Below are 60,948 nucleotides of genomic sequence, written 5' to 3'. Positions count from 1 at the left end.
TTTTTCTCGATAAGTTTAAGTCCACTTCAACCCTAACGTACACTTGCCTTCCATAATACCATAAGTCTCTATCAACGTCATTAAAGTTCCTCCAGAAGAAAACTTTAAATGAGTAAGACCTATATTAAAAGTTTAAGCTCATTTCTCTCTTAAGTTTATGTATTTTGGGTGATTATTTTCAAAAATAGAAAAATAAGAGAAGTCATAACAAGTGCATTGGTAAGTTAATTTCTCTAGAATCTAGATGTCCAATCATGTAACAAAAATAACAAACAATTTAAAAAAACAGAAGATGTAAAACAAGACATCCAATTAAATTGCTTTGATCGAAAGATAGTTTGAGATTATAATTATTTTACTAATTTTGTCAACAATTCAAATTAAACAATTTAATATTTAGTCTATTGACACTACAAAATATGACATTTTTATAACAAATTTCAAAATAACTAGTCATAAACATTGAAGTCGAATCATGACAAAAGTAAATCCACACAACATGTAAATTAATCTATACTATTGCACGTTAACAAATACCGAACACACGAAACTTAAAAGTCAAACGCAATAAAATCATTAATTAATTGTGAAACCCTAGTAGTTGAGCAGTGGAGGAATATCGTCCCACTACATCGACTTATTGTCAAAATTTACAGTGATGAAACATATTGTTGGTCCATTATAGCTCATAAATTGACAAATCATATATTGTGATCAATCAATTGTCCTTAGCTAGACTTATTTCATACAACTTGGAAATAAAATATGACAAATAGTTAGTTGTAGCTAAAGAAAAGAAAAGAAAAGTATCTTCCACCATTAATACCTATTTATTTTGGGGGATTGATCATTATCATTCATATATATTAAATAGTTACTATAATGAAAAATACTTCTTAACCACTTTGCATTTAATTATTTGACCAAATGATACTAGTTGGTATAAGAGGATTCATCTAAGAACAAGCTATCATTTCATTACACATGTAACCGAAAGAGTAGGCGCGAGCTAGAAACAATTCATTTATACATTTTCTTATAAACTTGTCATTCTTCATGTTCAATTTGTATTTGTTTTGATTAATTTGTAAATGAACAATGAATGTGGTTTGATAAATCCATCATCAAAAGGAACCCTAGTTGTCAAACCTCATTAGCATCTTCATTGAAAGCTTTTGTTACAGGTCCACAATAAAGATGTACCTAGTATTCTCTGATTGCTTTAATTGAATTTGAATACACAAACTTTTTTTATATAAAAAAATAATACACCCTCCCTCATAGAAAACACGATTTTTATTTTTTTTAAAATTTAATTCATTATTTATTTATCTAATTTCATAAAAATGGTAAAACCCGCATTCATACTCGTTTTATTTATAATTTTTCATTTATTTCTTAAGTCCACTCCTAAGTTTTTTTTCAAACAAACTCCCAAATCTAACTCTTTGGATCCTTAAAACTCATATACATATTTGAAACCAAACCAACTTGGCTCATTTATCGATGACTCTGATCTTCATTTGAAATAACTTGAAATCCGAAGGCAGAAACAGTGCTCCCGATTTAAAGCAGTTAGGTAAGAAAACAGTTGAGAGATTAAAGACGAGAGAGAGAGAGAGAGAAGAGAGAGTTCTATTCTAAAAAGAAAAACAAAAAAGAGTGAGTTGTGGAAAAGTTGAGTCCAACTACATAATACGTAAACTAAGTTGTTGTTTCATGTGTTTTGTCGGTCCTCTTAATTAACCTCCTTCTAATACACACAAATTTGATGATGAAGTAAGGGAAAATAAAATTGTTATATATATTTTTATATAATGTAAGTAGTTCTTGATTTTAAGACAATCTTCTTATTCTCCAAGAATGCATGTGGATTATATGAGAAAGATTTATTGTTCATATTTAACATGGTTTCACTTAAAATGGAAACTGTTCAATTGAAAAATCAATAATATATTTTTTTAATTAAATATGTAAATATATTAAATATATTTTTTAAAATCAGATGTTATTATTTTAGGTAAGTTAGAGTTAATTTGATACTACCCGTACATGTATTTCACTCATTAAATGACACATAATGATGAAAAAGCTTCCTCTTTATTTGTTAATTTTTTCTCTGTAAAGATGGCGTTACCGTATTAATGAATAAAGGTAATGTATATACTGATAGTATCGAATTAACCGTAAAGTCAGATAGACAACTTAGGAATAAAAAAACCACTAACCAGATTTGAATATATATCAATTACTTACGCGTTCTTAGTCATGACCATGACCGGTCTTAAGATAAAACCAACTTGACGGCATAGGGCCACCCATCCTAGGCCTTGTTTGATCTTTGGGTTATTGGGGTTTTATCCAGGTTTATCCCAAATAACCTTATTTGATGAAATTAAGAAAAAACCAGTGTTTTATTTTTTATTTCCAAAAATACCCCTACTTCTCTTCTTCTCTCTCAATACATTTTAAAAATATATTAATTTAATTTATATTTAAATAAAATTTAAAATATAATATAATAAAATAAATATTAAAAATGATAGATATAATAATATTAACTTTTATTAATACATCAATTAAAATTAAAATAAATACTAATTTTATAATTATAATTTAAATATTATATAAGATAATATAGTATATTATAATTTTATTTATATTGTGTATTTATTTTTATTTAATATAATAACATAAAATTTTAAATGAAATAAATTTTATAATATAATAACCAAAAATCAAACAAATCTATTATAGTATTTATTTAGAAAAATAAGTTAAAGTTAGTTTATACCAAAAAAAATAATAATAATAAATTTCTTTATAAATATTTAATTTAAATGAGATATATTTATAAATTAAATAATATTTTTTATTTAAATATATTTAACTTTATTTTCTAGTATAATTATTTATTAAAATAAATTTAAATTTTAAATGGTATATTAGATAATATAATTGGTTAGAATTTTATTTATATTTTGAATTTATTTTTATTTAATATAATTAATATAATTTTTTTAAATGAAGTAATTTATTATTTTAAATTATATAAAAATAAATTTTATAATGTAATAAAATAAATATAATATATATGTATATATTAATATTATTTTTTAATAATATAAAATATTTAATTAAAGGGTAATTTTGGTATTTTAATTTATAAAATGATTGATTTGATTTGGGATGTGATGGTTGGGTTTTGGGATAAAACCTGGGTTTTATCCCAATAACCAAAGATCAAACGAGGCCCTAAGAAAAAAAAAGTATAATAATCAGATTTGAAGTCAAGACCACAATAAGTAACTTAACCTTTAACGAACTAAATTAAAATATATTTGTTAATTATAATACAAAATTATTATATTTAATTAACCTAATATATATATATAATATGCTTCACAAAATAAATTAAAAATAAGTTTTCGTTTAGGACACTCAAAAACTTATAAGTAGGAATTCAATCTTAAACTTTTGATGTCATAGAAATGACTATTTTTATATGAACTGCACTAATTAATTAAGTTAAATCATATTATATGTAATCATACATTAAGTAATGATCATTTCTACTAAAAGGGTGAAAGAAAATCGAATACTTCAAACAATTTCTTGATAGAAAACAGCATTATTCTATCTTCAACAAATTCATACCCCACTTCCCATCTCTCTCTCTCTCTCTTGATTGAGTGAAAGAGATAAACAAGAGAGAGAACTCATGTGGGATATTTCCAAGGAAATACAAAAGTAGGAAACAGGTGAAAATTGAAAAATTGAACATAAATTAATGCAATTCAAAGGACGGCAGAGATGTGAAACTGTTGTGACATATACAGTCTAAACTCAGTAAAATTAAATAATTTATACCAACATTTCATATACTAGTTTATTTATTTATTATTATTATTTTTGGTTTCTATATAAGAAGGACAAAAGTGACATAACACTCATTGATATCTCTCTATCTAGATCTCTTTCTCTCTCTCTCTCTATACAAGAATGGAAGAAATTCAAGGTGAAAAGGTTTACAATCAAGGAAAAACAGGTGCCCTTTTGTTTTCTTGGCCATGGGGTAATTTTGGAGTTTACAAGGTAACTTAAACCTAATCATATTTTACATATGTTTTCTTGATGTTTTAGGGTATGTTTGAGTAACTATTTGCATTTTTGTATGTCTTTTAGTATTTTCTCTATGGTCCATTCCTTGTTAGTTTCATCTACTCAAGGATTTGGGAAGGAGAAACTCATAATAAGAATGGATATGGATGGTGTTTACATGTTCTTGCTATATGTGCACTAAGAGGCCTTGTTTATCAATTATGGAGTTCTCATAGCAATATGTTGTATAATAACCGCACTCAACGTTTGTCTAATCGCGGCGTAGATTTGGAACAAATCGACAATGAATGGGATTGGTGAGAATTATCGTTATCGGTTTTCGATAAAAATGAAAAATAAAATGGATTTTAATTTGGTGTAAATGTTTTTTTTTGGTGGGTAGGGACAATTTCTTAATTCTCCAAGCTATGGTGGGTGGAGTGATATGTTTGTTCTTAGTCCCACTTATGGAGAGTTTCCCAATTTGGAATGTGAAGGGTTTTTTCTGTTGCTTAATACTTCACATGGGTTTCTCCGAACCAGTTTACTATTGGTTACATAGGTTCTTGCATTCTGACTATATGTTCTTTAAATTTCATTGGCTGCACCACTCTTCCAAAGTCATCCACCCTTTCACAGGTAACAAAAATTTAATTATTTATACAAGTTTCTATTATGTTTTTTAAAATGTTTTTTTTTGTGCAGCTGGGCATGCTACATTTATGGAGCAATTGCTTATGTGCATGATTGTAGGAATACCCATTTTAGGGACAATATTGGTTGGGCTAGGATCAATTAGTATGATTTATGGGTATCTTTTGGTATTTGATTGTTTGAGATGTTTAGGGCATTACAATGTCGAGATTGTGCCTTATAAGATATTTAAGACGTTCCCACGTCTAAGATATTGCATGTACACGCCCACGTAAGTGCGTGTACGCATATGTTTTTGTTTTTAAGGTTTTGTGAAATTTGATGAAGTTTTATTTTTTGATTGAATATGATATAGATACCATTATCTTCACCATAAGAAGATGTCCACCAATTTCTGTCTTTTCATGCCTCTCTATGATGTAATATGGAAGACCATCCATCCTCAATCATGGGACCTTCACAAGGAAATGTCAACTGGTACTGGTGAGTATTTAATGTGTTCAATTAATGAAATAATTGTGACATCCATTAATTCTTTTTTAACATTTGTACTTTCAAGTTATTTTGATTAATTTAGGTTTAATTCTTTGTTTTTTTAAAGGAAAACATAACAATGTGCCGGATTTTGTGTTCCTTGCACACATAGTTGATGTCTCGCACGCGCTCCATTCGCCTTTTCTTTTCCGATCATTCGGTTCATTACCGTTCAAATTCATGCCTTTTATTCCGTTTCTTTGGCCATTCTGTGTAATTGTGCTTCTTGCTATGTGGGCCAAGTCCACTGCCCTCTTGGTCAGTTTTTACCGACTTAAGGGCAAAATCCTTCAAACATGGTCTGTGCCTAGGTTTGGTCTTCAGGTAATAGTGGCAGAAGGTCAACAATGGAAAAATATATCATTGATAATCACACAAGATTATAAAATAGTAAAATTTAATTGACAAATAATTTGTATTTTTTATGTGGCATGCAGTATTTCTTACCATTTGCAAAGGATGGGATAAACAAGCAAATAGAGGAGGCAATTCTAAAATGTGACAAACTTGGTGTCAAGGTAGTAAGCCTTGCTGCCTTAAACAAGGTACATTTTTTTACTTATTTTTAACTTAGAACAAAATACAAACAGGGCTGATCGCAGATCTAGTTGTGTCGGGTTTTTGAATAAATTTAAACCCGACACTACTACGTATGTTATACTCAATCAAGACTCTACATCCGACCCTATATCTTGCAGATTGAATATATATCAGATGTTGAGACGGTTTAACAATTATTTGGATATTCAATCTATATATCTAATAATTCATATTCTACATGTTTTACATTAATTTTAAAACAATTAATTAAACAAAATTAAGTACAAAAACATCCTTATAATAACAATTTTTTTTATTAAATTAAAAAAAGTAAAATTAAGTTGGATCATAAAAAAAAAATATTTGTTAATCATAACATCATTTAATATATTACAAGTACGAATATATTCGGTTATTTGAATAGTCCATATATTCACCCTATTATATTAGATCTATTTTAATGATCACCCTTGATAAAAAAAATAAATAATAATAAAATAAAAGAAATATTAATCAAAGATGTGAATTGCATTAAATCTGAAGTGAGATATTTTTACTAAATATCAAAAAAAATATTAATTAAAGAGATGTGAATTGCATTAAATCTCAAGTGGGCTCTTTTTACTAAATCTCAAGTGGGCTCTCTTTATTTATTTACAGTACTTTTATTTTGACTTCTATGGGAATGAATGCTTTAAAATTAATGTTTCTTTATTTTTGTGCTATTATATATTCATGGAATTAATTAAAGAATGAGGCTTTAAATGGGGGAGGAGCTTTATATGTGCAAAGACATCCAAACTTAAGAGTAAGGGTGGTGCATGGTAACACATTGACATCAGCTGTTATCATAAATGAAATCCCCAAGGATGTGGTTGAAGTCTTCTTGGCAGGCTCAACCTCCAAACTTGGTCGAGCCATTGCCCTCTACTTGGCTCGTCGACATATAAGAGTCATGGTAATTTTGTGAACAATATTTAATAAAGTGAACACGTAGCTAGATTTATGTTTCGTGACAATTTTTTGTGTGTATGTAGATGCTTACTCAATCAACAGAGCGATTCACCAAGATTCAAAAGGAAGCGTCCGAGGATTGTCAAGGGTATCTAGTTCAAGTGACGAAATACCAAGCAGCACAACATTGTAAGGTAACAATAAAGATAGTAAGACTTGTTTTCCTTATAATAAATAGGATATATTTTATTTGATTATCATAAACGAGACTGAAAGCAGACGTGGATAATTGGCAAATGGACAACACCGCAAGAGCAACGATATGCCCCTAAAGGAACACACTTCCATCAATTTGTGGTTCCTCCTATCATTCCTTTTAGAAGGGACTGCACTTATGGGAAACTTGCAGCCATGTCTCTTCCAAAGGATGTGGAGGGACTAGGAGTATGCGAGGTATGTAAGCTACACATAAAACATACATTAACTCAAATAAAATACTTTTTTTTGGGGTATATTGTGGTACACTCTATACTATTGTGACATTAATTATTCGAGAATCTTAAGTTAATCCCTTTTAACATGACTTTTATAAACAGTATTCGTTACCGAGGGGTGTAGTTCATGCATGCCACGCTGGGGGCGTGGTTCATCTTCTCGAGGGATGGAATCACCACGAAGTTGGAGATATTAATGTTGACCAGATTGATGTTGTGTGGAATGCTGCGCTCAAACTTGGCTTTAAGGCGTTCTAGTTTAATCTACCATATGGAAACAAAAAGAATATTGCAACCCAACCATGGAAGAAAAGAGTGGAAACTAAAGGATTGATAAATGAAAAGGAAGAAATAAATAAATAGGAATGTGAATTATATATGTTTTCAAAAGTCTTGTAAAGGAATTAATTTCCTTCCCTTTTGCACCTAAGAAAGGTAGATTAAATAGTGTAGCCTTATCACTTTGAAGCATGTAATGTGTATCCATTTATTTTTCCTTTTACTATATGATGCATGTTAATTCTAGATGATTAGATATTTATGTAAAATATGATATGAAAATTGTATCATGATAGAATGAGTTTATATATTATTGATAGTTGATGGGTGCATCACTCAAAGAGTTTTTATTTTATTTTATGAAAGTTATTATTGAAATTACTCTATCAATATAAGTCCTTTACAAAATGTTTCAAATGGAGCCAGGAAAATGGATAATGATGAGCCGAAATGATTTAAATTGAACTAAGCAAAAACTTGATACATGAACTTGTTTGATTTTTTTTGAAAATGATAATTGTTAAATTTAACCATTTATAATTTTAAAGAATATCAACTTTATGTCTACTCGTAGTATAAAAGTGAAATACTTAACAAATTTACAATACTTGCTCAACACAATATGAATTTGTACAAATAGCTCTTGATGTGCATTAACTGAAATATTATCATATTATTTAAAATAATGTATAATTAACTTATGAATTATTAAAAAAATATCAAAAAAATAAAATTATACTAGTATAACTTAAAGATAAGCTTCATTAATTAGTGTCTTGTATTTATAAAAAAAATTGTCTTTAAATTTTGTTATTTAAGTTTGTTATAAAAAAATGACAAAAACATATATAATATTCAAAATAATGTATATTCTTACAGGAATGCTATGTTTTAGCTAATTTTGTTAATTTGTTTTTACAAGAATACTATTTTTAGTGGTTATTAAATTTCTGTATTCAAAATATATATATTAAAATTTTTATTATTCAAGCTTTTGCTATAAAAATAACAAAACATACATTAAATATTCAAAATATTTTCTATTCTTACAGGAATGCAATTTTTCCGCTAATTTTCTTACACATACCATTTTTAGTGGTTATTAAATTTCTGGATGCAAAACATGTACAAAAACATATACAATATTCAAAATAATTTATATTCTTACATCAATCCCACTTTTTCGCTAATTCTAATACATTTTTAGTGGTTATTAAAATCATAATCAAGATAATTTCATTTGACTTACATAATTGATCTCTTTTCCTTGTTAGTAGTTAAAATGTCTTGACTAGAAATATTCATATTAACTACCGTATTTTTCTCTATTCACTTATATTTAAATACCCATAATACTCATACATCAAATACTATCATTATTTGAAAAAACACAAAATTATGGATATCAAGAATTATTTCATCTTTTCACTCTTTTTCATTTGTTGTTCAGCTGATAATTTCAATATTACTGAATTACTTGGACAATATCCAGAATTAAGTGTATTCAATAATTATCTTACTCAAACTCAATTGGCTGATGACATCAATTCCCGGCAGATTGTCACCGTACTAGCCGTTGATAACGACGGAATTAGTTCTATTTCTGGAAAGTCCGATGAAATCTTACGTAAGATTATGGCTGTTCATGTTCTTTTAGAATATTATGATATTATTAAGCTTAGAATGATGCCCGGATGTAATATTCAGACGACGACCCTGTTTCAGAATTCGGGTCAAGCTATTGGAAAACAGGGTTTTATGAATTTAACTGTTACTTTGGGTGGTGCTCTGTTTTTCGGGTCAAGTGCTGGTGGATCCGGGTCGACTGATTTTGTTAAAGCTATTATGTCTCGGCCTTATAATATTTCGGTTATGCAAATTCGTGATGTTATAATTCCTGATGATATTGATATTGATACTATGTTGTCTCCACCGCCTCCGTATTCAATGGCGCCGGCGCCGGAGCCGACGATTGAAGCTCCGTCACCCGGAGTTTGGTCTTCGGGTCCTGCTCCGGTTGAAGGGTCTTCGGGTCCTGCTCCGGTTGAAGGGTCTTCGGGTCCTGCTCCGGTTGAAGGGTCTTCGGGTCCTGCTCCGGTTGAAGGGTCTTCGGGTCCTGCTCCGGTTGAATCCGATGATGCTCCAGGTCTAGCCCCAGAAGGTTTTTTCGATGCCCCAGGTCCTGATGGATCCGATGATGCCCCGAACCCGATTGGATCGGGCCATGCCCCGGTCGAAGCCCCGACCCCGTTTGCATGGTCTCCTGAAGGTGAAGATGAGCAAGTACCTGCAAAGATTTCAAAGGACCCACCGAGTCTTGTGATTGCTTCAGGGCCTGGACCCGGGTCTACAATAGATGGATCGGGTAGTGAAGCGGTATCGGTTCGGTTTGGAATTGTGGTTATGATGGTGGCATTATGCACATGGCTAACAATGTAATGAATTTGAATTGGGTTTTTGCTAGAATAATGTTTAATAATTAAGCCTAGGTTAATTAGGTTTCAGTCTGGTAAATTCTTTGATCATTCATAGATTCTCCAAACTCTAAACTCAATTATTTATGAGTTAAATCTTAATGTTTGGATTTCGGTTTTAAAAAAATGAGTTTAACCTTTATATTGTACTTTTCATTTCGTATTAGAATAGAAACTTTAAGAAGATCGATATTTCAAAAAATTTATAAAGATAGTATTAAGTCTCAATAGCATAATAGATGTTTTACTACAATTCGTCATTTATAACCATCAAGGGCTAGTAAGTCCATCGGTTCACATAGAAGATTTCACAGTTACTGTGGCACCTGCTTCTTCAGATAAACCGGGTTGAAGACTAAGCAATGACAAGACCAGTGAAAACGGGCCAATATGAATTATCGGGTCTCTATTACCTCGATCTAGATATTTATTCATATTTAATGTTAATTAATATGAATTAGACTGTTGGCTTGTCATCTATATATATATAATGATGCTATTTTTAAAATGTCCGGATTGCCGGGTCGAGAGTTGTGGTTAATTTAGATACTTGAGTCGGATTGTGGGTTGACCTGTTTTTAAATTTAAAACGGTTAAAAATAAAATTAAAAATGCTAGAGGTATGTTTCGAACTTGCAACCTAACAAAACAAATACAACTCTTTAACCAACTAGGCTACAAAGACTTTATATTCTAAATTTAACATCAAATTTGATAAACGCGAGACGTTTTAATATTAATATAAGTTTAACTAATATATAATGATGTTGAGTAAATGGATATTGGGTCGAATTATGGGTTGACCCACCCATAAACTTAAAATGGTTAAAAATATAATAAAAAATATTATCCGTAATTTTTTTTCACGATTTTTATATTATTACTCGTGCAAATGCACGGGCTAAATGCTAGTTTTATATTAAATCACTTCATTTAATATATTAATAACTTATTTAATAAAATTAATTTTTTATGCAAAATTTATATAGACATATATACTATTAAAAATTAAATAAATTCATAATATTTTTCTATCTTTTAATATAAATTGAGTTTTTTTATTTAAAATTATTTAAATTTACATTTCAAATATTATTTTATTTTTTATTTTTTATTTTTTGAAAAAGATTCATATATTAAAAATATTTCAAATATTATTTTATTCAATATAATAAATATTTAAACAATAAATTAGTTGACAATTATTTTGAGTCAAACTAACTAAAAATTATATATATAAAAAGAGAAATGAATAGGTGAGGGAATTTGGTGAGAGAATGACTTGGCATAATCTTATTCGCTGAAAAAATCAAATAATTTCTCTCTTTTTTCTCTTTCCTCCCACTTTTACATTTTCCAACCAATACCAAATTCCCTCACTCTATCACTCCTCATATAAAAATTACGTTAATATTAGTATACAAAATATATTAATAAAAAAAAATTATATTTAAAAATATATAATTTTGTAAATTATAAATTAATACATATATTTTAAAATTATATAACTTATGTGTATATATTAATAATAATTTATATATAATTTTAAATTATTTATATAACTAAAAAATTGAGTAATAAAAAAATAGTTGAAAGATAAATTAATAAGAAAAGATAATAAAATAAATTTAAGCATAATATTTAATACTTGTTTTTGATTTTTTAATTGTGATGAAAAATATTTAAATAAGAAGAATTGGGTTGTTCATAATTTATTAAAATATTTTATAATATTAAATGGAGTAGTATATAAAATTAAAATTTAAATAGTTTATGAATTAAAAAAATTAATTAAAAAAATGTAAATTTATTATAAAATAATTTTAATAAAATAAAAATAAAAATTATAAAATAGAGACATAAAAAATATAAAATAGGAGAGCGATAGAAAATAGAATAAAACATCACTTAGGTATCATAAACTAAATATATATCATAAACTTTTTATAGTTCATGGTTTTATATATATATATATATATATATATATATATATATATAGTTAAAGGATTGGATAATTATAAATGTATATGTCTAAATGAATTTATTCATAGTAACTATTAAAAAAAACACTGAAAGACCATTTACTTTCTAAATTTAATAAATTTAATAAAATTACTTTATTATGTTTTTTATTTTTTTCTCTTTAATCATAATTAATTAACCAGTTTCAATATTTATTAAACTAATTTCAAACATGATGTAGAAAGTAAAAATATCAACATATAAACTACTTATAAAATAGAGAAGATATACTATATACATTTTATAACTCTCTAATTTATATATATATATATATAACAAATTTTAAATTAATAATTTAATATACAAATTAAAAAAAATAATATTTATTTTAATTATTTTTTATAACTTTTAAAATTATACTATTAAATTTATTAACTAATATAATAATATATAAGGGTATACTAGTTTTGATGTATTTTTCATATATTTGTTTTATATATTATCAATAAAATTTAAATATTATTTATTTAAAGTTTAGATTTTTTATTTAGTTAATTCAACTTTTATTTTTAAATATTTAAGTAAGTAAATATTTATTAGAATTCATTCTCCTATTGAGATCTTAATTCTCAATTTTATTAAACACGGCCTAAAATTTTAAATTTTAAGATTTTACTATTTGATATCTTGTTTGTTCATTAATCTTTCTTCATTTATCCATTTAAAAATTTATATATTAACCACAATCAAATTAATTAATATAAGTTAAATGATTAATATATTAAAAATCATAATAACACATATTGCTTAATATAGATAGAAGAAAGTAACAATGTATTGGAATAGATGTGTTAATCAACTTATATATAAATAAATATATGAATAAATTCTCAAAATAACTTAATTATCTGATCTTCTCAAACTAATTTATTTTTTTCGTGCATTTCAAAATAGTATATTTTAATATTTAATTTCAATTTTTAATTAATTAATTTATTTACTTACATTTAAATTCATTATTATATATATATATTTAAATTATTATTTTATAAATTATATATATATAAATTATTATTTTATAAATTCAATATATATTTAAATTATTAATTTTATAAATTATACTATTTATATTTTAATACATATTTTTATGAATTTAATTATTTAATTTTTAAATCATTGACGATTTAAAATACATTGAAAAAGTTAATAAGAATACTTTTAATTAAGAGAAATAATAGGTTCAAACGAATTCTACGGGCCTGACCCAGGCCCTTAGAGAGGGAGGAAAGAAAAATAAATAAATAAAAATATATAAAAGGATAAAATCCAGAGACCTTAAATCCTAAAATCTAAGAGAGAAATTTTCTTCATCTAAGATACCTATATGTAATCCTAAAATCTAAGAGAGAACTATCTAAAACAGAATTGAGGATTATTAACTACATGAGATCTCTAATTGAGTATAACATACCTATATGTAATTTTAGGACATACCTAGATAGTTGACCCTTGTGATCACACCATAGAAAGCTGCTGACAACATATAGTATGAAGTCAATCTTGAAATTATCGTCAGCTGCAATGTTTTCCAAGATTTTTTCTAACATATTGGTTACTATAGGACCTCCACCTGCGGGTTTACCCCCATCGAGTCCTAAAGGTTGTCAACTTCTTATCGGTCTTGTTTACATCGTATTCAACAATCTCCAACTCCCCTTTGGGGATACCCAATACGATTTGGACATCCACTTCTTCGATTTTTACTTCCTCGCCGCTATCTAAGATGAATGCGCATTTAGTATAGTCAAACTTTTTGACGAGATAATGCGAGATATAGCCAGGGCATTTAGAAATGGATAGTGACAGAAGAGATCCAAAGCCGATGGCCTTCACAATAGCTTTTTGTTGCTCAGATAGTAGTTGAATAAGATTGAAAAGACCACAAAACGAGGTCCTAGTTACAAAAATGTTGTGGGGGGATGGTTTTTTTCGAGCATTCATGTAAATTCTCTTCTTGGACCGTATTACTTTTTCTTTTATTTGCTCTACAAAAACAAAGCAAAAGAAGAAAGTGAACAAAAAAAGAAATCACCAAAAAGAAATGTTCGTTTTGGGACTTGATTAGTCCCCAAAATTTTCGTTTCGGGACCTGATTAGTCCCCAAAATGTTCGTTTCAGGACCTAATTAGTCCCCGAAATATTTGTTTCAATGGCAATGGTCTATTCAATAGTATTGAATTAGTTCTTCCAATTTATCAGCGCCAGAAAATGGACATGATTTTTTAAGCATGCAAAGAAGGTTGTTAACAGCTAAACTGATATGGAAGATCTTATAACCAGGCTAAATCAAGAAATAATGGTGAATGATTATCTTGTGACTAAGGTAACTAAACCTCAGGTTCTACATAGATCTCAATTTATAAATTATACCAAGATCCATTTATATCACATTTTCATTGATTTCCTAAAAAAGCTTTTGTTCTTGATACTTTGTTGATACTGATTGATTGATACATACAGGTGAATGATTTGGAAGTGGAATTAGAGGCCACCAAGAAGACAAGTAAATAAAGTTTTCAACAAATAATTCAAATTCAAAGGAAAAGAGTCACGTAAATGCAGTGGGACATAGAGCAACTTAGGCAAAAATCCTTCGAATTGGAATCAAAGATAAAATCCCAATAGGAGGGAGAAATATTACCACAAGAATAAGACAAGGAACCATAATCATTTGCTCATGAATACGATGATGTGGTACTTCAAGAGCTTGACTCAATAAAAAATCAGCTAAAGGATTTGCTAAAGAGACATGAAGAACTTCATGATATCAAAAGCAGATTTTAAAGTTCTCATTAAGAAAATAAATCCCTAAAAAATTATTAGAGAAACTAAAGTAGGAGGTTAGTAAATTACTGAAGGAAATTATGTCTCACAAGTACATGGGTTTTGTATTTTTGTAGATAATTATTGTTATTTATGCCTTGTTTTAAGATGGGTTATTTGGAGTTACTAACCATAATACCCTCAATTTGTACACTTGGTAATTCAAATAAACCTAGATCATTTTTCAAGTTTATATGTTATAATAAAGTTGTCTGCTGGAAGTAGAGAAATAGAGGAAGGTGTAGATTAAGAGAGAAAGAATGAATTTTCTTAGTGAGTGTAAAGTTCTAGTACATTGAAAACTTCTGAAGTGCATACTGCCTGAACAAGGGGAGATAAGTTGTTAGTCAATGGTTCTGTAGACTTGAATCTCTTGAAAACATCCAATCATCAAATATGTGGTCTTCTTGCAAAAGTAGTAGTAGATTGTGTATGATTGTGAGGTTTCTTCTATGTTTGATGGTGTATGAATTTCAGGTGGAATATTTAGCTGAAAGTGATGTTTGGTCTGAAGAGTAAGATGAGACAATAAGAATAGACAGGGAAATAAAATGTTCCTGAAATGTTCATTTCGGGCCTAATTAGTCCCCGATACGAACTTGAAATGTTCTAAACACAAATTGCAGCTAAACACAACCCTAATTGATAAACAGAACATAATATATAAGAACCCTAATCGTTTCTACACTAAACAAAGATCGTTTCTAAACCCAAATCGCTAAATAGATTCGTTTATAAACCCTAACGTTAAATATAAGATTTCTTATTATCTTACCTTGGAGTATTGCCGGAGGATGAACCTGCACCAGAACCAGCACCAGAACCAGCCTGAGAAGAAGAGAAATATGAAGCATTGTCGGAGAAGATAAACGAATAAAACCCTAAACCCATAAAGTCTTACCATTTTTAATCGGACGACGTTGAAGTTCAGAAGTCGGAGAGGATGAAATGAACAGAGAGATCGCCGGAAGTTAAATGAACAAAGAGAGATCGCCGAGAGCTTTCACTAGTTTCGCCGAAAAATTAAATAAAGAAAGAGAGGGAAATGAAACGTTTTATCCTCTTTTATATATATATATATATATATATATATATATATATATATATATATATATATATATATATATATATTCCTCTCTCTTCTCGCTGCGTGGCATAGGATTCGTGTGCTAACTTTCGCTAACACTTCGTTGAACATATCATTTCTCTTTAATAAATTTGTTTTGGATAGACAACACAATTGTAAGCACTAAAAATTTACGAACCAAATTTATAAATTTAAATATAATTATTTTGATTATTTTCAAATAAATAAAATCAAAATAATTAAAATTAAAACATAATTAAACAATTATTTGGATTAATTACTGTGATAATTAAATCTCAAATTAATTTAAGATAACGACCAAACAAAATAAATAAAATAATTTGGGATAAATATTATATCTATTTTTATTTCAAATTAATTTTAGAAAAATCAAAAGGGATTAAAATAAATAATTTATGATAAATATTGTATCCATTTTATCCCAAATAAATTATTTATTTAACCCAAAAATAAAATAAATTTCATATTTTTTTTAAATATTTTGTATGTTTTAAAAGATTTAAAAACAAAGCCAAAAGGGTGAAAAAATCAATTTCAAATAAAACCCTTAAGGTTTAAAAAAAAATGTAATTCAATGTAGCTGAAATCTGGAGGAATTGCTGCAGCAGGAATTACAACCATCAGATGAGCGATGGATTGTCATCTAACGCCCAGTAGTTGTCCGCGTTGCCCACTGCAACTGCAACAGGAAGGAACGCTTTCGTACCGCTTAGGATCAACTAACGCACGTCTCAACTCTGTTAGCCTAAACGCGACGAAACACTCCTTCGTAGACGTAACCCAAACAGAACGCCAACGAAGCGTCCCGCGTTCTCCAAATTTGCCCCAAACGACATCATTTTCTCCTGGATCGTCGTCTTCATCGTGATGCCCGATGAATAATCATCCATAACCATCTTTGATTTTTCAAAGATGTAATTTTGTCGTTTCTTGATCGTTTGAATTGATTTAAAAAGTGAAATGATCACCCTACTTCGATGATCACTTCTCCTAAGTCTACGATTGCTATGATGGCCTATGTCGGCAATTGGCTGGAAGAACAACCAAAACACCGTTATGGGTGTTTGACTGATTGAAGCCCACTTGGCAGATCAACCGACTTTGGGAGGATATAAATAGTCTTCATTGATGAATTTGAAGGCAATAGATTAATTATCAAGACCTCAATCAAATTTTCAGAAATCCGCCATTGAAGCTTCAAGTTTCTTATTTTTTGAAATTTTCGTAACAAGCCTTAAAGCTCGGATCCAGGCATCCCAAAGTTTTCCTTAGGTCTAAGGAGTTTTCTCCAACCCTTCGTAAGCTTCCAATCACCCTCTAATTCAATATTCCAGTTTAAATTGAAATTTTATATTTCAGTTTTCATAAGTATAATACCTTATTGTTGAACTTTTGTGATTGAAAAACGATCCTAGGATCTTTTGGAAGCTTTTTGTTGAAGCTAAAACCGATCAATCAATCTAAACAGAAATCTCCAAATTTAAATTTGAAAAAATTCAAAATTGGGTTTTATGTTCTTGATCTATTACTCAAGAACACCATCCTAAAAAGCTTCTCAACATGTTTCTAATGATGTTGGGAACTTATTTGGATCATGTTTGATCAAAATCAAAATTTTCAAAATAAATAAAAATTTTATGTTCTTGAATTGGTCAAAACAAACAATCAATGTTCATGTTTTAATACCAACCAATCGTATGAAGTATAAAGAAGCTATTGACAAGCACCTTACACTTCATTAAAACTTAAAAAACAAAAACCCGATTCTGGTCAATGTTCATGTTTTGATACCAACCAATCATATGGAGTATAAGGAAGCTATTGACAAGCTCCTTACACTTCATTAAAGCTTAAAAACCAAAAACCTGATTTTGGTCTCAAAATTGTTTTGATTGAATGGATCATCATCCTGATTGAATGACACTTGGGGATGATGTTCATAATGATCATAGGAGCTCTGTGAAGCTATCCAAGCCTTGGATTAAAGGATCCAAGCCTCAATGAAAACTACAAAACATGTAGTTTTAATGTTCTTGAGGACCGACATGTCCGATCAAGAAATTACAGCCAGGATTGAGAGATCCAACCGAGAAATTCCAGTTAGGACCGAGAGGTCCGATCGAGGAATTTTAGCAAGGACTAAGAGTTCCGACCGAGGATTTTGACATTTGACCGAAATTCTAACCTAGGACATATTAGTCTTGCACTCGACCAAGAATTCCTGAATCTAGGACTGATGAAGTTAGTCTAGGCTAACCTAGGACTGATGATTTCCACACCAGACCGAGGGACTTCAGCACCCCGACCGAGGATCTCTAAACCCCGGTCGAGGGACTTCCGACCCAAGACCGAGCGTCTTAGCCCCCGACTGATAAAAACGTACTCAGGACCAAGGACACCGGTCCTAGGCCTATTTGGTTGCACTTTTCATTTTTCAATTTGTTTTTGTAATTTTGGTACTTCAAACCATTTTCTAAAAATCTCAATAAATAGAAAATGATTTCAAAATACTTTTGGTATACTTCCACAAAAATATTTTGATAAGGGATCATTTGTGATTTATTTTTAAATCATAATGCCTTTAAATAATGATATTCCTAAGGTATTTTCCTCTCTAGCCATCATCAACAACAAGTACCAACATTTAAATATTATTGTTATAATTTTAAATACACGAAAAACTTGTACATGTCTAGGACCGAAAGAATAATTGGTTAAAATAAAACGTTATACAATCAATTTTCAAAAGCTAAGACTTTATAAAGTAGAGACCGTTTATAAAACGGGTACGGAAAATGAAGCGCGAAAGCCTTTCTCGAGTATCACCAAACTACGAACTAAACGAAACTCAAATGAAAAATACTTTTGTACACGTATACCTTTTTATTAATATTAAAACTAAAAATCATTTGACAACTCTATTTCAAATAAATAATCTTTTAAATTAATTATTTTTAAATAATTTAAACAAAGATTTCTAAAAATCAAATTTTAATTTGATTATTTCAAATATAAAGGATTATTTAAATTTGAATTTAAATTAATTATTTTATAATAAATTTCAAACTATCAGGATTTATTTAAAATCTTTTAAAATAATGATTTATTTTAAAAAGATTAATAACACGCAAACTGAGGTTAAAATTTCTCGAATCTCGAGTTTTTCCGGGACAAGGATTTTCTGGTGTTACAACAAAAAAAAGTTATACTATACTACTCATAATAAAAAAAAGTATTGAATACGTATTTATGAAAAATGATAATTTAAATATATTGTTTTGGCGATAGAGAATGAATGTTTTTTCTAGAAAATTGGTGGAAGTAGTCGGTGAACTTATTGATTTTATTGAACATCTCTAAAATCATTAACGCTAAATTTTTGTCAGACTAGTTTGTTGATGAACATTTTTGAATTATATTTTATTATTATTTTTCAAATGGTTAATCTCGTTATGTTTTGACTTTATTTGATGATACTTTGAACGATCGTGTTTTTATAATGATTTTGGTCTTTAACTTTAAACAATTCTCATTTATATAATATTGAATTAAACTTTTAAATTTTTGTATATAAATTAATAACTAAAATGTAATTATATATATATATTAAAATTTAATTAATCAAATTTATAAAAATAATAATTTAAATTTGTATATTAAATTTATAAAAATAATAATTTATATATATATATATATATATATATATAATAATAATAAGTTTAAATTTAAATAAAAAATTATATTTGAACAGTAAAATATGTTAATTTGGAAATTAATGAATAAAGTAGGTTAATTTGTGTAAGCACTAAAAATCTACTAACCCAATTTATAAAATTAAAATAATTATTTTGATTTATTTTTAAATAAATAAAATTAAAATAAGCCAAAACCTAATTAAAATAAGCCAAAACCTAATTAAAATAAGAGAAATGATTGTGGGAGAAATTTGGGAGAGATAAATTGAGAGGTAATGCACAATATGATTCAATGAAAAATAACCATTTTTTTTTTCTCTCTTCTCATCTTTTATTCTTTTCCCTAGTGACAAGGTGACACTGTTATTTCCTCCCATATTCAATCTCTCAAATTCCCTCCCCTATAACTCATATTAAAACATTAATTAGATTAATAATTGTGATAATTAAAATCTAATTAATTAAGAAAAATGGTCAAAATAAAAAATAATAATAATTTGGTTAAATGTTGTACTCATTTCATCTTAAAATAATTTTACAAAAAAATCAAGGTATTAAAATAAATAATTCAGGATGAAACGATGTACTTATTTCATCCCAAAAATACAAAAAAATTATTTATTTAACCCTAAAAAATACAAAAGCAAAATTAAATAAATTAGTAAACTATATGTCATATTTATTTTAATATTTTATGTATTTAAAAAGATTAAAATTAAAGTTAAAAGGGTGAAAGAAAAAACAACTTCAATCAAACCTTTAAAGTTTTAAATAAAAAATAAAATCAGTGATCATAAGTGGCCGAAATTGTAAAAACACAAATACATTCAGAACCAGGACCATCGGATGAGCGCTGAATTGTCATCCCACACTCATAGGTCATCCGCGTAGCCCACTGTAGCCAAAGACACGCACGCCTGAGATGCACCCAATCAGCTAACAAAGTGCCCGATTGCTAACGGAACGCGATGAAGTGTTGATGGAACGCTCCGTGTTCGTCACGAACACCCCGAAAAACGACGTTGTTTTGTTTACCATTATCGTCTTCTCTAACGCGATTGCCGGAAGGATAAGAACATATCCATCTTTGATTTTTCAAAGATGGAACTTTCTCGACAGTCAACCAAATTAGCTGATTCGAAAGATGAAATGATCACCATATCATGGTGATCATTTCCCCTACATCAATAGGTTGTGATCATGCCTATTCCGACATGTGTGATGAAGAATATCTAAAACGTCATTAATGTCTTTTGGTTGATTTGATCCACTTAAAGTCTCCACTGACTCAAAAATGCTATAAATAGTCTCCCTAGACAAATCTGAAGTCAAGAGATCCACTCTCCAGCTTCAAATCAAAAGAAATTCGAAATCCACCATTAAAACTTCAAGTTTTCTAATTATTCGAAATATTTGCATAAGGCTCTAAAGCTTGGATCCGCTCTTCCCAAAAGCTTACCTAAGGTCTATGAAGTGTTCTTCAATCATTGGAATGCTTCCAATCATCATTTAATTCATATTTTCAATTTGAAATTGAAATTTTTATATTTCAGTTTTCATAAGTTTGTATATTGTCTGGTTGTTGGATTTTAGGATTGGAAATCGATCATATGATCATTTATAAGCTTTCTATTTATGTTAGAATCAATCAACCAACCTTAAATAGAAAAACTCAAATTTGAATTTAGAAAATCCAAAATTCGGGTTTGTTATTCTTGGGCTAATCATCAAGAACAACTGCCCAAAAAATATCCCAACATGTTTCTAACGATGTTAGATAACTATTTGAATCATTTTGATAAAAATCAAAATTTTCAAAATAATTGAAAATTTTGAGTTCTTTATTTGTTTCAAACGAACCTTCAGTGTTCTTATTTTGGTATCAATCAAGTATATGAAGTATAAAGAAGCTATTGGCTTAACCCCTTACACTTAAAAAACAACTTAAAAATCAAAAACTTGATTTTTGGCTACAAACTATTTTGAATAAATTGATCATCACCTAGGTTAATTGATACATCGGAGTGATGTTCTAAATGTTATTGGGAGCTTTGTGAAGCTACCCAGGCCCTTGGATCAAAGAATCCAAGCCTCCATCAAAATTGCAAAATCTGTAATTTTGAGAACCGGTAGGTCCAACTGAGAAATTTAACCTAGGACCGAGAGGTCCAATAGAGGTTTTTCAGCTAGGACCAAGAGGTCCGACCGATATTCTTCAACTAGGACCGATGATTTTTACATTCGACCGAGATGTTAGATCTAGGACCGATGAGTCTCGCACCTGACCGAGAACTCCTAAACCCATGACCGAGAACTTTCACCTAGGATCGAGAATTCTGGCACCCGATCGAAAATTCTAGCCTAGGACCGAGAGTCCTTAATACCCAGACCGAGGCTTTTCAGCTAGGACCAAGAAACTCCTGACCTAGGACCTATGGCTCTTAGCCCTTGACCGATAAAACGAACCCAGGACCTAAGAGAATTTTTTAAAATATTTGAGTTCGTTAACGCATAATTTTATGTTATGTTTGTTCGTTAGTGAACATTTTTTAACTTATGTTTTCATTTTTACTCCCAAATGGTTAATCTTATTGTGTTTGATTAGAAGGTAAACACTCGTGTTTTGATAATTACGATTAAACGACTACCATTTATATTGTATTGCATTCATTTTTGTTTTGTTTTAAAATACTTTTAATAAAAATCAAATTTAATATATCTATTTTTACAAACAAAATTAATTTTATTTAAATTAAAATATAATGAATATAAATGTTTAAAAAAATATAATTAGAATTCAAATACACAAGAATGAATTCTTCACTATTTTAAAATTATTTTCTAATCATAAGATAAATAATTTGATTATGCTAAGAAACTTCATAGAAAATGCCAATATTAATTAATAATAATAATAATAATGTAGTTAAATAAAGAAAGTAGAGAAAAAAAATGGATTAAAAAAAAAGAGTAAAATTGATGAGCTTTAGCTTTGAGATGCCAAAAAGTCGCAGCATTTTTCCTTGTCGGGACCCCTTATCGGTATAAACGGACAGAAACGGAGGTTCACGATTCCCATTCGATTCAATTTCTTAGACAAATAATCTGGATTTGTTCGGCGTACCACTTGCTTGAGGTGATGCGATGTCGAGCGAGATGGTGTACGTTGAACGCCGAAAGGGCATTAATGGTCTCGATAAGGTCATCTTGAGAGAGATTCGCGGCAGTTCTGCAGAGGTACCCATCCAACTTTTTACTCATTTGGATCGTAAATCTATCTGGGTTTATTATTTCTCTCATCAAATATCTTTCTTTCTCTTCGAAACCGATATGATTCCATATATGTATGATAAACGGCGATATGATATGATCAGATTTGTAGAAAATGAGCCGTACAACATCATATAGTCATGACCCGAATTGAACAGATTCAAGATTGTAATGATGATGGAACAATCAATAGTCACGACCCCTGATATAGTTCTGATATAGATTCACACGCTTCTTGATCTTGTTTTCTCTTTGTTTAACAATCATTCTTCGCAGTGGTTCTGATGCCCTTACAAAGTTGGCTTTGATCTATCCTGCTGCTTCATTTACATGGATTTTGTTCCATACCTGGCAATCATAAAACACTAAGTTGTCTTTTGCTTTTTATGAATTTCAATCGTAGAACTAAGTACAGGTAACTAATATGTTAGTGTCGTTCTTCAATAGGTGTATTTTTATGGTGGTCACGTTACTTCATGGAAGAATGATCATGGAGAAGAACTGCTCTTTCTTAGTAGCAAGGTATGCTTTTTTGTTTTTCTTGAATAAATCTTCTATTTTTATCTTTTTGGATGTTAGTTAAATGGAAAAGATGTCACAATTGCTATGTTCAACTTGACGAATATGTGTATTATTAATTCCATAAATAAGAACACTACGATAAGTTTTCTATTGTCAAGTTCGTACCAAACTATAACCAAGATATGCACTTTAGGGACTTCCAAGTGTACTCCTTGTCAGACTATCAGCGGGACTGCAGGATCACATTCTTTGTTAGTGATTTTTAATTATGGGTTAGAGCAAGGGAGTTAAACATGACAAAACTTTCAATACATTAAAAGGTAACAGCATATGGGTTCTGGAGTGGTGCAGTTAATGGTGTTTGATCATCTAATAGAAGTAAGATGAATGAAAAGAAGGGGTGTGACGACTGTTCTGTTTTGATAAAAACAGTTCTAGCGAGTTCACAAGCAGTGGAAGAAAAATGAAATAGTTATTGAGTTGTATGATTGTGTTCATGAGGAGGGATCTTTTGTGCTAGGAATGCAATTAAACTAAGGTGTATATGGCTTCCATTTGCATATGTTTCTTGTAATGCTATGGTGCTACAATTGTTATAACACAAATTAGCCCTTCAACTTCTGCAGATTGATGAGGGCATCATCGTGTTAAATATAGGAGTTTGAGTTACCCATATTGTTGGGAGAAAGTAATGGTGTACATCATTGTGTTATGATTGTTTTGTGTTATTGATACTTTCAGGTGTACATTTCTTTTCTTAGGGTCACTAGTAGATAATCAGTACTTTATGGGCCAAAGTGTTCGGCTAATAAGATGCAAGAAACAGACAAGAAGGTGTAGTAGAGATGTTTATGCATATGCATTCATAGATAAAATTAGGAATAAGCATAATAAACATAACCATGGTAATAAACTTTGACAACGTAATGAAAGAATACATTGGAGATAGTCATGTATTGTAGGATGGAGACGGTTAACATTAACATTGGGAATATATAATGGAGCACAACAAGGTTATCTTAGTAAAAGTGATTAAGAAGGAAATGTGTGTTACATAAAGTTGATACTGCTACAATCCGTGATTGGGTATCTGTGAAGAAATTCAAATTATGTTGCAATATAGAGGTGGTTGTATGTAGTGTTACTTAGATGACTGCAGGATGGATACAAGCTTATTCTTTTGAACACAAATCAAATTAAGTTGTTTTCTTTTACCATAACATTTTTTCTTTGCTTCACACAGGCTATTTTTCAGCCTCCAAAAGCTATACGCGGAGGTATTCCAATCTGTTTTCCTCAGGCATGTAGCAAGCTTCTGTCTGTATTCTGTTTTAACATTTACTGATAGCATTATATTAGAGGTGCTATTATGTGTCTGCAGTTCTCAAATCTTGGCCCTCTAGAACCACATGGATTTGCAAGGAATAGGATTTGGACTGAAGATCCTGATCCCCCGCCTTTCCCAACAAGCAGCTCCAATAAGGCATACATTGATTTAATTCTTAAACCATCTGATGAAGATGTCAAAACGTGGCCTCACAGGTGCAGAATATGAGCTTCTCATTCTGTTAAACCCAGATTCCCAGCAATTACATTAGAATGCCATTTTGTTTGGCTATTGCAACTGAGTTCCTAATTTCTCTTATTTTTGGGCAAAAAGATAACATTAGTTATAACAAAATTATTCAAGACATTATGCTTTAGAAGATCCTATTTTTCTATGATTATTTAGCATTCTCCAGTTGAAAGCTCGTGTCTTCCTGCTTGTTGGATTTCATTGGGTTCTATATAATTTATAATGAAATTTCACATTCCATTGCTTCTCTTCCAGTGGCTGCTACTGTTATCTGCTATCTGTATTTTCCTAATAATATATGGATGCCTGCAGATATGAATTTCGCCTAAGAGTCACCCTTGGACCTGGAGGGGATCTTATGTTAACATCCCGAATAAGAAATAACAACACTGATGGAAAATCATTTTCGTTCACTTTTGCCTATCACAACTACTTCTCGGTTTCGGATATCAGGTTCTACAGATATATTTATCCTTTATCTAGTTTTGCACTTACACCATCCTTTATCCAGTTTATTTCAATTTTGCACCTGGAGATATTATTTATTCTTCCCCCTTGAGAAGTTCTTATCCATTTTGAAATTGACTATGTTTTATGACTGCTGGCATTGATGATAAGAATATCTTGTATTTAGGAGCTAGGAATATCTTTTATTTCTAACTGACTTCCATGGTTTATAAAATAAGATATGATAAACTAGGGTTTATAGAAGAAGGAGATGAGAACCAGACTATATTATAGATGAGAAAGGAATTTCTTAAGCTGATGGAGAGATAGTCTGGTCTGATAAGAAATACCCTAGCTATTTCCTCTATTTAGAAGAGTAAGCTAACAATATCTAACTAATTATTATATCCTCAACTAATGGACTTAAGTGTCAGGCCCACCGAGATCATGCTCATTGAGGCCTAGGTCCATTACGTTATATTACATTTTTTTGCAGCAAATAATAATTGTTGTACATGATGCGGTTACTGATAGGAGTACCTTGAGAAGCTATGATTGTAAGCAAATGCATCAGTTAGGAAGTGCTTAGAAGTTGTTGAATGCACCAACCAATAGCTTTTGTTGCTAAAATCTGACTGACTATAAAATTTTGAGGGATATCATTGTCTGGTGGAATTTTGGGGGATCAATGAATGAGAAAGATTAATTTCAATAATATGTTCAAATTCAGAAGTCACATGTTAATGAACTTGTTGCTTGTGAGGTGGCTGAGACTACTAGGTTTGGTCCAACTGGAAGCTTGATGAGGGATGGCCTGGCCATGTAACCATCCTTTAATTAGACTGATTTTTCAGTTTGGATTTGGCTTATTTTGGTCCCATCAATCTTCACTTTTCCATTGCCTCTCTCATTCTCAAATGTCATTTCCCTGTAGCTTTATTTTTTTCTTGCGTAATATTATAGATACATAAAAGCTGATAAAAATGTTGCTGTTTTTGTGCCTTTTAAACATCAATAATGGTTTGGGACTGAAAGTAGTTCATACCAGATTTCTATGTCAAAGATGGTGTTGATTAATAGCTGTATATTATGAGCTTGTTTGACATAGGTTTTTTGTTGTTCAAATAATCCGATTTTAAAAAAAAAAATTTTGATGAAAAAGTGGATTATTTGGGTTAAATGACTAAAGTATAGTTTCTATTTAATATTTTAAAATGTTATAAAATAAATAAAGTGAGTGTATTTTAGTATTTTAGCTGTAAGGAGTTACAAGGCCCAATTAAAAGAGTTATTTGTTATAATCACTACGCCTGCAAGTCCATTCTTACAAAGATTTAGACAGTATAGCAGTTTATTTTGATCATGTTGATAGACGAATAATGTATTTTTTATTAGAAATATTATTCAGGTTTATTGAAATTTTCTCTATACTCCTACTTCTCCAAGTAAAGAAGATGATAATTCATAGATATAGGATAAAGAGATCATATAACCTCATCACTTCATTCATCTGTGCCAATATGGCAGTACCTAATATTAAAATATGGTAATGATCAGCGAAGTACGTATAGAGGGGCTGGAGACAGTTGATTATCTGGATAACCAGAAGGATAGGCAACGATATACAGAACAAGGGGATGCAATTACTTTTGAGTCAGAGGTTAGTATAATTCTCCTGAAATCCCATGCTATTTTGAATTTTTGGGTGTAACAAATTTTCTATTTCTCACTATGGAAAGGTGGACAAAATCTATGTTCACGCACCCACAAAGATTGCAATTTTGGATCACGAGAAGAAAAGAACATTTGTACTGCGGAAAGATGGTCTTCCCGATGCAGGTGAGGGATTACTTTGAAAACGATTAACATCTGTATGTCTTGATAGATTATGCACTCTGTCTTGCATCTGTTTTATGCTCAAATCATGTGGCTTTTCCCTGATGAGTTTTGCAGATTCTGGTCCTAAATTCTTATTATTTGTTTGAAAAATGGAAAGTAAAGAGTTTTTATTGTTGCATCTTGTCAGTTTTAGTAATGTCCGAGTTTAATCAGTCATTCCCCATTTGGAAACACCAATGTAGCTGGATTTGTAAATACTATAGTTTTATGTATTATATAACTGACTCGCTTCAGGATTTAGAGAAAAAAAATGCTCTTACCCGTAAAGATATGGGCCCTAAACAGCTACACCTGGATACCAAACGAAATCTCATCCAAAATCATTGCTGTATCACTAATTCATTTTTCAAAGTGATTCCAAATGGGCTTATATGTTATACTCCTAACTTTAAGATTTTGATGGATCACATGATTGTTCAATTCACCCTGTATGCTTAGCTGATCATCACATATCTCTATATTCACGAATTTGTACCACCAAACTCAACAAAATACCTGTTGTATTTTCACGAAATTGTTAGTTGTCTGGAATCCGTGGGATAAGAGGGCGAAAGCAATTTCAGACCTTGGGGATGAGGACTACAAGCACATGCTGTGTGTGGAAACTGCTGCAATAGAAAAACCAATCACCTTAAAACCGGGTGAAGAATGGAAAGGCAGGCAGGAACTATCTGCAGTTCCCTCCAGCTACTGTAGTGGACAACTTGATCCCAAGAAAGTGCTTCTAGGAGGCTAATTCTCATCTTGGCTGGCATTGCATGTACAGGTATTATTCTAAACAGCTATTCAATGGAAACTAGGATTTATCCCAAATTATTTACTTGTAACTAGATCCAATTTTAGATTTTGCCAATTTATTTGCCAGAAACAGATTATTTTTTTGTTTAGATCACAAATTTTGATCCACAAGTGTAGTTGGATTACAAGTTAAAGTTTATGCTGGATGAATACCGAAATCTGATATGGATGAGTTCATATATTGTTTTATTTATTTTTCATACCAAAACAACCTATTGTGTGGAGTTGAGCTTGGGTAATGTCTAAACATGATTTAAACCTATTCTAATTGGTTAGAAATCATTTAGGAGTCACAAACATTTGGATAATGAAGATATAAATAGTTCCTGTTAATTCCTCCGACGGCTAATTGTTCAATCGAATTCCAGCTTCTCTGAAAGAATAGGTCTTGCGAAGGTTTTATTGATTACTATGTGAAGCCTGTTGAAAGAATCCACAGCTTATTATGTGTCTACTATATATATACATATATATATATATATTAAATACATGTGTGCATATAGATGAGATAGGCGTCTAAAAGTACAGTCTGAAATCCGTTTGAAAATAATGTGTGGAGTTGAGCTTGGGTGATGTCTGATAATTGTTTTTTTTATGAAAAATGTATGCATCTGAACCATCCGATCTGCTAGGTTAAAATTAGTTACTTTGTTCGGTACTAATGAATCAAACTGCTATTCTGTCACAATCAAAATTCGTCAAAGTTCAAATTAGAGGTGATTTTTTCTGGATCATGATCCAAATAATTTTGCAAAACATAACAAATACAGATTTTTCCAGATCATAATACAGATGAAACAGATGCATGCCAAAACAATAAATCAAATGAGAGTGAGAGATATTTGAATCATTCTCTCAACACTCAATTTTGCATGAGTTTTCCCTGATTTGCAATGTTTCTAATCTCTTGATAATTCAATAATTGGCAGGTGGTCGTGATTCAATATAAGACTTCCTAGAGATCTGCTGCTGGACGGTGAATTCTGGCCCATGGTTTTAGAAAGAAAGGCAGAGATTCATTAGCAGAAATATCTTGAGTGTGTTTCTTTCTTTCTTCTTATATCTCTCTTTTCTGTTACTGGTTGCCATGGTAGTAGTTTTATATGGATATATTATTGGTCAAAGCAACAAACTTTTGTGCTGTCTGTTTGTTTGGAACAGATTCTTTTCCTTTGTTCCAGCATAAGAACCATGTTTTTATTATGGTCATTGTATTCTTTCCTATGATAATGCATAAAAAAACAGAGAAATGAACAAGTCTCACTATATTGCTATATTTGAATTCATTCATATTGGCACGTTTTGGATTTTTTATCACCATAAATTATATGTTTGTTGATTGTGGGTGAGCCTTCTTATATTGTTTCCCTTTGATAGGTTTTATGATTGAGGATTTTGTTGGTTCTTTTCATTTTAGTATTATTGTTCTTGGTGAGAGTTATGTTCATTTCATGGCTTTGTTTTTATTGCCTATTTTCATTCATTCTTAGGTCTTTAGCTCTTAGAGAGGTATTTTATAGTCTTCTTTCCTTTTTGGTTACTTGATGGTTGAGTTGATTTAGGTAATGGAATTGTCGTGAATTTTGTGGTTGAGTTGTTTAGGTTTCGCTGAATTGTAAAATTTTCATTTTTGTCAAAAAGATCATGCAAAGGAAAACCTATTTGTTAAAACGTTTAAGAAGTGTAGAACATGTCCAATTACAAAAGAGATGGACAAACTATACAAAATATGAGTAGGTTGAATTCAACAAGAGATCAAATGAGAAATTAATAACTATACTTTTTAGAAATTGTTGTTACAACATTAAGAAGAAAATTGTGAGTTAATCATAATTACAATAAAGTAGGAATGAAAGAAAATTAATATCAAATTTTACTAAACCATTGATTGAACAAAAGCATGTAATTTTTTCCAAAGTGATCACAAACAACTGCATCAAGCGAAATTGTAGTATTATCTCGATTAGCACGTTCAGTGCTGGACCCCGAGAAATTTTTTTTTTAGAAATAAATTTACGGGTTACTCCCCTGTGTCAGCTCTGAACACGAACTCCCTCAAAATGTTTTTAACTATATATTACGTTCTAATAACATTAAAATTTTAAGATGATATTACATCATCAAAACATAAATAAAAATTTTAAGATGATATTACATCATCAAAACATAAATAACAATATAGGTTAAATAATATGATAAATTTATAAAAAAATAAATTAATGAATCATACAATTTTTTTTAAGTTAACTTGACATAAAAACAAGTAGAATAAACAAATGAGAATTTATATAAAATATTCTGAATAAACAAAAATACAAATAATAATAAAAAAAATATATTAAGAAATGGAGATGAAAATATGTATAGAAAGACTACAGAAAATATTTCATTCTTATTTTTGCTGTAAAAATTTAAAACATTTTAGCTGTCATTAGAAATAACAAACACCACGCGTTCTACAGATTCGTGAAAAACAATCTACAATGGTATAAGAGCACAAACCCTATCCATTTACAGACGCGTTAAAATCACTCGCGTTAATTAACGCGTTTATCTGAAAATTTTATTTTATATAATTTAATAAAAATAAAGAGAGAAAAACCAAAGAAAATTGAATTTCGGTGAGGAAAGAAAAAGAAAATAAAAAAAAGAAAGAGAGAGAAAGAGAAGAGAGAGAAAGAGAGCGATCAGAGAAGAAGACGTCGATGGAGAAAGGAGGGTTCTTGAAATCTCTGATTTAGAGGCGAAAACACAAAGCGATAGTGAAAATTCAACAAAGAGAAGTTGGAATGAATCTGAATGCGGTGGTACTTCAAGAGATCGAAAGATAACGAGGAATCGGAGGAAGAACAAGAAGAAGACGAAAACGAAGCTAACCTGGATTGCGGCGTATAGGTTGTCTCTGTTTGAAATCTGAAATTCGACTACTTATCTGAAGTTCTCACGAGGTCAGATTGCTAACTATTTCTCTATTATAGCGACTTGGATTTCTCTCTTCACTGGTTAGTGCATTATGCGGGGTTTTGATTTTGATTATCGAATCCCTTGCGTACGAGTTCATTTCCTTAACATGAAATTGGTTTCGTGAAAGGAGCGGTGAAATTGGCATGATTTGGATTGGTAATGTATTGGAGTGTATGAACTCTTAATAGATTTCTTCGTATGAATTTTAGGGGTTGAGTTCGTTCAATTGCTTATACAGTAAAGGAATTTTTTCAAAACTGTTTCTGCTGGGTACGAGTTGCTTTTGTCATCTGAGATCGATCTCTGGTTTTGGTTTAGGACTCAACCCCATTTGTCAGCCTCTTTTTCACTGATTAGGGTTTCCGAATATGTGTTTCACGTGGGAACTACTGGTAATTTTGGAAGCTGAAGGATTAATTAAACACTTTATGGAAGATGTTTTTGTTTACAAAAGATGAAACCCTAAGTTTGTAGTGAGGCTGAACGAACAGTCACTTGAAGTAGTGTGTGTGTTCTCTCTGAAGAAATTTTTGTCAGTGTAGAAGATTTATGTGTCGAGAAATGCAACCACCAGGTCAGCATTCGCGTATAAATCTCGCTGATTTGAAGGCTCAGATAGTTACGAAACTTGGATCGGAAAGATCAAAACAGTATTTCTATTTCTTGAGTAGATTCTTGAGTTCCAAGATAAGCCGAGTTGAATTCAATAAGCTTTGTTTGCGTGTTCTCAGCAGAGAGAATATTCCACTTCATAATCAGTTCATTCGTGCCATTCTTAAAAACGCATGTGCCTCAAAAATCCCACCTCCGGTATACAAACATGAAATTCCAAAGTCTTCCAATGCTGTTCAAACTCGAGAGCTTCCATCCGATGGGAATTGGAAACCCCCAACTCCGACAGCTCTTTCAAACGGGGACATTCTATCGAATTCACATCGCCAAAATCCTTTTGGGCCAAACGGAAAGATAAACATAAGAAATGGATTAAAAAGCCAATCAGCTTCGGCTTGGAGTTCACTACATGCACCTCTAGGTGTTCCCTTATGCCCTGGAAGTGTGGGTGGGGCCCGCAGGGCAGTTCCTTTGGTTAACTATAGAAGTAACTTTGTTTCTTCATCTGATATAGGCATTTTGTTAGATTCGGTTGCTCTTAAGGAGCGGTTGGAACGAATTGCTGCAACACAGGGCCTTCAAGGAGTATCGGCTGATTCTGCGAATATTTTGAACAATGGGCTTAACTGTTACTTAAAGAATTTGATGTCTTCTTGTATTCACTTATCGCGTGCAAGCTCGAATACACAACAGACTCCATCCAGATACATTAATGGTCATCATTCAAATAGGGTTGGGGAGGAGGAAGGAGTTCATGGAGTAAAATCGAAAGTTTCGATTTCTCTGCAAGATTTTAGGGTTGCAATGGAGATGAACCCACTTCAGCTTGGTGAAGATTGGCCAATATTACTGGAGAAAATTTGCACCCATTCTTTTGAAGAATGAGAATCCGAGTTCTTTTTTTTGTGAGGCACGCTAATTTTGAAGAAAATGTTTTAATTCTCCAGCTCCAAGAGCTTGTTTTAGTCTGTGTATGAAGAATTCTTCCAGCAAAGTGAGAAAGGTATGATGGCTGCATTGTTGTAATATTAGCATTTCAATTTTTTTTTTCGTCGTAATTTATGGATTTACATTAGAGGAATCATTTAAAAAAAAGGAAGGAAGTTTTGCAGGAATAATTTGTCTGGTTCACCAATAGGAAGATAAATTGAATGATTTTTAGAAGTTTGTGTATGTATTTCCAGTGATAGGAATTAATTGGTAAAAGTTGATTGTTCTTGATGACAAATGTTAATACTTGTTTCTTTCATTCTTGTTCTGTTTAGATATGTCCTGTTTGGAATATGCTTGATTGTGCATTTTTTTTTTGCTTTGGTTTGCACCATTATATGCAAGATGATGGTGTTAAATATCATGCCATTATACCCAATTGGAACACTTTTAGCTGGATTTTGATGATCTTGTGATTATAGATTTGAAGTTCTTGAAGATACTTTTGTAGCTTGTGTTAATAATATTGTGCTCATATTTCATTCAGTCTTGAGTATAAGTAGAAGAAAACACCATTAACATACCTTGTTGTAGAAAACTATCTAGCTTTCATGAAGTCATCTTGATTGATAGAAAACCCTTCACCAAACAGCTTTTGTGTTTTGGATGACGGTTAGTTGTCAACTCTGAGTCTTTGATCTCTGGATTGAGAATCTGTTTTTTTTTTATTCTCATTGATGTTATTGTAGGCTGAAGTAGTTTTCATGCAAGTCTGTTACCTAATCATCTTTACTTGATTGAGCTTAACCACAATGGTTATATTTGTGTGAATAGATATTACTATTAGTCGCGAGAGGTAATTGGGATACGCCCCCACATAACTTAATTTGTGGGTTTTTTAAATTGTTGACATAGGTTTTTCAAATCTTCAATCGTTGGTTAGAGGTAGAACTATCGGTTTGATTTAGTGGTTTGTATGAGTTAAATTGATGAGTTTTAATTTAATTTAACACATACTTTCCATTTTTACATATTAACTAAGTCTACTCCCATTCATTAAATAATATTTGTTAGCAAGTACTTAGCATAAATGTTATTATAAATATGGTTATAGATTCTTACCTAAATGCAGATATTTTATTAAAATAGGCATGTTAGGTGGCCTAAAATAAATTCTATGTTTTTTTTTGTATGTTTAAATATTTCAAGGTTCAATATTAAAATAAGATAAAAGTTATAATATTATTAGATTTGTACTAAAAACAACTTAATGGTAGGGGAGGGACATATTTATGAAGAATTATAAATGAGTATTTAATATAATTAAAAACTTTGGAAGTAGTTATAATAGAAAAATAATAATAAGTTAATTTAACATTAAACTATTATACATCTAAAATTGCTGCATACTACCATCAAATCAAATCTTCAAGGTTGTCTGCCTCAGGGTCGCCGTCGGCTCAGAGCCAAACTCATGTTCAGCCTCATGGTCGTCTGCTTCATGTTCAGCCTCAAGGTCGCCTGCCTCGAGGTCTCCTCCAGCCTCAGGGTCGTCTGCCGCCTCAGGATTGTCTCCTGCCTCAGGGGTTGCATGTTCATGGTTGCCTGCATCATGTTCAGCAGCCTCAGGGTCTCCGCCTGCTTCAGGGTCCCCTCCCGCCTCAGGGTTGCTTCCTGCCTCAGGATCGCCTGCCTCAGGATCGCCTGCCTCAGGCTCTCCTCCCGCCTCCGGGTTGCTTCCCACCTGAGGATCGCCTGCCTCAGGTTCTCCTCCTCCTCCTCCCGTCTCAGGGTTGCCTGCCTCAGGATCTCCACCAGTCTCAGGGTTGCCTGCCTCTGCCTGTCATTCAAATATTGAAACATCTCAAATATTTTTATAGCCTCGATTAGAAAATGAATGGTAAATCTTTTTACCATTCAACAAGAATTGAGTAAAAAGTAGCATAATCTCATAGACAGATGTAAAATATGATCATTACAAAAATATTTTATGGAAGGTAATGACATTGAGTTAGTGTGTCAGTCTCCTCCATGGACTAGTCAAGATAGATTCAAAATATTTACTTTTAAATGTCACACAAAAATAATCATACAATGAAATTTCTTTACAACAACAGTAGTAGCACAAAGAACTATTTTTTTTGTGAATTGGAAATCAGATCAATAAATTCATGAAATCAAAACCCAAATTAGGTCAATATCATATCTCTATGCTTCATATAAAGGAGTAATTACCTTTGAAGAGGAGGCATACATTCACCATGAGTTGATGATGTCCATTGTTTTCCACAAGCATAACAAAATTGGAACTTACACCTGCATCCAAACAGGACATATTCAAAATAAGTTCAAAGTTCAAAGTGACTATTATTATAAAACTAACTAATTTACCAACCTGCAAGTCATGTGTAAACAACCATCTGTTTTTTCGACATAAAATCGACAATTTGGGCATCGAATCCATCCATTTTCACTAGCCATCTTTCTAAACGCAACATCTCCCGACCCTCTTTCATCCTTATTCAACTTCTGAAAATTTTCACAATCAATTCCCACATGAAATGGGACCCTGCATTGTGCACAAAACAATCTGTGACATTCGGGGCACTCTACATGTCTAATTTCTTCCTCCCCATCATTATCATTCACCACCATAGCAGAACAATCGCTAAAAGGACAGTAGAACTTTTGCGACTCTGGAATCATTGACTTACATGCCATTTCATCCCACATGGCTGCCAATTCAGTTGAAATCCTTGGCCGACACGAATCAAGCTCCAGGACACTAATGCAATTCAAGCCAGGGCATGTCACCACATCAAAGTTTTCTTGAATTTTGACAGTTATGTATTTGGTTATGCAGATTGAGCAAAATGAATGAGAGCAGCCATCAATTATGAACATTTCGTTTTTTCCTTTTCTATCTGTGCAGATTTCGCAGTATGACTGCAATGCTTCGCCTGTTTCCAATCAAGAGAGCTGAGTAGACATCATCATGTATATATTAAACATCAACAACTAAAGAGGGTTCAGTCTATAATAACAGTTAGCTCAATATTTTGCATATAAAATATAAGTTTATAAGATTTGATTGTAGCAACCTAGTAACTCCACCATTGTTGATGGGGGCTAAAACATTAATTGTTAAGCCGTTTTTCACGATGGAGAAGTAAATAAATGGATCATATTTTAAACTAAATGGAAGAAAACTTTCAGTATATAGAGATGATACGGATACATATATACCTCCATAAGGTGACAAATCTACTTTAAAAGTAGAAGAAACCATGATAATGGATCCAAGTAATCAAAAGCTGCAAGATTAGGGTTTGAAAAAACTCTGATCAGGGAAGAAGATAAAGGAGAAGAGGCCTCTATTTCTAAGGATTTCAAACTATACATATATAGTAACATTTTTAATTTTAATATTATTTTTAGAAAATATATTTTAAATTGATTTACAAAATTATTAAATATATTCAAATATCCTGCCTTTCATAAGTTTATTTATTTATTAAGATTTCATTCCCTTATACAGTCAATCTTACCAATTAGATTAAATTATTTTTTTAATTTATGAAAATTTATAAATTCTTAAATTTGTTTATGCATTTAATTAAAAAATATATTTTTATCATCAATCATTTTTATAATTATATTTATATATATATATATATATATATATATATATATATATATATATATATTAACACTATATAATATATATAATTATGAAGTCATTAATAATAACTAATTTTCTTTTTAAATTAATTATTTTTTATTTTATTTATTTTTTCTCTAGCCATATATGTATATTATATATTTTTCTCATCATGTAAATATAGAAAAATGATAAGGCAGCTAAAGCAAACCATGAATCCTATGGTTGCCATGTCATCTTTAAAAATATATATATATATATATATATATATATATATATATATATATATATATATAATTTTTCTTTTCTTTTTCTCTTTATAATACATGTCTTCTCTATTAGTTTCACTTTATTTTTCAATTTCATTTAAAACTAAAAATCCGAAATTCCTAAAAAAAAATATAAAACATCAAAATGTTTTCTAGCTTGTTTAGTTCCTTTCTTATAATTTTCATTACTTGTATTAAAATAAATTTTAATTATACATATATATATATATGAAATATAAAATGCAATAAAATTATTTATAATAAATTATATATATAAATAAATAATATCTTGAAATAAAAAATTGTTTAGATTTTACTTCCTTTGGAATTAAACTACCTTTATTTTACGAGTCTTATTTCTCGTTCATAGGTAGTATTTTAATTTATTTCAATACGTTTTAGATTAGAACCATGATATAAACGCATGTTCTATAAACATTATAATACAAAATTAAACCCATGTTAGGGCTTGAATTACTTTTAGACGCATATCTTAAGATTTGATAAATATGATATTATTCTCATATATATTTATATATAAATAAAATCTTATCATATTAAAACCATTCTACTTATTTATTTCTTAATATATATATATATATATATATATATATATATATATATATATATATATATATATATATATAATATTTCATATATAATAATTATATAAAATAAAATTAATTTCTCTTAATTTTTTTTTAATATTTTATTGAAAAATATAATTAATGTTGGTAAATGTAATTTTTTTATTTATATTTTAGAAATGGTAAGATTTGTATATATGAAATGTATGTGTATATTAAAATCAAATCAAGAAAAAGAAGGTGATAGTAAGAAATATTAAGTATTTAGATTAAAAGATTGATGTGATATTTTAAAAGATCTAAATAGCCCCCACTTCAAATAAGTCAAAATAAAATAAAATAAATGTGAATCACTTTTCTTTTCTTTGTGTTTAATAAAAAACAATACTTTTAAAAGAAATATTATTTTATTAGAAATAGTTAAATAAAGATTTGGTTTTAAAATTTAATATGGCAAGAGACACCTTCTTTAGACAAAATTTGATAAGATGACAACATTCTCATTTTTGTCTATAATACACAACTAAGTTATCTAATTTGAAAAATGCAAAGAAGTTAAGATTTTATATATTTGATGACCAATGAAAGTCATTTTTTAATTTTTTTTTCACACGAAATAAAGATTCTTTAAAATATTTATTCCAAAATTTGATTGACGCTTTAAATATGAATGAAAATTGAGAAATGTTTCTCAAATTCTCACCTACTAAAATTTGTAATTTAATTAGAAATGTGTGAAATAGTGAAAATTTATGTAATTAATAGAAAATATTTCAATGCATTAACTCATACTTTGTCTAAAACTAAGTTAACAAATTCAAGTGGGTTGATAATGAGACGTGTTTATTATGCATGTCTTAAATAAAATTAAATATTTGGGCATATATACATAATTTTTTTTGAAAAAATATATTCTAAAAATATAGAAAAGATGGTAAAAATATAAAACTCTTTCATTGAACACTTAAGGTGCGCTCTACAAAAACATGGTGCATGCAGCGAGATATTAAGCAACAACGAGGGGATATTTCAATCTATTTTCTGGTTAGAATCTTGTAAAGAATGTTGCAAAGATTGATGGATCGGAAGCTACTATAGTGAGAAGGATTTAATACCGCGTCTTAAAAATTAAAATAAAATTTGTTAAGCAAGTTGTTAATTCAATAGAAACCGGTAACAATGAATTATTAACTTATTAATACTCACATAACACTTGTTCACATTTATCGTTTATTATAAATTGTGTAGTATCTTAAATAACTTGTGTATAAAATTCCGACATCTTACATAAATAAGTCTTACATTAAGGGCTCATGCTTTCGTGCCCTCTCAATATTGGGACGATGCCTGTCTAATTGCTGCATATTTTATTAATCGACAATCGCCGTCCATCTTAAATTATTAGTACCCTTATGAATCATTATTTCAGTGTACTTGGCTATATGTTTTTTGAGAACCTTTGGATATGTGTGCTACCCACCTATGCGACCATACAATCAACACAATATGGACTATCACTCCATTCAATGCACTTTTATTGGCTATAGCTCATCTCATAAATGCTATTAAACCATTTTATAAATCGACAACTATCGTGCATCTTACACCATTAGTACACTTGTGAATCATTATTTCAATGTACTTGACTATGCCTTTTTGAGAACCTTTGGGTGTGCGTTCTACCCACTTACACGACCATACAACGAACACAAGATGGATTATTGCTCTATTCGATGCACTTTTATTGGCTATAACCCATCTCATAAAGGTATTAAACCATTTTATTTTAATCGACAACCGTCATCAATCTTAAACTATTAGTACCCTTATGAATCATTATTTCAGTGTACTTGACTATGCTTTTTTGAGAACCTTTGGGCGTGTGTGCTACCCACTTTTGCGACCTCATTCGATGCACTTTTATTGGCTATAGCCCATCACATAAAGGCTATTAAACCATTTTATTAATCTACAATCGTTGTCCTTCTTAAACCACCAATACCCTTATAAATTATTATTTCAGTGTATTTGACTACTCTTTTTTAGAACATTTGGGTGTGCATGCTACCACTTATGTGACCATACAACCAACACAAGATGAACTATCGCTTCATTCAATGCACTTTTATTGGCTATAGACCATCTCATAAAGGCTATAAGGCAATCCACATACCAACCATTTGCTAGTTGCATATATTTCTCTAAACTTGTTACTTTTAATGAACAAATGTTCTATTTTTCTAAGGAAAATCCACTATTGTTCACAAACTCTTCTAGACTACCAACAATCTCTATCCTCCATTCTCCAACACCACTTCCATCATAGTCCCCTATATATAGTTTCATCACCTATCTTACAAAACACTAGTACTTCTTTTGAGTCTCTTACACCATATTTTCCACATCCACCTACTCCTCAAATTGCACCAACAACTACCACCCCACCTTCATTTACCCATACCTCACCTATACAAGCTCCTATTTGCTCCATGCTCCTATGGTAACTCGAGAAAAACCAGATCTAATAACCCAATATTATTTTTTCCTCCACCTCTACCATTGAACCCACATGTGCCTCTTCGTTTAACAAAGTCCTGCATGGAGAACAACAATGACTCATGAGCTCAACTCTTTAGTTCAGAATAATACTTGGACTCTTATTCCCCACTCCTGTTCTCACAATGTGGTTGGTTGTAAGTGGGTGTTCAAACTCAAACAAAAAGTTGATTGTATAATTAAACGTCACAAAACTCGTATTGTCGCAAAAGATCTTCACCAATTATCTAACATTAACTATGAGGAAACTTTTAGCTTGGTTGTCAAACATACTACTATTCAAACACTTCTCACACTTGTTACACGCCACTAACCCATCTGACAATTGGATGTAATCAATAGCATTTATTAATAGCACACTACGTGAAGAAGTCTATATGACTCAACCAATAGGATTTACACATCCTGACATACCACACCATATGGGCAGTTTACAAAAGGTCAGACTTAAACAAGCTCCATGTACATGACACTCCACTCTCTACACAACATTGCTATCTCTTGGGTTTATTGAGTCTAAATCTGATACTTCACTCTTTATTTAGCACACGAGCGGTCTCGACTTAGTTTTTGGTATACGTGGATGATATCATCTTAGCATGTAACTCTCCCTCTCATATTGATTCTATCATATTAAAATTAAGTGTCATGTTTCCTCTCAAATATTTTGGTGATATCCACTACTTTCTCGGAGTTGAAACTACTCAAACTTCAGCTAGTCTTTATCTAAATCAGACCAAGAGATAAGATGTTTGATGTAATGCCACTAAATACACATGTTTCTACGGGATAATCTATGTCCAAACACGATGATGAACTACTAAGTGACCCCTTCTCTATTGTAGTACCGTTGGAGATTTTCAATACCTCACTCTCACTCGTATTGAATTTGTTTTTGCTGTCAATCGAGTGTGTTAGTACATCCACTCCCGCTACAACTCATTGGTTAATTCTCCTTATTCGTTAATTCTCACCGATAACTCTTATAACATACTCTAATGCGGATTGGACTATTGTATATTTCTCGAAAATAATTTTAAATAATTCAAACTCTAAATATCAACAAGTTGTTGTTCGTTTTCAGCACTGAGTCTAAATATTGTGCCCTTACTCGTGACACAACAGAACTCTACTAGTTAGAATCTCTTTTTGGAGAATTACATGTGACTATCACCATGACATGTGCATCCACTTTGTGGTGTGACAACATTGGAGCTAATTTTTTTTTTTTTTATTAACTTTCATTTCGTTCAAAAAACCCTCTCATTTAAATAAATCTCCACTCATGATCAAATTGATAATATTCTAACCAAATGATTATCCTCTAATAGATTTTATTTTCTGTGAGACAAACTTAAGATGTATGCCACCCATTTCGCTTGAGGGAGGACGTTAAACAAATTGTTAATTCAATAGAAACTCAAGAGTTAAAATTAGTCATTAGCTTACCAATAGTCACATTAGTATTTGCTCACATTTATCATTTATAATAAATTGTACAGTGTCTTAAATAACTTATGTATGTACAATGCGAAAGACAAATTTTACTTTCTATTATATAGTTTGTATTAGGGCAAATTACTTGGGCGGCTCTCGAACTATCTCGATCGCTCACTTTTGGCCATCAAATTAACTTTTGAAACAAATCGCTTCTTCAACTTTTATAAAGGTTACCGGTGACCCTTCCGTCAACTTTTTAGTTAAACTTAACGGTTTAAATTTAAAATATTATTTTTTTATATATTATCTTTAAACTTATATTTTATATTTATATATATAATTATTAAATCGCTTATATATATATATATACATATTATTAAATTTTATATAATTATTAAATCTTTTATATAATAAATAAATAATATATATTATTTATTTTTATCTATATATATATATATATAATTTATATATATTATCTTTAACTAATTTATATATAATATTTATATAATATATTTTTTAAAAAATAATTATAATGTTAAAAGTATTTGAGTAGTATTATTTTAACATTTAAATTATTTTTTAAAATATATATTATATAAATATTATATATAAATTAGTTAAAGATAATATATATAAATTATATATATATATAGATAAAAATAAATAATATATATTATTTATTTATTATATAAAAGATTTAATAATTATATAAAATTTAATAATAATATATATATAATATTATATATAAGCAATTTAATAATTATATATATAAATATAAAATATAAATTTAAAGATAATATTTAAAAAAATAATATTTTAAATTTAAACCGTTAAGTTTAATTAAAAAGTTGACGGAAGGGCACTGATAACTTTTATAAAAGTTAAAGGGGCGATTTGTTTTAAATATTAATTTGAGGGCCAAAAGTGAGCGATCGAAATAGTTCGAGGGCCAAAAGTGAGCGATCGAGATATTATTCAACTCACTTTTATTAAATCTAACTCAACAATGTAAGTCATTATCTTGATCTTATCTCTTGTTGTCACTAGTCAATAGTTTGATCAACTTTAAGTTAGTAATGCCTTTTTAAATTAAACTCTTTAAGAGAAAGTCTTTATGTCTCAACCTCCTGGTTTATTTATCTTAACTAACCTAACAATGCGTGCAATTTTTACAAATCTCTCTATGGTCTCAAATAAGCCCCATGAATGTTATACAATTTTGAAATTGGATCTTTTCTCCCTTGGTTTTCATGAATCTAAAAATAATACATCTTTATTCATTTATCACTCTCACCATCTTTACTAACAACTCCTTCTCTCTCATCTCTCAACTCAACCATATTTTCTATCAAAGATTTCGAATTATTACATTACTTTATTGGTTTTAAAGTTCATTGTTCTATCTCTGATATTTTTTTTTTCAAAATCCATATATATCAAAGATATTCTTCTTCGAGCCAACATGAGTGACTCAAAACCTCTCCATACCCCAATCTCCTCCGGGTCATCCTTATCTCGACATGATGGTGACATTCTCTCTAAGTCATTCATCTATTGCAGCATTGTTGGAGCCTTACAATATTTAACTAATATTTGACCATACATTTCATTTGTTGGCAATCATGTTTGCAAATTTATGCAGTCACCTACTACCACTCATTGAATTACTGTAAATCCACGGGGCTTTCTTTCATTTTTGACTCTAATTGGACTGATTCTCTTGACGGTCGTTGTTCTACAACGGTCTACTACATATTTTTATGATAACATTATCTCGTGGAATTTCAAGAAACAATAGGTTGTTGCTTAGTCTAGCACAAAATCTGAATATCGAGCTTTAACCCGTGTCATTATTGAACTCATTTGGCTTCAATCTCCACAAATGAACTTCGTGTCTCTTTCCTAAACCCCACTCTCCTGTGTGACAACATTGGTGTTGTATTCTTCATTGTCAATTATGTCTTCCATGCTCGTAAAAAACATATAAATATTGATTTTCACTTCGACCGTAAATGTGCTGCTAAAATATTTCTCATCATCCAACATACTTTATCAAATTGTCGACATAGTCACCAAAAGATTTGTTTCAAATTGGTTTTCTCTACTACATAACAAACTCAAAGTATGCACCACTCTATTTCGTCTGGGGAGGATATTAAACAAAAACAATTAAATATATAAATAAATAACATTTCATTTTATATTTCAAAGACTTCATATTTCTATGTTATCCTATTTTTACACCTTTCATTATCCCATTTGATGTATATAAAGGTCTATTTTCTATAAATATAAACACATCAATACTTTATTCTAATACTCTTATTGTCTATGTTTTTATCTCTTTTCTTTTCAAGATAATGAATTACATTGTGGTTGAGTTAGACTTAATAAAAGTTCATTTTATGCATAGATCATTAAGGTGATGTAACATATACATAAACATAATGTTATCTTAAAAGAAATTAAAAAATATTTTATTTTGAACAAATATTCAAAACAATTTTTTTTTGGATCACCTTTCTATGCATAGATCATTCTAAGTGTACTTTTTGTTCTCTTAATCTATTTTTTTAACCTAATATTACACACAAACACTTAGAACTTGTTTAATATTAGTTTTTTTTACTTTTATTCAAAATTAAAGTTTTTTTTTCTTTTAATTATTTAATCACTCATTTTATTTAACTAAATATTAATATACTCTTCATTTAATATTTTATATTTTATCTTTCTATCTCATTTATTTATAGGATAAAATGAACCGATAACTTTATAAATCTAGTTTTTTTTAAAAAAAAAAAAAAAATTTATTCAAAACCCAAATAAAACTCAAGATCAAACTTTCATTTGTGTTTTGATAAATTTTCATAAATTATAAAGAAAATGATTTAATCTAATTAGTAAGATTTATTATATAAGTGAATGAAATAAGAATAAATAAATAAACTTTTGTAAGGTATTTATTAATTAGGATATTTGAATATATTTAATAATTTTGTAAATTAATTGAAAATATATTTTATAAAAATAATTTTAAAGTTTAAAAAGATAATCATGTGTGTGTGAATGTAATTTGAAATCTTTAAAAATGGAAGAGGCAAATATAGCCGAACAGTTTCATTTTGCGATCGGCCTCTTCTCCTTTATCTTCTTCCCTGATCAGAGTTTTTTCAAACCCTAATCGTGCCGCTTTTGATTACTTAGATTCATTCTCATGGTTTCTTCAACTTCTAAAACAGATTTATCACTTTCTCAAGGTATGTATACTGAAAGTTTTCTTCTTGCATTTAGTTTGAAAGATGATCCATTTATTTACTTCTCCATCATGAAAAACTGCTTAACAATGAAGGTTTTAGCCCCATCAACAATGGTGGAGTTCTTAGGTTGCAACAATCAAAACTTATAAGCTTATATTTTTTATATGCAAAATATTGAACTAACTGTTACTATAGACTGAACCCTCTTTAGTTAGATTGAAAATTTCTGATCTCATTCTGAAGGAGATGATTCAGAAGATGAAGAAATAAAGAATGTATTCCTATTATCTGATGCAAATTATGTTGAAGAGTTGGAGTTTCAAAAGGCATTGATGGCCTCCATTAACACATCTCAAGCTAAGGTTGACATTATAATAATCCCAGATAGCCCTACTGAAGTATTGCCCTCAAAATCGAAAAGGAAAAACCTGAAGAGGAGAAAATTGGAAACAGGCGAAGCATCGCAGCAGTCAGACTGTGAAATCTGCACAGATAGAAAAGGAAAAAACGAAATGTTCGCAGTAGATGGCTGCTCTCATTCATTCTGCTCAATCTGCATAACCAAATACATAACTGTCAAAATTGAAGAAAACGTTGAAGTGGTGCAATGCCCTGGCCTGAACTGCAATAGTGTCCTGGAGCTTGATTCGTGTCGGCCAAGGATTTCAACTGAATTGTCATCCATGTGGGATGAAATGGCATGTAAGTCAATGATTCCAGAGTCGCAAAAGTTCTATTGTCCATTTAGCGATTGTTCTGCTATGTTGGTGAATGATAATGATGGGGAGGAAGACATTAGACAAGTAGAGTGCCCCATATGTCATAGATTGTTTTGTGCACAATGCAGGGTCCCATTTCATGTGGGACTTGATTGTGAAAATTTTCAGAAGCTGAATAAGAATGTTAGAGGGTCGGGAGATATTGCGTTGAGAATGATGGCTAAAGAAAATGGATGGATTCGATGCCCTAATTGTCGATTCTACGTTGAAAAAACCAAGGGTTGTTTACACATGACTTGCAGGTTGGTAAGGTAGTTAGTTAGATAATAGTCTCTTTTAACTCTGAGCTTATTTTTGAACATTTCCTGTTTGGATGCAGGTGTAAGTTTCAATTTTGTTATGCTTGTGGAAAAAAATGGACATCAACTCATGGTGGTAAATGTAGGCCTCCTCTTCCAAGGTAATAACACCTTTATATGCAGCATAGAGATATTGATATAATTTGGGCTTTGATTTAGTGGATTTATTGTAACACAGAATTCTGTTTTCCAATTCACGACAAAATACTTCTTTGTGCACTACTATCGTAAAGAAATTTTATGGTAGGATCATTTTTGTCGTGTTTTCAAATCCGGGTAACTTTTTCAACCGCATCTAGACTAGTACATGGAGGAGATTGACATACAAACTCAATGTCATTATTGTAACACAGAATTCTTGGGCTCTGCCCTTATTTTTTAATGATACGATGTTTGAGTTTTTTGGTTTTGACTTTTGATGAGTTTCACCTAGTTTGCTCATTTGGAAACTAGAAAATAAGATTAAAAATTATGTTTTCGGTTCAGTGTTGGTTACCTGTGGAAAATGGTCACGGACTCACGATGTTGTGTCCCATGGGCTTGTCTAAAGATGGTATCTATTTTGAATATTTTTAGCATTCTGTTTACTTTTTCTTTTAAGTTATTTATGGAGGTTCAACCAACCTATCCTAATGGTCTAAAGACAATCTTCTTTGTTAAACCTAAAATTTAGGGAATCAATTCCCATTCTGTTTTCAGATATTCTTCTAGGTCATAAAATTTGACAAAATTACCTATAGAATGGTGGAACAAATTTGAGCTAAAACCTGAAAGGAGAATTCAATTTGGTATATCCAAAAATCACATTTAATATTATCAGACAATTTTTTATTTTTGGTATTATAGAATATTAGTTATGGATACACATACACTGCAAGTTGGACAAAATAATAAAATAAAGTCAAAAAATTAAATATTTTGTTCATTTTTTAAAATTATTTTCTATTATTTTAATTTTAAGACATCAAAATGCCAAATAAGCCAAATCTCAGAGTTAACAAAGCTTAGTTGCTAAACCGGCCGGTTCAGGGCATAGGCGGTCCAACTGGTACGGTCGTCTTCTAATATATCAAACTACATAATCCTATTTTGAGGATGTTTGAATAATAAACTATTTTTTAATATATCTTATGAAATTATGTGTCAAACAATTTTTTGATTGCTTTCAAATTTAATAGAAAATTTAAAAAGTTTTGGATGAAAACTTGAGTTCAAGTTAGATTAATGATCACACGTTTTTCCGATAAAAAATGAGTATGAGACCAGCCTCTTAATCAAATAATAATATTAATAATTACAATTACAATAATTAATCATTTTAAAATAACAATACATAATTATAATAATTAATAATGAAACTATTTTTCTTTAACAATCATTTTTATAAATAATAATATTAATTATTATTTTTAATTAACAATAATTTTTATTTTATTTTATAAAACTTAGTTTCATTATAATTCAACCACTTTGTAACACCAGAAAATCTCTTTGTCCACGAAAAGTTTTGAAAAATATTTTATTGGTTTGTGTATCGAAAATCTTTTATTTAAAAGATTTATACAAATATATATTTTGACATTTTAAATTAATTATAACAATAAGTTGTTATGAACAAATTTAAACAATTTTAAATCTAATAATCAAATCATAATTGGTCTTTATTTTAAAAATAATTAATTTAACTTTTTTTTATTTGATTAAAAGTTTAATTTAATTTTTATGTCGTGTACAAACGTAATTTTATTAGAGATTATGTTGAGTTCATTGTTTTGTGATACTTGAGAAAGGGTTTTTGCGGTTTGTTCTTCGCACCCTTTAAAAATAGTCTACTTTATAAAATTTTAATTATTTTTTAAAAAATTGATTTTATTACGTTTTATTTATCATTTTTTAAGTTCTAAACATGTATGAGTTTTTTTCGATTAAAATTATGAAATAATATTTAAATGCTAGTATTTGTGCTAGTATCTATGATTAAAAAATATCACTTTAAGGTTTTATAATTTAAAATAAATTTAAATAGCCATTTATTAAAATATTTTAATATGAATAAATTCTAAAATTATTTTTCAATTATTTTTTTTTAATTTTTTAAAAAAAGTTTAGAATTCTAATTGTAAAAAAATAATTAAAATTTAAAGCCCCAAATAAACAAGCTCTTAGGCAGGTGTCTGGGTCGGGCGCGCGGGTTTGGGCTGGATTCGGCCCTTGGTCAACGGGTCCGAACACCCGGTCAACTTGAAGGTTGAGCTCTCGGTTGCGCGCGTTGGTCCTTGGTCGAAGACCGTGTCTTGCTGGTTTTCTCGGTCGAAAACCAAGTTAGACCGAAATCATCGGTCGGCTTTTAGGCACTTGTTGGTTTTCTCGGTAGAAAACCAAGCGATTGCGAATTTTCACGGTTAGTGCAGGGAATGGCTGATTTTCTCGGTCGAAAACCAGACCAAGGCAAAATCCTCGGTCGGACACCAAGAACAGGTGGCGGACCCAGAAATGTTTTCTCGGGAGGGCAAATACATAGTAACGTATCATTTTTTGGCGATCAAATAAATGCATTTTTTAATTAAAATTTTACTTGATAATTACATAAAAATACTAACAAACACAATTACAAAATACTAATAAGCACAATTACTAAATTATTCTTATCTATGAGTCGGTATAAAAGAAGACAAATTTATTCTACGAGATTCCATTTGTTGAAAATATTGCAATATTGGCTCATTTTCAATTGTTGAGAAAATATTTTTCTCAACATATACAACTAAACTATCATTCATCCATTCATCTTCCATTCGATTACACAAATCAGTTTTCACGGTCTTCATTGCAGAAAAAACTTTTTCAACGGATGAAGTTGCAACTGGTAAAACTAAAGCCAACTCTATCAATCGATAAACCAATGGAAAGACTATATGTTTTTTCTGTTATAACCAATTTCTGAGCAAAAAATCCCAAGTCTTCAATTGAAGAAAATTGAGGATCATCTCGCAAATTAAATAAGTAAGTCCGAAGTTGTTGTTCAAAAATAAATAATCATTGTCTGTGAAATCTTTGAAATAAAGTTTGGCAAGACGAATGAGTTTACGAATATCAAATTTGGGGAATAAATTTCTGGGATTAAGACATGATATGCAATCAAGTAATTCTGTATTAACTTCTGAAAAACAATTATTTATTTCTTAGGATTATCAGACAATTTTTTTATTTTTGGTATTATAGAATATCAATTATGAATAAATTTGGAGAATAAATTTCTGGGATGAAAACATGATATGCAATAAAATAATTCTGTTAATTGAAAAACAATTATTTATTTCTTAGGATTATCAGACAATTTTTTTATTTTTGGTATTATAGAATATCAGTTATGGATACTGCAAGTTGGACAAAAATAATAAAATAAAGTCAAAAAATTATATATTTTGTTCATTTTTTAAAATTATTTTCTATTATTATTTTTTTTTTAATTTTAAGACGTCAAAATGCCAAATCTCAGAAATCTGAGAGTTAACAAGACTTAGATGCTAAACCGGCCGGTTCAGGGCATAGGTGATCTCATGTTTTAATGATTTTTCAAATTCAAATCATACATTTCTTTTATATAATTAGGTTTTCAATTTTCATCTACATAATCCTATTTTGAGAATGTTTGATTAATAAACTATTTTTTAATATATCTTATGAAATTATTTGTCAAACAATTTTTTGTTTGCTTTCATATTTAATAGGAAATTTAAAAAGTTTTGGAGGAAAACTTGAGTTTAAGTTAGATTAATGATCAAACGTTTTTCCAAAAAAAAATGAGTATGAGACCAACCTCTTAATCAAAAAATAATATTAATAATTACAATTACTATAATTAATCATTTTAAAATAACAATACATAAATATAATAATTAATAATGAAAGTATTTTTTATTTAACAATCATTTTTATAAATAATAATATTAATTATTATTTTTAGTTAACAATATATTTATTTTATTTTATAAAACTTAATTTCATTATAATTCAACCAGTAACACCCGAAAATCTCTTTGTCCACGAAAAGTTTTGAAAAATATTTTATTGGTCTGTGTATCGAAAATCTTTTTATTTAAAAGATTTATACACAAATATATTTTGACATTTTAAATTAATTATAACAATAATTAGTTGTTATGAACAAATTTAAACAATTTTAAATCTAATAATCAAATCATAATTTGTCTTTATTTTAAAAATAATTAATTTAATTTTTTTATTTGATTAAAAGGTTACCAATTGATTTTTAATTTAATTTTTTTGTCGTGTCCAAACGTAATTTTATTAGAGATTATGTTGAGTTTATTGTTTTTTAATATTCAAGAAAAGGCTTTTGCGGTTTGTTCTCCGCACCCTTTAAAAATAGTCTATTTTATAAAATTTTGACTATTTTTACAAAAATTGATTTTATTACGTTTTATTTATTATTTTTTAAGTTTATATGAGTTTTTTTCATTTAAAATTATAAAATAATTTTTAAATGCTAGTATTTGTGCTAGTATCTATGATTAAAAAATATCACTTTAAGATTTTATAATTTAAAATAAATATAAATAGCCATTTATTAAAATATTTTATTATGAATAAATTCTAAGAAAATTTTTAAATTATTTTTTTCAATTTTTTAAAAAAAGTTTAGAATTCTAATTATAAAAAAACAATTAAAATTTAAAGCCCCAAATAAACAAGCTCTTAGGCTTGGGTCGGACGCGCGGGTTTGGGCTGGATTCAGCCCTTGGTCAACGGGTCCGAACACCCGGTCAACTTGAAGGTTGAGCTCTCGGTTGTGCGCGTTGGTCCTTGATCGAAGACCGTGTCTTGCTGGTTTTCTCGGTCGAAAACCAAGTTAGACCGAAATCATCGGTCGGCTTTTAGGCACTTGTTGGTTTTCTCGGTAGAAAACCAAGCGATTGCGAATTTTCACGGTTAGTGCAGGGAATGGCTGATTTTCTCGGTCGAAAACCAGACCAAGGCAAAATCCTCGGTCGGACACCAAGAACAGGTGGCAGACCCAGAAATGTTTTCTCGGGGGGGCAAATACATAGTAACGTAGCATTTTTTTGGCGATCAAATAAATGCATTTTTTAATTAAAATTTTACTTGATAATTACATAAAAATACTAACAAACACAATTACAAAATACTAATAAGCACAATTACTAAATTATTCTTGTCCATGAGTCGGTACAAAAGAAGACAAATTTATTCTACGAGATTCCATTGGTTGAAAATATTGCAATATTGGCTCATTTTCAATTGTTGAGAAAATATTTTTCTCAACATATATAACTAAACTATCATTCATCTTCCATTCGATTACGCAAATCAGTTTTCACGGTCTTCATTGTAGAAAAAAACTTTTTCAACGGATGCAGTTGCAACTGGTAAAACTAAAGCCAACTCTATCAATCGATAAACCAATGGAAAGACTATATGTTTTTTCTGTTATAACCAATTTCTGAGCAAAAATTCCCAAGTCTTCAATTGAAGAAAATTGAGGATCATCCCGCAAATTAAATAAGTAAGCCCGAAGTTGTTGTTCCAAAAATAAATAATCATTGTCTGTGAAATCTTCGGAATAAAGTTTGGCAAGACGAATGAGTTTACAAATATCAAATTTGGAGAATGAATTTCTGGGATGAAGACATGATATGCAATCAAGTAATTCTGTATTAACTTCTGAAAAACAATTATTTATTTCTTGCATAATCAAGTCAACAACCTAGCATTAAATAATAAATAATAACTATTAATAGATAATATATAATAACTATTAATAGATAAGAAATAATATTTATTATACCTGACAAAAGATTTTCACACGATAATGATGAAGATTAGTGATGAGTTCTCCTTTTTCTCTTCGTCTACCATTGCTATCAATTATCATATGCTCATTTATATCAAGTATTGAGATCGAGTGTAATTGACAAAAACTGTTAACTTGGTTCAAAATATCATGCCATCCATCTTCTCTAAATTTTTGTAATTGATTTTTCGAACTCGCAATCAATGACATAGCTTGAACTATATTTTGATCTCCTCTTTATAGACAAAGTGATAACTCACTTGTAATTCCCAATAAATTTTTCATCAAATAAACACAAAAGCAAATTCATAAAAAACTAACTATATAAAAAAATATGAAAATCTAATTTAATAGGTTTCAGCCTAATTTTATGAGAATATAAAAAAATAAAAAATATTAATAAGAACAAAAATATAAAAACGTGATAAACATATATTATTAAGTGAATAGATACTCGAGATTACGATTATAGAATATTAATGCATATAAAAATAATATATCAAATTCTTTATTTAAATACCGAACAAAAGCAATGTAACTATTTTAACTTGTTTATTAATATTAATTTATATTTTCTTATAAATTTTTGAAATAGTTTAAAATTAAGAAATATAAAAAACTATTATTATTTTAATTTTTATATTTTACCCTTATAAGTAATTTGTATTATTATATTGAAATAAATAAAAAATAGTGTATAATTATTATATAAATATAATTTTAAAATAAATAATATTATTATATTATTTATATTATTTTATATATAATTTTTTATACTTTATTTATATAAATAAATTTTATTTATATATTAATTAAAATTGATTTATTATTATAAATATTGTTAGTATAAAATAAAATATTAATAATAATTATTTTAATAAAATTATATTTAAAATTAAAATAATATAATTATGAATTAGTTTATAGATAAATTATATTTTAAAATATAATAAATAAATTTAAGGTGAGGCCGGGGTTAGACCTGACCTCAGTTTCACCGTTCAGCTACAAAGCTAATTGGACTAAGAGTTACTTGTTAAATATATATAAACAAATTTTTTTAAGGTTGGGGGAGGCCCGGCCCCAAGGCTCCCCTTTAGGTCCGCCACTGAGAATGTTAGAAATCTTGTCTTGAAAAATAACAGAAATATATATATAAATTATGTTACAAATAGATGAAATAAATAAAATATATGAAAAACAATATCACCGAATAAATTGTTGATTCGAGGCATGTGCTTAGCACATTTCCCTTAAAACAGTTCCACCGTCTCCCTATGTGCTAGAGCTTATCACAGATGGCTGTCTCCCAGGGTACAACGAATCTAGTAGTGATTCAGCACCGAAATCACTACACAACGAGCTTGATAAAGTACCTGAACTATCACCGGGTTTCAACGGAAAAATCGAACAAAGAACTCGAAGAACACTTACAAAACAAGAAGAAGACTTTTGGAATTCTAGTGTGAGAAAAAATATAAGATAATGTAAAAATTTGAGATTAGAGATGAGGGGTTTTATATTGTTGAAAAGTTAAACTTTCATAAAAATAAAATAAACCATTAATCTTTGATTCAACGGCTGACATTGATTGCCTCTTCATTGCCCTTTGTATTTTCTCTTCGATAGAAAATACACGTTACATGATTTTCTTGCTAATAAATTGATAGCAATAATATCATGAAGGTTACAATGATAATTAACAAAATTAAACATATTTAATTTGATAATTGTTTTTCAAGCCATTAAAGGTTAATTACATCATTAACAAAATAATTTAATTATTTGGATCAAATTTCACTTTAATTCACGTTTGAATTTCATGTGAATTTCGTTTGAATTTCATTTGATTTTATTTACCCAAATTCTCATTTCCATTCATTAATGGAATTTATGAATTAGTTTAAAATTCCAACAATCCCCCACATTAATGGAAATTGAAAGATTAACCCGGTGAAAGGTTCAACAGTTAAATTCTACATAGGATAGGTAGGTGTAACCCTTTGAACCTTCCCTTATGAAAGTATATAACTTTACTAGCCGATTAGTAGACTCAATGTCCTTGAACTATTCTGCCATTTGTGTAAACGATTACACACTTTCACATAAAATTCTCCCTGATACATGTCAAGCTCTCATGGTTGTGTCCATTTTGGCCATGGAACACGTGCCTGGTTCTGTGAGAGGGTCTAGAATTGAGCCGTGCAATTCTTTCGAAACGGCCCCACTTCTCCCTCACATAGGTGATCTCTTTTTTCACAAAGAATCATTAAAATCGATATGCTTATCCTCGTCAAAATATATATTGTTTCGTTATAGGATTAATCCTCAAAAATAACTTTCCAAGTTAGTACAATTAGGTTGTCCCATTGAACCTAGTTCTTGGGATCTCCAGTCTGCATAGGTTGGGTTTTCCTTCATACCAACTTATAGTAGGCTGATGTCTCATAAGACTTCAAACTATCTCTTTATTCAATAATTTCAATATTAGAGAGTATAGTCTAATGATATTATGTCTAAGATGTGTATGTCTAAGACATGTATGTCTAGACTTGCCATTGACTCTAAGTTTATCTAATTTCAAATTATTATTACAATAATTAGAAATTTCTGATAATCTTGGAATATCTTCTAATAAGAAGCATAGTCATTCGTACATGCTTACCATTTAAACATTTTATTTTTTATGAAAATATTGTTTACTTGGCTAACTAGTAGACAAAATGTCATTGAACTATTCTGTCTTCGTGTAAATGATTATATATTTTACATAAAAATATTTTATTTTTCGACATAAGTCAAAAATAAAGATTATAACGTTTAATCTATCCATCATAAGTTTATTAGAAGATTTCCATACGTAGATTGCACTTCTAAGTGTAAAATATTCACTTTAAGACGTAAAGTCTTTCATTTAATAATATCAATATATCATTTGATAACAACATGATATTTCGTTTAGTGCAATTCATATCCTTTATGGATTTAACCATTTTTATCGTAATTTTCAACGATAAAAATATCGTACAAAAGACACGTAATGAAATAATTTTCATTGTCTTCATGATATATGTAATTGTCACATTCACTTTTTAATAAAAGTATGATCAAATTTTCATATCATTATTATAAAATTAGTTATAAGTCATATCAAGATTTTATAAACTTTCTTTTTCATTTATTTCATAATTTTTGTTTGAAGACATTGGTTCTTCAAAATTTTATGAAAATAATGTCAAAATATGACACGTTTCTTGATTTCAAAATCCTCAAATCTAAAATATTGATTTGAACACCAACTTAGCAAACTTATAAACAAGACATTTCTTGTTATTTTATTTCTTTTTATAAAGTTGCGCAACTTTATCTTTTATAGAGAACATGTTTCTCTAACAACAAATTATTTTAACATTTATCATAATATACACAATCATTTTTGTGTTATAATCAATAAAAATATTTGCCCCCACATTCGTGTTGGTATCCTTTTTAAATCACACACATTTGTATAATTTAAATCAATGATTTTCTAATCAAGAAATTGTCACACAATTCTTTTACAAATTTCTTTTGTTATACTTATATGAATAAGATAACTATATCATAAATAATTAATTGAATAAAATATAATTTCTATACAAGAGATTAGAATGTTTATTCATATATAAATCATTCTTCACATAATCTCTACATAAGAAATTTAATCAATTAAAATATTTATTTCAACACTTAATTTCTATAAAAGAAATTAGAATATTTAATCAAATAAATATTCACCATATCATATAATTTTACAAAAGAAATCATAATGTTTCAAGCATCTTTGCCAAAGCCGCTTAAACATTTATTTTCGGTTGCACGTTTGCATACCGCAATATCGGCACGTTTGCCACATTATTCTCAAATCAAACAAGACTTTCCTTGTAATTGTTTGATTTCAAAGTTATCAAATTAAGTAAGTCTTAATGATGCAATTGAACAATGTATATCAAATATATTATATTAAACCAAAATTAATATATCCATATATATATGATATTATATATTATTGTTTCTTTCATTTTAGTCACCACAATGACAAAACAACTATAATATATATAGTCAATAACATAGAAACATAATCAGATAAATAATATGTCATATATATTATTAAATAAATATATATACAACTTCATTTATCATTAAAAATACATGATAAATAATTAAATATTAATTATTACACTTAATTAGAATGTTGATAATTTATCTTTAATCAAATATAAAACTAACTAATTATATAAATAAATATTCATGTCATCAATTATTCATTTCTTAATTAATTAGGTAACCTTTAATATTCTATAACAAATCTTTGTCAATCAAAGAACACATGTGACAAATTTCAAAATTATCTAAAAAAATAAAAATAAATAGAAAACAAATCTTAATTTATATATATATATATATATATAAATTTCTAGATAATCATACTTATTATGAAAGAACATGAATCATCATATTATTAGCTAATATGCATGATATATATAAATAATCACTTAGCAATATAATCAAATAAAACATAACTACAAATGTACCTCATGTCTTAATCGAAGTAATTACATTACCGTGTTATGAACGATAATCCACGTGACAAATCTAGGTGGATCATTCTCACCGAGATAATTCTTGTGAAAATATTTCGACTTACATACAACTTATTTAATCTTAAGAAATAAAAATTTCTATACTCAATTTATTTCATAATTTCTACATAAGAAATTATAATGATTTCAACATTCATAATTAATGTCATTTAGACAAATCATGTTTTTTTTTTTAAAGAAATCATTATCGACCTCATTCATCTCCAACATATAGAGTCATTTTAAAAGTCTTATTTCTACCAAGAAATTATTGGCTACCCATTCATCTCATAATTTCTAAAATTCGAATGGTTTCAACATTAATGACTAAAGTCATTTTAACTAGTCTGATTTCTATCAAGAAATTATTGACTATCCATTCATCTCATAATTTCTACACAAGAAATTGGAATGGTTTCAACATAAATGACTAGTGTCATTTTATAACATATTTCTTATGAAAGAAATCATTGGCTCCATTCATCTAATAATTTCTATAAAAGAAATTTGAATGGTTCCATCATAAATGACTAGTGCCATTTTATAACTCATCAGATTTCTTTACAAGAAATTTGAATGGTTCCATAAAAGAAATCATTGGCTAAATGGGATTTGAACTAAGGACCTTTCGCCTCCTCACACCCTTGCGTCTAAACTTTGAACCACTGTGCCAATGCACCATTTTATTGTTGTATTACTGTTTACGACCTTTTGTCTTCTCTTCAGAGAAACTTATTTTTCTCTTATTTTTGACTTAAACTCTGTCAAACAAAATAATCAAACTGTAAATATATAAGACAATTTATATGTACATATATAAATAGACTATATTTCGTTGATAATCAACATATCATATTCTTATTAATTATCACGCTTAATTAATTTAAGAATGTATATATATTATAATTAATTATTTTAAAACTGAAACCATATGTTTCAATTATAATTAATTTTAATTACTATTAAATATAACCACAAATTTTATTTTATTTTGAAAATTATAAGTTAACATTTTAGTTACCTTTTCATTTATTAATAATAATAATTCTAGTAACTCTCAAACTTTTAATGAAAAAGAAAACAAATTATTGTTTTCTAAATTATTTTCAAGATAACATTTGTATATTGAATATACAATTTTTTTCTTGAGAAAATTTATATGTCAAACATATACCAGCTTATAAAATTAAGTTTTTAATAATACAAGAAAAACATTAAAAATTAACATTATACGTGTATAATAAAGACTTATCTTTATTAGTCGATTCTTCTTCTTATTAAGATGAATAATTTCAACTTGTCGAAATGAGTCATCATCTCTTTTGCAACATCGTGACTCGTATTTCTGAAACATCAAAGAAAAAGATTTTCGACGGCAAAAGCTACTAAATAACTTAGCACATGAAACTGTTTTAAGATTGTTAGAAATCTTGTCTTGAAAAATAACAGAAATATATATATAAATTATGTTACAAATAGATGAAATAAATAAAATATATGAAAAACAATATCACCGAATAAATTGTTGATTCGAGGCATGTGCTTAGCACATTTCCCTTAAAACAGTTCCACCGTCTCCCCATGTGCTAGAGTTTATTACAGATGGCTGTCTCCCAGGGTACAACGAATCTAGTAGTGATTCAGCACCGAAATCACTACACAACGAGCTTGATAAAGTACCTGAACTATCACCGGGTTTCAACGGAAAAATCGAACAAAGAACTCGAAGAACACTCACAAAACAAGAAGAAGACTTTTGGAATTCTAATGTGAGAAAAAATATAAGATAATGTAAAAATTTGAGATTAGAGATGAGGGGTTTTATATTGTTGAAAAGTTAAACTTTCATAAAAATAAAATCAACCATTAATCTTTGATCCAACGGCTGACCTTGATTGCCTCTTCATTGCCCTTTGTATTTTCTCTTCGATAGAAAATACACGTTACATGATTTTCTTGCTAATAAATTGATAGCAATAATATCATGAAGGTTACAATGACAATTAACAAAATTAAACATATTTAATTTGATAATTATTTTTCAAGCCATTAAATGTTAATTACATCATTAACAAAATAGTTTAATTATTTGGATTAAATTTCACTTTAATTCACGTTTGAATTTCATGTGAATTTCGTTTGAATTTCATTTGATTTTATTTACCCAAATTCTCATTTCCATTCATTAATGGAATTTATGAATTAGTTTAAAATTCGAACAGAGAACACCTACTATAGATATTGAAGATTTTGTTTGGTACTTTCATCCTTTGATCAGAGGGCATTAGAAGCTTCCTCTACTCTCATTATCATTTTAACATCATTTCGATATATCAATCAATTGGGAAGAGGTCGAATTCGATTCAAACCGATTTTTAGTATGAAAAAAATGGGATTTCAGTTTGTAAGGTTTAATTCAGTATATTGAGATTACCAATAACTTACTTACACATATTAGGATCAAATGAAACCATGAGCTTTACTTAGCCGAGAACTCACGACTCCTTGATGGACGCACACTCAGACTCACGACTATTCATGACATCCCCATGTTCTTTCTCGACGGACATACGCACACCGATCAAAGATTTATAACGCTTTGTTGACATTCTTCTTAATCATGAGAACACATGAACAACGTTAGTATGACAATTTGAGAAAGTCATTTCGATCTATCCTTCATCGTTTCTCAAAGATCCAAGCGAATAATCGAAGGCGAGACGCCACGGGCCTAAACATGAAGTCCCCTCGTTACCCTCTCCTCAAGAAATGTTGGAATTCAAGAGGCTCGGCTAGAAGGTCAACCATGTAATGATAGAGAAATGCATGGTTAATATACAAGCATGCAAAAAGCTAACTCAGATTAAGAACCGAGAAGTCATGCACTCTATTGGATGAGAAACTTATTATAGTCCTAAAGAAAACTTTTAACCACAAAGTGACTCGAGTAGGAGACGATGGTCAAAGAAACTCCCTCTTACCATGTTTGAGTGATGTGGTTCAAAATCATCGATAATGATGAAAATTTTCCTTAGACTCGCGTTTGTGTGTAGTTGTTCACGTTAATAGTTTCTTGTGATTTCTCTCACTTTTAAATAAAGCGATGACTAGCAAATTAACAAGGAAACTGTTCTTCAAAGGTTGGAAGAGCTTTGGGCCGGCATGGTTCTACAACTCGGGAAATTGTTCAGTATCTTCATAATTGGAAAGTCTAAGACAATGAGTGGATGAGAAGTTTCAAGCATTCATAACTCATTGGAGATATTCGGTTTTGGTCATGATTAACGCGCCTAGTGAGGAGACTAAGATCATAATGAGCTTGAATTCATTAAACGACACCTATTAGACCATTATGACCGCTACTACGTACTTTCTCTTCTCTTTGGGATCTGATAAACATGGGAGAGCTAGAATGGCGCCATTATCGCAAGTCTTCTAGATGTTGATGCATGAAAAAGAACTAATTTAGGTATTGACCCCAAAACCGGGGAAGTTGACTTCTGTGAGTTTCCCAAACAAATGGTGTAAGTAGTTGTAAGTTTTCATATTGTAATCAAGAACTATTCTAACTTGATTTTATTATTATTACGAGAATACTAGATAAACAACTTCTCACGATTCCCGGTCTCAAATAAAATAAAGAATTATAAAATATTTATGTCAATACTGTAGAGAAGATGTATGATTGAAAAGGAATAAATTGTGTATATGAATGAGAAATGTACAGGTTATTTATATTACAATTTGTTATATGTAAAGTCTAAATATGGGTAAGAATTAGCTGTGCAATCACTAAGATTATGGTGGAATATATTGTGACTTGATTGCATCTTTGACTTGCAGATTTTGTGGAGTCTAAATATGGGTAACAATTAGCTGTGCAATCACTAAGATTATGGAGGAATATATTGTGACTTGATTGCATCCTTGACTTGCAGATTTTGTGGAGTAAGATTGTCTGGTTCCTTAACATTCCCCCTCAAGATGGACCTTCCATTGAAGAGGCCAATCTTGGATAATAGGAACTCAAAACGCGGGCGAGTGAGAGGTTTGGTGAGGCCGTCGGCGAGCTGATCATGTCCACTGATGTGTTGTACCCGAAGTGTTCCAGCTTGGACTTGTTCACGAACAAAATGAAAAGCGAGAGCAACATGCTTCATTCGAGAGTGAAAAATCGGATTGGCGGAGTAATTTGTAGCACTTAAGTTATCACAATATATAACAGGTGTAGAAGGTAAGTGGATGTTGAGTTCTTGTAGAAGGGATTTTATCCAATTGAGTTCGGAAGTGGTGTCAGAAATGGAACGAAATTCAGCTTCGGTTGAGGATCAGGCTATCGTTTTTTGTTTGCGAGATGTCCAGGAGATAGCATTTTTGCCGAGATATATGATATAACCTGTAGTGGAGATGAAGTTATCAACATCGCTTGCCCAATCTGCGTCACTAAAGGCGTGTAGTGATGACGGAGTATTGCGATGTAATTGCAAACCAAGGTGAGAAGTCTCGTGAAGGTAGCGGAGGAGCTTCTTGAGAGCTGTTCAGTGAGCTTTTTGCGAGTGTTGCATGAACTGGGCTAACTTGTTGACAGAGTAAGCAATGTCAGGACGTGTGAGGTATAAGTATTGGAGGCTTCCAACAGCAGAACGATAAGTAGTAGGATCACATGGAGGTGTGGAGGTATTTTGTAGCAGTTGAGGGTGAGCAAGCATAGGGGTAGTTGATGGTTTGCAGTCAAGCATGTCATGACGTTGAAGGAGGTCGTGTATGTACTTTCTTTGGGAGAGAAGGAGACCAGAAGTGTTGTGTTGTACTTCCACCCCTAAGAAGAAGGAAAGTTGCCCCAAGTCTTTGAGAGAAAAGCGTTTGGCAAAGTTGGAAATAAAACCGAGACAAAATCAGGTGAAGGACCAGTTACGATAATGTCATCGATATAAACAAGTGCA

The 60,948-nt window shown here is 29.7% G+C and overlaps 6 protein-coding genes across 6 annotated transcripts; 5 read left to right on the top strand and 1 right to left on the bottom strand.

The window, feature by feature from the left end:
- The first annotated feature begins 3,959 nt into the window (after nucleotides 1-3,959).
- LOC124945350 (very-long-chain aldehyde decarbonylase CER3-like) lies at nucleotides 3,960-7,802 on the top strand. The gene is made up of 11 exons (XM_047485771.1): nucleotides 3,960-4,095; nucleotides 4,186-4,418; nucleotides 4,505-4,740; nucleotides 4,807-5,026; nucleotides 5,111-5,238; nucleotides 5,357-5,613; nucleotides 5,727-5,834; nucleotides 6,581-6,787; nucleotides 6,867-6,977; nucleotides 7,063-7,236; nucleotides 7,380-7,802. The coding sequence occupies exons 1-11, from the start codon at nucleotides 4,003-4,005 to the stop codon at nucleotides 7,533-7,535; spliced, it is 1,923 nt and encodes a 640-aa protein (XP_047341727.1). The 5' UTR covers nucleotides 3,960-4,002; the 3' UTR covers nucleotides 7,536-7,802.
- A 1,152-nt stretch (nucleotides 7,803-8,954) lies between these two features.
- LOC124944883 (fasciclin-like arabinogalactan protein 3) lies at nucleotides 8,955-9,995 on the top strand. Its single transcript, XM_047485233.1, has one exon. It carries the CDS (start codon nucleotides 8,955-8,957, stop codon nucleotides 9,993-9,995), a length of 1,041 nt encoding a protein of 346 aa, XP_047341189.1.
- Nucleotides 9,996-22,664: 12,669 nt separating this feature from the next.
- On the top strand, nucleotides 22,665-29,497 carry LOC124944955 (putative glucose-6-phosphate 1-epimerase). The gene is made up of 9 exons (XM_047485304.1): nucleotides 22,665-22,915; nucleotides 23,396-23,470; nucleotides 24,714-24,770; nucleotides 24,852-25,012; nucleotides 25,359-25,499; nucleotides 27,051-27,153; nucleotides 27,233-27,332; nucleotides 27,914-28,158; nucleotides 29,120-29,497. The coding sequence occupies exons 1-8, from the start codon at nucleotides 22,823-22,825 to the stop codon at nucleotides 28,126-28,128; spliced, it is 945 nt and encodes a 314-aa protein (XP_047341260.1). The 5' UTR covers nucleotides 22,665-22,822; the 3' UTR covers nucleotides 28,129-28,158; nucleotides 29,120-29,497.
- Nucleotides 29,498-31,715: 2,218 nt separating this feature from the next.
- Nucleotides 31,716-32,651, top strand: LOC124944881. Its single transcript, XM_047485229.1, has one exon. It carries the CDS (start codon nucleotides 31,716-31,718, stop codon nucleotides 32,649-32,651), a length of 936 nt encoding a protein of 311 aa, XP_047341185.1.
- A 1,465-nt stretch (nucleotides 32,652-34,116) lies between these two features.
- LOC124944880 (E3 ubiquitin-protein ligase RSL1-like) lies at nucleotides 34,117-35,662 on the bottom strand. The gene is made up of 4 exons (XM_047485228.1): nucleotides 35,092-35,662; nucleotides 34,932-35,012; nucleotides 34,790-34,799; nucleotides 34,117-34,536 (listed from the first exon to the last, which is right to left on the bottom strand). The coding sequence occupies exons 1-4, from the start codon at nucleotides 35,598-35,600 to the stop codon at nucleotides 34,117-34,119; spliced, it is 1,020 nt and encodes a 339-aa protein (XP_047341184.1). The 5' UTR covers nucleotides 35,601-35,662.
- An 8,638-nt stretch (nucleotides 35,663-44,300) lies between these two features.
- Nucleotides 44,301-45,680, top strand: LOC124944879 (E3 ubiquitin-protein ligase RSL1-like). The gene is made up of 4 exons (XM_047485227.1): nucleotides 44,301-44,376; nucleotides 44,452-44,595; nucleotides 44,713-45,490; nucleotides 45,568-45,680. Exons 1-4 carry the CDS (start codon nucleotides 44,301-44,303, stop codon nucleotides 45,650-45,652), a joined length of 1,083 nt encoding a protein of 360 aa, XP_047341183.1. The 3' UTR covers nucleotides 45,653-45,680.
- The last annotated feature ends 15,268 nt before the right edge of the window (nucleotides 45,681-60,948 follow it).

This window comes from Impatiens glandulifera, chromosome 7 (assembly GCF_907164915.1).
Source record: "Impatiens glandulifera chromosome 7, dImpGla2.1, whole genome shotgun sequence".
Taxonomy (NCBI): domain Eukaryota; kingdom Viridiplantae; phylum Streptophyta; class Magnoliopsida; order Ericales; family Balsaminaceae; genus Impatiens; species Impatiens glandulifera.
This window is presented reverse-complemented; position numbering and strand designations above follow the sequence as displayed.

Coding starts and splice junctions, on each gene's coding strand:
- LOC124945350 (XM_047485771.1), top strand. CDS start 4,003: ATGGAAGAAATTCAAGGTGAAAAGGTTTACAATCAAGGAAAAACAGGT. Junction 5,239..5,356: donor GGAAATGTCAACTGGTACTG/GTGAGTATTTAA, acceptor GTTTTTTTAAAG/GAAAACATAACAATGTGCCG. Junction 5,614..5,726: donor TGCCTAGGTTTGGTCTTCAG/GTAATAGTGGCA, acceptor TGTGGCATGCAG/TATTTCTTACCATTTGCAAA.
- LOC124944883 (XM_047485233.1), top strand. CDS start 8,955: ATGGATATCAAGAATTATTTCATCTTTTCACTCTTTTTCATTTGTTGT.
- LOC124944955 (XM_047485304.1), top strand. CDS start 22,823: ATGTCGAGCGAGATGGTGTACGTTGAACGCCGAAAGGGCATTAATGGT. Junction 22,916..23,395: donor TTCGCGGCAGTTCTGCAGAG/GTACCCATCCAA, acceptor GTTCTTCAATAG/GTGTATTTTTATGGTGGTCA. Junction 25,013..25,358: donor GTCAAAACGTGGCCTCACAG/GTGCAGAATATG, acceptor GGATGCCTGCAG/ATATGAATTTCGCCTAAGAG.
- LOC124944881 (XM_047485229.1), top strand. CDS start 31,716: ATGCAACCACCAGGTCAGCATTCGCGTATAAATCTCGCTGATTTGAAG.
- LOC124944880 (XM_047485228.1), bottom strand. CDS start 35,600: ATGTTCATAATTGATGGCTGCTCTCATTCATTTTGCTCAATCTGCATA. Junction 35,013..35,091: donor TGTTTACACATGACTTGCAG/GTTGGTAAATTA, acceptor GTTTGGATGCAG/GTGTAAGTTCCAATTTTGTT.
- LOC124944879 (XM_047485227.1), top strand. CDS start 44,301: ATGGAAGAGGCAAATATAGCCGAACAGTTTCATTTTGCGATCGGCCTC. Junction 44,377..44,451: donor TATCTTCTTCCCTGATCAGA/GTTTTTTCAAAC, acceptor CTTCTAAAACAG/ATTTATCACTTTCTCAAGGT. Junction 45,491..45,567: donor TGTTTACACATGACTTGCAG/GTTGGTAAGGTA, acceptor GTTTGGATGCAG/GTGTAAGTTTCAATTTTGTT.